The sequence below is a fragment of the Perna viridis genome, chromosome 8 (assembly GCF_037379345.1).
Source record: "Perna viridis isolate PV_CMFRI_1.1 ecotype Kerala chromosome 8, ASM3737934v1, whole genome shotgun sequence".
Lineage (NCBI taxonomy): Eukaryota > Metazoa > Mollusca > Bivalvia > Mytilida > Mytilidae > Perna > Perna viridis.
In genome coordinates this window covers 18,212,650-18,268,019 of record NC_142452.1, presented here as the reverse complement: position 1 = coordinate 18,268,019, position 55,370 = coordinate 18,212,650, and the positions used below count along the sequence as shown (strand labels likewise).

Below are 55,370 nucleotides of genomic sequence, written 5' to 3'. Positions count from 1 at the left end.
AAAAAATTACATGTCTAACGGAGCTAAAAGACTTTAAATTCACACGAAACTCACAAAGGTCGAGCTATAGCCGCCTTTAAGCACACATATCACTTTAATGCGTTTGAAATTGTGATTAATGCAGTTTTTCATCTAATTGATGTTTTAGCTTTTGACATCATTTTTAAATGCATTCGGTTTTATTACCAAAAACATCGAATAAAAATGTTACTTTCCCTTGTAAAACATGATGCGTGCGATGTCTATAATCTCCTTTTTATATTACATGGGGTTGTGAAAACATGTGTAAATGTCATCCATACATATATAAGAAACGCTTCAAAATTGTAACTCAATTTTAACGAGACTGTTTTTCATTCTCCTATACAAATACGAATAGGGAGGGGCATCAAGGGTTCAATGCCAGAAAAAATATATAGGTTTAAAATGAAATACGCCAGGATTTTAGTGTTCGTTTAACCAAAATCCTCTGGCGAATTGACTTTATATTGTCGTGTCGATAGGTTTCACGTGTGATATTACTAATTCTGAGGAGGATTGTGGGATAGCTGTGCTAATTTATGTGGTTTTATACTTACAAATTAGTCTTTTTTTAATATTTGGATAAATGCCAGTTGAAAATATCAGAAATTTGGAAATTAAATGGTTTGATATTGTAACCTATAAAAATCAAAATATCATCATCCGGAGAATTTCATAAAAAGACGACTTCTTTGTCAATTGTCGATATTGGTGGCATTAATTTACATATTACTTTAGTTCTGTTAAGTATTCAGAAAGTGAATAACGTAATTGGATAGTTCCATAAAAGGTAAGTACTTTACTTAAGTATAAATCCACCAAGTAACTTTAGTTAGTAAATAAACAAAATTAAACAGAGATTTATCAAATTTATGAAAAATGAATTTGAATGCATTTTTACTCTGTATTAATTAAAAGGAGGTTGCTGCTGCGTTTCGGATTTTTTTTTGTTTTTAAGGTTTTTTTTTCTTCTGTAGAATTTTTCATCATTCCTGTCAACATACATCATTACCACTGCTGCTAAGCGCCGATTCATAGAAAAATCTGTATGAATGAATAACTTTAAGCAAATTTATTCAGATACGTTTTTTCTCTCCATAAATTTATATTTTGTTTTATAATCAGTAGGGATGAATAGAAACAACATGGCGATAAGTACAATATATATCAGTAACATATGTGGTCATACTAATGATTGCTATAAGGGGGTGACGTACAGTCTTTTAACACAACATGTACAGTAATATGTATGTATGGCTAACGGGATAATGGTGTTACATGTTCATTAATTAAACATACGAGTAAAGACATACTTAGTAAATTGTATTTGTTTGCATGCCATTATATATAGAAATTGATTTCCCAAGTAAGACATATAAATTACGATATTCTATCTTTGTTTCTGAACGTCACTGTCAGAGATATAGTGCGTTTTTCTCTGGCGTGTTTATCAAAAACGGCATGAGGTCATTTATATTCTGTTAACTTTAATAAACACAGGGAGAACCACCAGTTTTGCCTAAGATGCTCTTATACTTGGACACTCTCTAACCCTTTATTCCAATTTGTCCTGTGAAAGCGATAATCGAATTCGACCTTGTGGTGTTTACAATGCAACTTACTAGTATCATATATGGATATTTTGTTTGTGTCAGTTTTTGGTTGGGTTTAAAAGATAAATTGATCCTCATCGTAATCTTCCTGTTTGGACAAAGATTAAAACTTTCTCAATTAGAAAACAGGAACACTTTCGATGACTTTTCCATTACATGGAGGGAGGCGTTACCTTCTGAATTTTCAAATGAATTACGTGTATAAATCAAGGACGCAAAACCCCACATTCTTTACAAGGGTGATTATTTGGACAGACATGCTAGCTTAAGTTTTCCCGTAAAAGCTGAAATTCTGCTGTAATTGTAGAGAAAATTGCAAATTGCTGTTCTCATCTTTGACATCCTCCTTCACGATCAAGTGACAATGACCGTCTGTTCACGATAATTTCTCTTACCTAACTGCGACGTGTGTTGCAGGTAATCGAGATTTATCTTTCACAGGTTTACATTTTGTTCGCAAACCAATGACCGCCCTGATTACCTCATTATACTCACACCCGTTCGGACAAATTACATGAAATGCAACAACAAGGGTGTACTATTCCTCCATGATTCCCCAAAACCAGCTTTTAAAGGCTGTTGCGTCATTTAAACAGTCAATACGTGCCTTTCAAAATACAAAACTTGTCTTTTAAAATAAACTTTTGCATGTGAAAGTTTTTTTTTTCACTGAAACCAAAAATTATTGTTGATTTCAAGTATGTAACGTTTTCGTGTATTTGCTTTCTTCAGTATATATGTTTTCAGTATCCCCATTTCATCTAAAAAAACAGTTATAATCCGTATACACATTTTTTTATCTACTATACGGAAAGTCAAAGAAAAATATGCACAACTGGAAATGTTTTACCAGATTTTTTTTAACTAAAGAAACAACAGTTAAAAATCAAGAGCCACGGACTTCGGTAATGCTTGTTATTGAGCGGAAGCTTGTTCTTATAAGACAGACGGGTGGATCAAATATACATTAAAAAATACGGGCGGATCAAATAATAATAATTTTATACCTAAAAAACGATCGATTCACAATCACATATATAACAACAATCTTTTTTTTTTTTTTTCACTTTTTCTTCATAACAAAAAAAAAAAAAAACACACAAATCATATGTGTAACAATAGCCTCGGACTCTTCGACTTGCAAACATGACCGTGTGTTTTTTACCGTTTACTTCCTGTTCACCGAATGATCGATTCCCGTGGAGTGTTGTTGAAATACAATTCAATAGGACTTGTGAAAGATTTAGAATGTTGACGTATAACGCGACATGATGGATTCAACAAATGTTAATTATACAGCGTTGGGGTTAATTTTTCAGATTAAGCAGTTGCGAACATACAGTTATAACCGATTAAGGAATTTTAAAGCTACAATATGCATTTCCTACTCTTTCATCCTTTTTGCATGTTTCCCGCTGTTGATGACAAATGCGTGTCATTTCAACGTCAAACTCGGTCATTATTAGTTTTAGTATTTTGGGGAGAAATTGTTAAAAATATTTATATGCGTTATTCCTTAAATTATTATCATATTAGATTCTATTTTGTCAGTGATTGCTTCTCCGTTTTCATATACAGATTGCAAGGATATATGTATGCTTAACATTCATCTAGTAAGTCAGGTTTATATTTAGCCTTGATATAGACTCGCATAAATAAATTGTATTTTATATTCACATATAATTGTAATCTGGTGACAATTATATCCTTAACGTTTTTTTTTCTAATTTAAATATTTTTCTTGTTTAATTTTAAATGGGAAGATTCAAAGATTTGACATTCTAAATTTGTTTTTTTGAAAAATATCATGTTTTAAGTTGTATTTTTTTTTTTTTTTTTTTTTTTGTAATTTGCTAAAGTATATATCAATTAAACTAAGATTAGTCGTTTTTTTCCTTACCCATTTGGATGTAATGCCAAAACCGTTAATCTTCAATCAGTACAAAAGTAACCGTAACAGCAAGTTGCAATAACCAGTATAAACCTTCATGTGTTATCAGTATCGTCCTGATAAACATCTCCATCGATAAATGCATGTAATATAAGTGACAAAATGATATTATTATACATACTAGATTCAGGGAATAATACATGCTTTAACCACTTTATTTAATTCTTGTATTGGCTTCTTTCACATGGGTTTCAACCGTTTCTGTCTTGGTCTATAATGTCTGTCAGACTTCAAAAAACTCAATCACATGTTTTGTCAGAAATAAGTCTTACTTGAAAAGTAAGCCATCTACTTCAATATATTCAGATTCAATAACACCTGTCATTTATACAGGATTCCCGCGTGTGATGGGTGATCAGTATGATCTTTTTAATACCAAAGAAGTGTAGAGTGTGTGAATCTAAGCGCGGTAAGTTATGAAAGGTCGTTTCAAGCAAGTAATATGGTTCATGTAACATACTAATTAAATTTGGTCTGATTTAGAAGTCTTTTCAGTGTGAGAATGTTATGTGACGTACGATTGAACTACATCTTGATTTGTAAAATCTGTAGTCCATATGCATTGTCTACCATAAATAACTCTGGTTCTAACATTAAATATACTGAGCAAAACTAAATGATTGTAAACATTATTTTTACAGCGTCCATTTATAGTTTACATGTATTTAAGTGTTTAGTAAATGATATATGATTAGAGACAACGATACTAATGAACCAAAGCAAATACAAACTGACTGCTCAGACGGAACATGTAAGGAAGCAACACATGTTTATGATAAAACTTAACGAATTGGGCCAGATTCATGTTAGTGTCCTTTGCTTTTCTTGAAACAGTCGCACTTGTCAATTCTTGCACTAGTACGATAGAAGAAAACTATGTAGGAAGAATGAAATATGTCCACCTGGCAAAATGACACTTCGTATATACTTAAACAACCTTTGAAGGGATTGAATTAAAACGGACAATATAGTTCTCAGAAAAACATAGGCGATTCTGGAAAAAAAGCTACACCAGAACTCTTATCGCTACTATGGAAGCGGGGAGTTTGACTATAGCCATATAACATGATTTAACACACCATTTCACATCGAAATATCTGAATGAAGTCACGAACACATTGACTGTTTTCATTTTCCCTTGCAAGTTCATGTACCATTGGAATCATTTATGATATGTCCCACCGATTTGTGATTATGAGTTCGGTAGTTTTGTTATGAAGTTCTGATTTCTCAGATTTGGCAATTTTGTTAAATGTAGTGAAGATCTTGGATCTTTTTAACACGGAATAATTTAATACGCAATATAGAAAACGATATAAATGTGGTCATTCAGTAATCATATCTCTGATCGAAAGATAACCGTCGGATTTGCAAAGGACATGTTCAAATGTACCCTTTATTCTCATGAAGAATTTAAATTCTGTCGGAATGATGGGGCACCGTTTATTTCCTCCTGGGTTTAGCGATCATAATGACCCCCCACCTTGTAAACGACAAGTTAGCTTGTTAAGTTATCTAATTTAATAATAATAATTTCCAAACAGGAGGCTGTAAATGTCTATTGGACCAATACAATGCTTTTCATGGGGCACCTGTCTATACACACCAAAAGGAATACGTAACGTCACAAATAAAATTACGTCATAAATATTTCAAACTTCCGTTGAACGTCGGGGTTACTGAAGGGTTTGTTTTGTTCCGGTGCACGTTTGTTTTTGTTTGTACACAGGAGAAGACGTTCAAGTCATTTTGATTCTGTAAAGATTTTCAAAGAGAGTTATCGTAAGGCTGTTTTTGGAGAGTCTATTTTTTTTTACCATTTCATTTTTTTCTCCCATTTAAAGTAATGTTAGCGTTTATATTTCTATTCAGTTCTGTTCACAAATGATGCACAAACATTTTTTGAAAGTGTGTTATTTTTACACCGTAATGAAGTACTATTTATTGTATCTGATATAACAGAAATTAACTATATTGGCATGAACTGCCGTGGTCAATCAAGATCCAAATATTGAAATGACTGTTGTATATCGATTGAAAAGGTGGAAGGGGGTACAATACTGATGTATTTTGTAAAAAAATGATTTGAAAATCTAACAGCATAGCAAATTTTTAAATCAACAAGGAAGTCTGAATTCAAAAAGATAGCAGTTACCTACAAACTTATATGGTAAGAAATTGATTATGTAAGCTACCAGTGTTGGCAGTGGGTATACAACACTCAGTCTTGGATGGAATGTTTTCCCTGGGTCTCAATCTTTCAGTATTACCTACCCTGTTTGCCATAATTAAGACTTTTCATTATCACTCTGTCCACCAAAGATAAAGAAGAAAAGAACTAAGTTTGATTACTTCTATACATAATTTAATATGATTCACAGTGAATTACTTGAAGTAATATATTTGGATTATTAATTTTTTATTTGGTTCACTAAGAATACTTATTTTAACAGAAAGTGTCCACAGAGAAGTCAACATGAACTCTTTCAGCAACAAAAGATATTATGTGTTACAATAACAATAATCAGCATGAACATAACAGGGAATGAAACTACCCACAAACATCATGTGGAGGAAAAGGAATCAGCTATACTGTTTTTCATCTTCTGTTGCTGTGCAGTTGGGGGTAAGTTGATAAAAAAGTGTATATATTGCCATTTACACTCCTACTTTTATATCATTTGCCAAACTAATAATATATTGACACAGTCAATAGCAAAGTGCAGAATTGAATAATACAGTGAATTGGGAAGTTTTGTTTGTTGCACTTCCCTGTCTTTATGTTCCCGAATTGGAGTAACATGTCACACTTATATAATATATAACAAATATATCAGTTTTGGCCTAATATTATTGTTTGAAGACTGTTCTTCACATTAAAAACAAATCAATTCAATATCTATTTTTGCAATCAATGTGTTTTTTTCCTTGGTTTAAGAAACATAATTTCAGATCCATCAAACCATCATTATTTCTTAAAAGTGTATTGCTCTCTATGAACTCTCCTGCTAACTTGCTAGATATTGTATATTATGTAAGTACTTGTGCAAATATGTTTATTTTGTGCAAAACTATTTACTCGTAAATTTCGTAAAATTATAATTAATTAAGGGTAGAACCATCAGTTTGGATATGATCTTTACAAATTGTCAACCATTCAATAAAGTCATACTGCAATCTGCATGATTTTAGAACTATATATTGTGATGGTCATAAAAATGAAATGCACTGTGATTACAGAACTTTGTATAATGAAATGCATATATAGATTTCACATCTGGGTGGATGCAGTATTTCAGGTTAGGAGTAGTAGTTATAGATTTTTGAAAAATAAAGATTTCATGCAACATAATTGTTCTTTTTTTCAGAAGTTTAGGAAGGGTGTACACAAGATCTGCCCCTATGAAACCAGGCCTGCATATATTTACTCCCAGACATTAATTATTTAGAAAAAAATTATTTTGTTTGTATGAAAACAAATATTTTCTATATACATTATGGGAGTCACATCCAGAATTCAGTAAAAAAAAGTGTTGATTTTTTTAAAATTCTGTTTTTACAGAGCTAATTATTTATTTATTACTTATTTCTTTCAAACCCAGTACTGGTTTGAAGGGTAATTTGCCCTTTTAGAGGACTTTTCCTCACATGACTTCCTGTCCCTATTGCATAATCTGTTCAATCAAAGAGATTGTCATCCTTCACCTGAATGCTTGTGTGTGTGTGTATGTGTGTGTGTTTTTTCTTCATTATTTCGTAGCAAATTTCATACAAGGTGTTCTAATTCATTAATCATGGACTGACCATACTAGTTATATATGGGTGATGTTGACTGCTCAAGGTGGATGTCATTGTAGTGTAATGAATTGTTACACATTTGTACTTAACAATTAATGTATTTCAACTAAACTTATGACTTAAATATAAAAAAATGTTATCACACTTTGAAAAATAGTCAAGATTACTAGAAACTTAAAAGAAGAAGAGAAAAAAAAGGATGCATTTATGAACTTGGGAAATTTGACAAAGAAATCATAGATGTCCATGGTGTTGTAAAAATGTATCACATTGTTACAAGTGTATACAAATACAAGCTCACCATGTCTTGTTTTGTTGTGTTCTTTGTTTGTTTGTTTTTTTTTTTTGGGGGGGGGGGATGGGGGTAGAACTAGTTAGCTTCAATCATTGAAGGAGTAAGTACACAGTAATTCTAGAAAAGGAAACATGTTCAATAACCTATAGTTTGATAAACTGCAGTTCCTTTGACATAACTTTAGTTGATGTCATTGGTAATAGATTTGGCTATCTTTTAGTCTTGAATTTCCTAAGTATTTGGTTGTAATACTGCTGATGAGAGGTTACTCATTGAAACATGTGTACAGCATACTCAAATTTGTAATATGAATATGATTGGTATTTTTGTATTCAGGTAACATGAATAGAGGTTAAGCCATGTCCTACATAAAAATTGGCTCAAAATCATTTGGGGTGGTAATAATACACATACTATAGAAGTGATTTTTTTTAGACTTTTAATATACTTGTAGAAACAGAATAGATGTTCTAAGTAGTTTTGTATATTTCAGTTGGTCATAAAATTACCCATAAAAAAGCATCGCAGTGCATCATGTACAATGTTGTTTTTTTTTTAGGACAAAGCTCCATCCTTCATCAGCAATGCCTAAAAGCATATATAATAAATGGTAGAACTGTTTATTTACATGTAGATTCTTTTATTTTAATACTACCTTGAATCTTTGAGATATAGATGTACATCTCTTTTTTCAGCGCTGGTGCGAAGACTTTTACAAGGTTTTAAGATAAGACTGCCATATACAGTAGTGCTTTTAGTACTTGGAATTTTATTTGGACTTGTATCTGGACAGTATGATGAGATTCACATTTATGCCAAGGTTGTGGATTCTGATCCACATCTCATTCTCCATATATTTTTGCCAGTTCTTATATTTGAGTCTGCTTTTGCTATGGAGTTCCATACCTTTGTCAAGACATTTGTACAAGTTATTGTACTGGCTATTCCAGGCCTGGGTGAGTTATGATCAATTAAAAGTACAGGGCTTTTCTTTACTTTCAAATAAATTTATGACTGTATCGCTTCAAAAATAAATTTTTGACACACAAGTACATGGGTAATGCTCCATAAGTTACATGCATCTACCAGAAAATATAGGAAGCAGACAGTACTCGGTATTTTTATTCATATATTAGGAGTATTAAAGTCTGAACATAAAACCAGAGACTTTCCTTTGAAATCATTCCTGGTATTTTTTTTCACTCTTCATTGGCATCATACTCTCTGCTGAGTGAACAATGTAAACTTCAAACAAAAAAAAAAGATTCTAGCAAAGAAAGCTGAAACAGTGTTTATGTAAATGTAAATACAAGTAAATACATTTTCTGATATGAGCTGTTGTAGTGATTATTGACAGAAAATTATTGATGAAACTGACTTAAATCAGTAAGAGGAAGTTTACCGACTGTTCCTTGTTCTCAATATGGGTTCATTTGACTTGCATATTTACTTAATTTTTTGCATGATAAAGAACTTAAGTCTGTTGTATTATTTGTGCATTATTCAAGTCACTTCAGTGAATCATTTTCTTTGATATTAAGGGGATTATATTGATAATATCAACATTCATCAACTAGCCCCTGGAATTAATTGTAGAAATACTTTATTTTACTTTTGTAGTGTACAGTGTACAATGTACTTTTATAAAAAGTGTTTTACCTTGAACATGTTTATAATGATAATATCACAACCTTTTGTATGTCATAAAAATGTGATACTTGATTGTCCTAGGCCATTACATTTATTTACTTTGTTTTACACCTGCGATATTAGTATGCAAATTTCTAAGCATTTTTATTCCCCTTCCACAAACTGTCGGAAGGGGGGCATATTAATTTACACCTGTCCATCTCTCCGTCTGTCCGTCCGTCCGGATTACACATGATAATGGCATGTCTGGCTATCGACTCATACAGTTTTTGAAGTACATCTATAATATTTTACTGGATATTTCTACACATCATGAAGGTGTGCAGGGCCAAAGGATTTTGATTTTCGTGAAATATTACGGAAATTGGTGATAGTTACACTTAGTTATTTTACTTAGAAATATATGGATCATGGCTTGTCCAGCTATCTCCTCATACAGTTTTTGAACTACATCTAAAATATTTGACAGGATATTTCTACACATGATGAAGGTGTACAGGACCAAAGGATTTTAATTTTCATGAAATATTACGGAAATTGGTGATAGTTACATTTATTCATTTTACTCAGAAACAGGGCTATAGGCTAAAAACCACTAATTCCACTTCCCATAGGCTTCTATGCTAATTTCACAATATTCAATGGCTTCTCTGGACTTTACCTTAACTTTAACCTGCAGAGGACTATATATCAGCATGATTCTACATATGTCAGCTCACAATCCTCAGAATGGCATGTGGGGTTAGCAGACTTGCAGTGCAGTACTGGTCACCGGAAGTGAAGGGTCTATAAATAGCATGGGAAATCCCAGTGTTTTCACAAGATAGGGGTAAATTTAAAAATCAATATGGAGATTAGGCTTCACATCACAAGAAGCAAAATGCACCTATAAAATGTACAGAAATGTTTTTCCTTTCAGAAACTGTTTAAATTTTTTAAATAAGATGAGAACTTTTTTTCACAGCACTATGAGGAACAGGGGTAATTTCTGCGTAGGACTATTTTTGCGTACGTTCCAAATGCTCATTGGTTGAATTGGTGGTCTGTAACCTAAATGGCTTGTCCGGCTGTCTCCTCATACAGTTTTTTTTACTACATCAGAAATATTTTACAAAATAATTCTACACAAGATGAAGGTGTGCAGGGCCAAAGGATTGTGATTTTCATGGAATATTACGGAACTGGGTGATAGATAGACTATTTTTGTCAGAAATACATCCCAAGCAACAAAGTTAGGGATTTGTTATGGGGGGTATTAACATTTTTTATATGTCCATTAATATGCCCATCAGTTCCCTTTTTCTCATCGCAGCTAGTCTGACACTACCAAACAGAATTTCATGATACTATGTGGCCTGGATACAATATGTAGATATGTATATATTTAGGAATTTCTTATCCCCAAATTGATCCCCAGACCATGAGTAACACAAGCCTTGGAAGGATTTCTGAATCTGCAAAATATGTCGTCATGCAAAAATAAACAAGTTCCTAATTTGGCTAATCTAGCGAGCGGGGGCATCGTAAGTGTCTTACAGACACATTTGATTTCTTAATAAAATAAAAAATCACTACTAACAAGTAAGGTGGGGGCTCCTGTGATAAACAGGGCTTCTAGTTTCACCTTAAAATTTGGCTTACATGATTCAATAGTACCTACATGTATAGTTTACTTTATGAAGCTGAAAGCAGTTCCCCAGTGCTTCCCTTAGATAACTGAAACCCTAAAAAAAAGACTGAATAAGATAAGAAATTACACTTTTTTCTTTTTCTTAAATTTTATGGAAAATTAAGGACAAGTCTTGCATTTTTTAGTAGTATTAAAGCATAATCAGGAAGTTAAAAAGCAATTAAGACGAAGATGTTTTTATTATGTTTAGACATCAAGATATATTTCCTAGGTCCACATCCACAATGAAGTGTGCCTGTTTGGTATAGCTTTAATATGCAAATAGAAAAAGACATTGCCTCACACACAAAAAAATGGTTGAAGACTATAATTGAATGGATGAATGTTTCCTTAATTGGGCCATGCATGGTTAAAACAAATACAATGAGGTTTTGTATTTTACATTTTAGCTCTTTCTGCAGTATTTACATGTTTACTAGCACGATACCTGTTCACCTATGGTTGGAACTGGAATGAAGGGATGATGTTTGGCTCTATATTAAGTGCTACAGACCCTGTAGCGGTAGTAGCTTTACTAAGAGATTTAGGTAAGTACATTTTTTGAAGGTTCTATATTTAGGAATACACACATACACAGACCCTGTAGCCATAGTAGCTTTACTTAGAGATTTAGGTAATTACATTTTTTGAAGGTTCTATATTTAGGAATACACACATACACAGACCCTGTAGCCATAGTAGCTTTACTTAGAGATTTAGGTAAGTACATTTTTTGAAGGCTGTATATTTAGGAATTCACGCATACACAGACCCTGTAGCCATAGTAGCTTTACTTAGAGATTTAGGTAATTACATTTTTTGAAGGTTCTATATTTAGGAATACACACATACACAGACCCTGTAGCCATAGTAGCTTTACTTAGAGATTTAGGTAAGTACATTTTTTGAAGGCTCTATATTTAGGAATACACACATACACAGACCCTGTAGCCGTAGTAGCTTTACTTAGAGATTTAGGTAAGTACATTTTTTGAAGGCTCTATATTTAGGAATACACACAGTATCATACACAGACCCTGTAACCGTAGTAGCTTTACATAGAGATTTAGGTAAGAACATCTTTTAAAGGCTTTTTATTGGGGAATACAAATAGTATCATAAACAGGCCCAGTATCGTTGCTTCAAGATTTAGGTAAGTTTAGTATTTGAGGAGCATATTGAGAGCTATAAACATCCTACCTAGCTGTAGTAGTTTCAAAGCCTTTACATGGAGATTTAGTGATGTAAGGACAATGTTTCTGGGCCCTTTATTGGACGCTGCATACATTCCCATATTGTGTAGCTGTAGTAGCTAAACTTAAAGATTTTAGGAAGGACAGTATTTGAAGGTTGTATATTAAGGGTAACACAGTCAGACATACACAGATTCTGTTGCTTTACCTCTACAGATTATTGTAATGACAATATTTCATGGCCCTATATCGAGGGCTTCACACATACATACACCCTGTAGCTATAGTTGTTTTAAGGTTTTAAAGGTTTAAATAAGTACATAGTTTGAAGGCTCTGTATTGAGGGCTATATTGCATTTCCTGTAGCTGTATGTCTATTGTTTTTTTAGACTCAGAATAGAGTAATTTTGGGTGTGAGACCTGCACCTCTGACACTGACAGTGCCACATTCATCTTGTTTGTTAGTAATTCTCCTTTAAATTTACATTTCTGTCCTTATGGTCCATTTTTTAAAAATATAATCATGTAAACTGAATTTATTACAAATTGAAGTAAAATACTGTCATGGAAAATGATTTTTCTTTCTGAAAAAAACTTTCAGTTACATAGCAATTAATAAAAGTCTCACGTTTAAACTTGTCATGGTGATATGGGTCTGCTGTTCTTTATTAGATTGCTATTGCAGTTTGTTTATGAAAATTAATGTTTCTCACACTGGTCTGCTCACACTTGTCCCATTTAGAATTAAAATGGAGACTATGATGTCATTCACCTAACACAAAGCATGAAGTCCATAGAATTTTCCCATGGAGATTTGATCGTTATGCTGTGTTATTCCTTTTCCTTGTGCCCAAAATATCACAATTTATAATCTCTAGGACTACAGAAACCCCAATTAGCTGAAATGTTTCATGTTTTGAAATATTAATTTTGTTTTATGTGTTGTGAGTAAGGGTTTTTTGAAAGGACAAATTATTTTCATACAGATTTTTGCATCGGCGTTGTGCTTGTCAGTCACAGGTTTTAAGGTATTTAACTGAATCAGTTCGATTATTTGATAGATTACCTGTTTTTGTTGGGAACAGTAAGACTTCCATGGTACAATGTAAGGATTACCAAAGTGATGCATTTATCAAAAGTCAGATCTAAATCAGGATTAAAATGGATACAATAAAAATAAGAATAAATGACTACTGGTCACATGTCAGAGACTTGTTCTTATTGTGTGAGTCAGTGCATTTAATTATTCAATGGTACTGTGAAACCTGTCAAAAACCCAAAATCTGTTGAAATTATTTACATTACAAAAACCATGATTGAATAAATCTGAAATTACATAAAGTAGCATCTGTATCGGTTTTTTAACAAAACACCTGACTATCATTAGGACTATAGTGATGTGGTATAGCAAGATTTCTCTATAAAATTACTTGGCAATATTAGTAATTTTAGTTATTTAAGTATCAGTCTCTGTAAGAATCAGACAGTAGGTGTAACATGGTATGAAAAAACACGCCATTTTAAAGTTCAATACTATTTTCAACATCAAGATCAAGGAAACAAGACAACATTTCCCATATCATTTTGGTAGTTGTATTATAATTTCATTGAAAAGCACTGAAAATAAACATTTGAAGTGCAGATAACTTTTTTCAAAAACCTCATTTTTCAAACATTGTATTAAAACATTTCTGAGCAAATTTGGTGATCAAATAATGGTCTTATACTTACACCTACTCCGTGATGTAAAGAAAGACTTTTTATTTTATACTTGGAAAAGTTCTGAGGAATTCTTCCTATCATCTTTTTCTCATTGTTAGCTCACTTGGCAGTCGTTAACAATTTCTTCAAACATCTTCTCTGACACTACTGAATGAATTTTGATGTGACTTAAAATAATTGTTTCTTAGAGTATCCTGCAAAAATTTGGATTTTTGATCTGTTAAAAAACCTGGCCATCCTTACTAAAAACAGAACATGGGCGGTCAGACAGCAGATTTTTGCATATATCTCCAAATTTTGACATATGGTAAAAGTATTTAGCATGATGAGATCTATCTGTGTTCAAATTTGGTGAAAATCGATTGACCCATGTTGGAGTTATTGCTCTTTTTGGATGTTTTTTGTTGTTTTTGATGTTATTACTTTCAGAAATCTTCTCAGAAACTACTATACAGAATTCTTTGAAAGTTTTGTATTTTTAATTTTTTCTTTAACAATATGACCATTTGGATTTTTGATTGTTAAAAAACTTGGCTGTCGTTACTGAAAATAGAATACAGTGGTCAAACCGCAGATTTTTTTGCATATATCTCTAAAACTGTTAGGTTTAACCAAATTATGTTGGAGGGTAGAAGTATTCAGCATGATGAGATCCATCTGTGGTCAAATTTTGGGGAAATCTGTTATTCCATGTTGGAGTTATTGCCCTTTTTGGACGTTTTTTTGTTTTTGCTGTTTTTGATGTTATTACTTTCAAAAATCTCCTCCTCAGAAACGGCTGTACAGAATTCAATGAAAGATTGTATTTTTGTTTTTTATGGTATCCTGAACTAATGACCATTTGGATTTTAGATTGCTGAAAAAAGATGGCCACTGTTACTAAAATAGAACATATGGGTCAGACAGTAGTTTTTTGCATATATCTCCAAAACTGTTAGGTTAAGCCAATATCTTTCAATTGCTGAAATGATCCATATAAGGCCTACAAAAGTCTCCAAGGGATCAAAGTTGTCAGACTCCATGTAAAAGTTATTGCCCTTGAAAGGTGTAAAATGACTTTTTTTACAGTTTTCAGCCAAAATCTTGAAAACTATAATAGAAAGAATGAAACTTTCAATTAGTGAAATGATCCTTATGATAAATCCTACCAAAATCATCTGGAGGCAAAATTGTCGGACAACTCCTTGTAAGAGTTATTGCCCTTGAAAGGCAAACATTTAACCAGATGAGCGATTCAGTCTCCTGGGAGTCTTGTTTTTATTTTCGTTATAAAACATGAAAAAGAATTCTGATGAAAGGACAATTTTTATTACAGCACAAACAATGATGTTTATACAGGGAATGTTCTTCCCTTGATAGATTGAGAGACACCCAATTGATTTTTTTAATATATTTGACTGAACAATTCATTTGAGAAGGAGATTTAAAAATTGTCTGTCAGAAGTTTGTATAAAATACCGATCAAATCTCATTTCTGCAGTGATAAATAACCATATCCTAGAATCAAGTTGACTGCAATGTTCATACAATGTTTGTTCTACTATAGTCAGCACAAAACTTTATTCTCAAAGTTTGAAATGTGAAATACTATTTGTTATACATTTTTACATTAATAGTACTGGTAATCTTGTTGAGATTTTTCTAGGTGCATGATAAAGTGTAAAAGCTGGTGTTTCAACCCCTTTGAATCTTAATAAGGTGCAGTTTATTTTGTCTGTATTTGAAGAACCCTGGGACTCATCAGCAGTCTGGGATCTTATAATTTGCAAAACAATACTGTTAAGTGTACTGGGCACCTCTGTTAATTGCACTAGATTTACCTCTGCATTCTATTCAATTTGTATTTACATACTTAACTGATGTCTGTTAATAAAGATAGCCTATTGCTTTTTATTCTTTCTTGTAAGTTCTTACTTTTGATACAATAGGCTCCATTGTCCAGTCTTGCAAAGTTTATCAGATGATTGTTGTTTGATCAATGGAAGACCAACTCTATTACTTGAAGAACATCATAATATGTGCTCTAAAAAAAAAAAAGAAGCAAAGCATGAGCTATTAAAATATATGATGCATGAAAATACATTCGTTTGAATACAGTAATATTAGGAAATTTTGCATAGTTTTGAAATATCTTTTGTTTCTATAATTGTAGTAAATATGTTTACTATATACCTTCTTTGCTATTCTTAAAAGAAACCCTCGACAAAATGTAATTAGTTGACTTAAAACTGAGAGAAAGAAAGAGAAAACTGTACAGTGTAGTAGGCCTGTAGCCAGAACTTTTTTTAGTCATTTAGTGGGGTATGGAGGGAGTTTTTTGGATGAAATTTTTCAGACTTTAATAGTGCTGTACCTGTTTCATGCTCATTTTTATAAGTTATTAACACTTTCCAAGGGGTAACCCCATTGTGTTCAATATGAGTGGTATCAGTGCTCTTAGTCTTCCATACTATTGTCTTCAACATATTTACCTTGTATCTTGGAAATGGTGAAGTGTGGTTATTGAAATAGGAGGTCTACATCTATTGTATCTATAGAGCTACATTGTATTATAACTTACTCTTTTAATGTCCTTCCTTAATCCTTACATGCAGCCAAAAGTGACGTCTACTACCGCGGTATGATTTTCCTGCTGTCTAAGCAGGTTCACTTGTGATACTTTTATATAGCTATCTTTTGGTGTGCTGTTCTGCTATATAGAAATACCACTGTTTACAATGTGTAGGTTTTCTCCTGTTAAATTTTGACTTTTACCCCATTTAAATCTGACCTCTGTCCTAAGTTTCTTGGCTTGCTTTTGAAAGTGTTGTGCAGATTTAGATATATATATAATAAATAAATAACCCACCACTGTTTTCCTTTTTTGTGCCCTGCCATCAATGTTTTTGGGCCTTAAGACATCTTTTGCTTCAATCCATCTGTCTGTCCTACTTCAGGGTTTCAAACTTTTTTCTTGGGAGATGGGATTTTATTTTCACAAAATTCAGTATACTTGTACGTCATGACATGAACAAATTAGAAACATTTTCTGTTTAATGGTTTGAACTAATTATTAAATGACAAATTGGGAATCAGTGTCACATTTCTTATTTGTTGGTAAAGACTATTGTCTCTCTTAAGAAAATAACTTCTTAGAACTGTCAGATCAGAACAAAAAAATTATTTTCTGACCAACCACGATAATAAATGGTGATCAAAACTTTCTTCGCATTTGATACAAAAATTATTTCCAAATCTTATGTAAAGTTCAATAGCTGAGAAGTATTCTAACATCTGGAGGCTTTCAAGATCATTTTCTACCACATTTTGTCATCTAAACTTAAATTATTTGTACAGTTAAGAAAGTTCTTTCATTTTAGGTTTTGTAGATTTTGTTTTACAATGTTTAACAATTCAGATGTGGTAAATTTTTGATAATTTGAATGATATTATTTTGTTATTTTCAGGAGCATCTAAGAAGCTTGCCATGGTGATAGAAGGAGAGTCTTTACTCAATGATGGAGCAGCTATTGTCTTCTTCAATGTCTTTCTAAAGTTAACAACAGAGGAAACTGGAATAACAGGTTAGCTTTAGTATAGTTATATCATTATCTGACTAACAATTATAGTCATAATTTCAGTGTATTTATCAATGTGATTTCAAAACACTACAGGTTCATAAAGTATTGACATATTTGAATTGTTAGTATATATCCATTTTGAGCGGAATAACATTGAATTTATAATATTTTCATGATAGTCAAAAAATGATTGCAAAAAACAAAAATGGCCATTCTGAAGTTGTGCTTAGCAAAAGATTATCTCCTTTTTATGTAGAAATGATTGATTTAATAAAAAGCTTTCCTGTATATTTCAATTTTCTACAACTTATATTTTCAATCAACGACAATAATGAATCTTTGCTCCAGAACAATAAAAGCTACAAATAACTACATGTGTTTGCCTTGGAAAGAAGATCGGTATAAAGTGTTGAATTCTGGAATCTTATTTCGATAAGAAAGATAAAATATTAAAAAAATCCCAGGATGCTGCTGTACCATCATACAACATGTTACTTTAAAATGTATACTTCTCCTTCTTCTTAGTGGTTCAAAGTACCATGCACACCTCTAATGGTATATATTTGTTTTTGTTCCATGCATTTTGTGTTTGTTCAATTTATTCTCTGAGCCAAGAAGATGTTTGTTTATGTTAAATGTTGATTTTTTTAGATTTCAGCTACAATCATTATAGGAAATGAGGTTTCATTCTTGTCACAATGTAATCTCAGATATAGTGAAAAAAACATCAAAACCTATGTCAACAAACTAAAGTTAAAAATGTTAGAGGGTTTATTGACAATCTGATTATATTTGAGACTGAAGATTGATAATAATTCGTATTTGAAATGTGTATTACCATAGTGTAAGCCACGTTCAGTTTACAAGCTCTATTACAGATTAATCATTTAATTTTTTTTTTTTTTTGCCTTTTATGCATTTCTAGAACTTGGTAAGACTGTCTTGGAAGTCCTTGCTTGTAGATTTAGGACCCTAAAATTGACCAAAATATGTTTAAAACAATAAAATGTAACCTGGATTGGTGGTAGAAAATTCAGTATTGCATGAACTGAAAATAGTTTTAGTTACAAACTGTATGCTGTGTTTGTGTGCTGTAGACTTAAAAGTTTAGAATTAAATAATTTGGCATGTGTAGTGAGAATGAAATTGGGTTTGTTTTAGTCGAATGATGATTGATTTAACTCAAATACACCTTATCACAATACAATGCAGTAATTTTTCATTGAAAAGAACTGAAAAATATCATTCTTTTTTATATGTTCTATGTGTTAATTTGACAGAATTGTTAGTAAATTTAGTTGTCCTTTGTTCCAAACGAGTTTAATTAGTCAATTTGTATCTAACACTTATCATTTGAAAATCTTCATGTTGAAACCCTGTATATAAATTCTTTTTGACATTAATTTCTGCAATTATTTGACAAATGATGTTCGAAAGTTTTAACTAGAAAGCAGTGTGAATACTGTTTACTGCCAGGGATTGAATTTAAGAAATTTTTCAACTAGCCAAATTGAGCAAGTACTGAAAACTTACACTCACTAAATTTCTTGGGTTATTTCTGAATTGAAGGCTCTAATGCCACAAAATGGGACTATGCTGTTGACATTACTCTGGGATCTAATAAAATTCTGAACTGTCTGTTAATTAGGTTATAAGGGAATATGTAGAAGTAAGTGTTGTGAAACTGTACTGAATTTTTGACAGCAATTACTTCAAACTTCTGAAATCTTTAGCCAAGTCCTTGTCCCAGTATGTATTACTGAAAGCATGTAAAAAAATACTTATGATTCTGTTTGATATTTTCTTTGTGATGGGGTGAAAGTTTGGATGTACAAAGAGAAATGACACTCAGTGGTTTCAAATTAAGCCCTCCATTAGTATTAAAATTTACTTAAATATACATCAGCAAAATGTCAAAGTGAAACTGGTAAATGATATTGAAATATTCATTTCAAATAAAAGTAGAATTTATATTTGTTCATTAAGAATTCTTCGTAAATGTGCCAGGTAAAATATGTAGACATCATTGTTATTTTGTGTCTGAATGTGTCATATAAATACATAATTACATTGTATAACAATGTTTAAAGACAAAATAACTTTCTTCATCAATATACACATTGAAAAATTGAGTAAATTTGACATATTAATGTCCTTGAAATTGATATGTTTAAAAAATTGAAAATGTCAGTGTTTACTGGGAGGTAAGACAAACTATTCAAGGTTATACATGTAAATTGATCACATTATTTAGGCATTTCTAATGTATATACCAGTACAATGGCATTAAGGATGTTATTTTAAAGTCCTAGTTTCCCATCTGCCATACAATCCAAGCTGTCAAATTGATTTTACATTTTCTATGGTATACATGGATTATTTATGGGGTCGTTGAATTTGTCTGGTGTACCTCAGTCATGATTACATCAGAGTTAACTGGTGTAGTCCCATCACTAACAGTATCTCTGTTCATACAGCTTCAGACATAGTCATCATCCATTGATTTTTTTTTGTATTGAAAGAAAGTTATCAAGCAGGAGCGGATTCAAGTGGGGACATGGCGAGTATGCGCCCCCCCCCCCCTAAAATTTGCAAAGCATGGGTTGTCAGGGGTTGATTTAGGCGGTTTTAGGTTGAAACTTTAATTTCTCACTAATTTTACCACAAAAGATATCTACATTGCACCCAGTCTAGAAGAATATTTCAAAAATTTAACCTCAAACAATTTTTAAATCTTAACTGTACACCCCCCTAATCGAAAATCCTAGATCCGCAAATGTCAAGTACATTTCCCTGTTACTTGTTAATTCTAAGCATTTTTTTTTTTTTTCATTTCCAACCGATGATATTCACTCTGGTACATTTATATTTATATATTGTTATGATGACTTTGAAGTGTTTTTCCTTGATTAACTGTTTTCAGTGGTAAACTGGTTCTATTTGATAATTTGGCAGAGTATCTTTCAAGTTTCCACTTTCCTGTTTGCCAATCATATTCCTAAAATCAACTTAAATAATTATATCTGTATTCCTTGGAGGCAGCAGTTGAAATTCTTCCCATTTCTGTAGATGATATACCAACACTCTGTCACCCCTACAACAACAAGCTTATCAGATTGGTATGAAACAAACCTCAGATACTTTTAGTACAACGCCTAGTTGTGCAGAATAAAATAAAATAGAATTTTGCACATAAATTTGAATTTTTAAATTTCAAATTTTAATGGCAAAATATATTGTCTTTGACTCACACATTGAAATTATTGTGTAGTACATCTGTGTTACGTTTTTTGCCCTTAAGGCTAGAAACCACTAATTCCACATCCTGTAGCCTTCTATGCTAATTTCCTTAACTTTAACCTGCAGAGGACTATATATCAGCATGATATGTCAGCTCACAATCCTCAGAATGGCATGTGGGGTTAGTGGACTTGCAGTGCAGTACTGGTCACAGGAAGTAAAGGGTCTATAAATAGCATGGGAAATCCTAGTGTTTTCACAAGATAGGGGTATATTTAGGAATCATTATGGAGATTAGGCTTCACATCACAAGAAGCAGAATGCACCTGTATAATGTACAGAAATGTTTTTCCTTTCAGAAACTGTTTAAATTTTCAAAATAAAACTTATAGAACTAATAGAACTTTTTCACAGTACTATGAGGAACAGTGGGTAATTTCTGCATAGGACTATTTTTGCATATGTTCCAAATGCTCATTGGTTGAATTGGTGGTCTGTAACCTTAACTCATCAACTTGGTTAATTTGCGTTAGAGTAAGCAAGGGAAAGTCATAGATTCTACAATATATATATTATCTTTCAAACATTTTTATTCCTTTTGACTTATAAGTGGTATTTGATTTTGTTTTATACCTTGACGGTTCTTTAAGGTATTATGAAACTAATCTACAGCACAAATAAGAAACAGATCATGGTTTGGCTTTTAAAATTTTTCCAAATTTGAAAGTCTAGAGCCAAATCTTAATTTGTAATCAAGTATGGCATTTGGAGAGCATTTTTTATTATCTTTAGATGATTTGGGTGCACAATATAAACTTCAACAGTATTTAAATGTCAGTTAGTGGAGACTGAGTTGTTCATTTACTTTTGTTATTTTGTATGTACTATTTTGGTTATTTATGTTCTTTGTTATTAGTGTCTGTTTTCGATGTCTGGTCTTTACCCCCACATTACATCATTTCCGTTAGAATCTTGGTTCCCTTGATTAGTCTTTCCAGTAGCCTCTAGCATAAAGATATTTTATTTCATTGTGGTTTCCAAAGGCCATTCTACACTTTCATTATGAAATAAATAATTCAGGTTGGTGCAGCCTTGTTTGTTACAGATACACCTGTAATATATTGATACTTTGATGTTTTGTTACATCTTTCCGCCTACCTTCTTCTCCATGACGATATTTTGGTACAACCCAATCTTATTCATATCATTGCTGCAACATTTAACCTATGGACCAAAATCAAAATTATTGATGTAAGTAAAATGTAGTGAAAGATATTTTATATCTGATATGAGATGTTCTTCTTTTTCAATTAACTGAATGACTCAAGATTTGGGTTATCAAGAGATGAATATTAAGATTTTATTGTTATTAATTGAAAACCTTAAAGGTTTGAGGGATGTCCCAAACTTCAATCAAAGTCCTGAGGTCCTTTGATAGAGTTTATGGTGTTTTTTTAACCTAGGAATTTGTGATTTATTTTTGACACCCTATATTGTTGTGGTCAAGCTAATTAAGCATAAATATTGAAGTGCAGGTATACAGAAATTTTTTAGTGCTACTTTCTTAAAAGGTATATGTATTTGACAATTTTGTATGTGTGGATTTTTTTTTATCCAGTTAAATCAAATTTTGGGATGGTATAAAGGAACCTGTCTGTCTGCCTGTTTGTGTTTGTTTATGTGTGTGTGTCTTTCTTTTTTTGCAACTTTGTATGAAGGTCATTTGTAGATGTGCATGATGCAAAATGATTATTACTGGGTGTATTTAATTGTTGAAAAGGGATATCGTTGACTCAGTGCACTAACTTAGTGTGTTTCTATTGTCACAAGCTGGTTTCCATTTATGTATGCTGACTGTCAACGAAATATTGGTGTAGTTTTTGGTTTAGTACTAAAGATCACAAGAAATTTAACCCAGTCATGTTAATAATGCAGAAACTAACATATTTGGAAGTAAAAATTCCTTGTTTTTCTCAGTGTTGTTAGGAAATATTTAAGTAACATATGCTAGACATTTTGTTTTTGGTACTTTTTCTATGACTGAATTGAGTTGATATAGTGGATTCCAGTGGATTGCATACCTATTAGTTGCATATCGATCCTGTTAATTAGATAAGAACTCAAAACATAAAACCATATTCTCTGTTTTAAAGTTTGATGAGAAAAATTGTAACTTTTATGTATAGTTTTCGTGATTTGTGAAGTCCTTCAATTTTGTAATAAATGTACTTTTAAACAATGTTTTTTTCTTTTGACCCCATTGAGACAGTCATTTAACATTTTAAAAAGAATTCATCTCTCTAAAATAAAGTTTTGCATTGAAAAAATTATATTCCGTAGAATTTCATATTCGTGTAAATCTATTCATTTACTCTCACTAATAAGCTGTATGTAATTAATAGGAATCCACTACAGTCGGTTTTACTATGTTTTGATCAAAAGTGACTATGCTAGAAATCTAATACTTGCAAATATATATATTACAATTACATTACGCGTGTGGTATTTTGAGGATTATCTTGTGAAAGAGGATGTAAATGTATATGCTGAATTACCTGCGGAAATACGTTTGCATGTCATGCAAACCTGGTGTGTATGAAATAATATGACAATAAACAGGTTTTATTAGTTTGCATGTAGCTTGTTTAGAAATACATACATTCAATACCAAGTATACTTATGGAAATATGAGAATTATAAGTTTTTTTGTTTGCATAATGATTTAAAAGGAATAAATGATGTATAAAATTAAAAAGGTTTAAAAAATCTGAAAGGTAACTATTATTTTTTTTTGTAGGAAAAAGTTGTTTTTGAAAGCATTTACATCTGATATTTTGAAATTTGAAAAAAAAAAATCTTGATTTAAAGGTAGTATTAAAGTATAATTATAAATCACTGTTTATCATTTAATGGAAATCCAAATGTTTACCGGTAAATTGACATTTCAATGATTAAAGACCTTAATAGCAAATGCATTTAAAATAAATATTTGTTAATATTCAAACTTTATGGTATCGTTGCAGGAGGAGAGATTGTTTTATACTTCCTCCAGGTGGCAGCACTAGGACCTCTATGGGGATACTTTATGGCAAAGATAACCCTGTTTTTTTTATCCAGAGTTTTCAACGATGCCTTGATAGAAATCACCATAACTTTAGCATCTACTTATATGACTTACTATATTGGTTTGTATCATTTTAGTGAGATATAATCACTAGCTTTGCTTCTGCCATATGTCAGTCCTTTTCTTTTAGAAACATTTTAAAGAAGCAGGATCTTGCTGAACTTCTTTAGTTTTGTCACTTATTGCAAATGTATTTTGTAAAAATGATACAAGGGAAGACCTATGACTCAGCCAGATATAACAAGATGGCCAATAGAAACTGTATTACTGATTGGCCTATGGTTAAGCTAAAACCACTTTAACAGCATTTTTTTAACCTTTCTACAATTTTTTATGACAACAACATCAAAGAAAGATTCATTGAGAGTAACACTCAGGTTATTCCTTTTGTGACTGCAGTTTTCTCAAAAGTGCTTTTGAAACCCCATATTATGAATTGAACCATAATTTGGTCTACATCTCTGAAGATACATGGCCAGTATTAAATAGTACCAAAACTTAGCAATAAGGATGAGTAGACAACCTATTTTATTGATATACTGATTCTTGCTTGATAAAACAAGTAATCTGTCATAGCCCTTCTTCAGTTATTATTGTCTCAAGACCAAAGTTGTACTGTTCCAGATACTTCAGGCTCCAATGCTTTCAAAATCATAAGGTTGTTCACTAACAAAGCACATCAGTCTGTCCACATTTCTTGTAAGCACAACTTCTACCAAATTGCTTTTAAATTTTGATAAAACTTTATAGGGTGCTTGGACACCATAATTATGCTGATGTGCATAAAAATAGTCATCCTAAATTGCTGAATTGATTTGGATAAAACTTTCTGGAACATTTATTGTCTCACCTCATTAAGTTTCATTTGCCAGTATCTTTTTGTTTACAGGAGAAGAATTCCTGAAGGTATCAGGTGTGTTGGCTGTTGTAGTTCTTGGTGTTAGGATGTCAGCTGAGAAGACTATGATTAGTCCAGAGGTGGAAAAGTTTTTACATAGGTATTGTACTTATCTCTAAATATATAGCATTTCTTAACTCATTATTTAAGGAATGTTCCTAATTTTTTGAACAGATTATACAAAATAATCTGGTTTCAGGAAATTTACTCTTAAAATTATAAACTGGCACAAACCAGGTTATTGAGTATAACCTGTTCAAAAATTAGAAAACATTCCTCTTATGAAGTAAAATCAAAATTGTGTTTGTTATTAAAATGCTATTTTGTTTTGGGATTATTTGAATCACGGAGTGTGGACCAATCAGCGTTAATGACGTCACAATACCAAAGCAAATGCTACAAAATAGATTGCATTGCTCGAAGAAAAACAGCTAATCAGGAAGCTTATAACAAATCTAATTAATTTTTTTAATTAACAAAATGATTTTGATTAGACTTTCTGAAATTCTAGATTTTCTTTGGAAGTCAGATTTTATTATTATTATTGACATTCTGATGTATGAAATCAAAACAACAGGTAACAGATTTTTCATTTTATTTTATAGGGTTTCTCTATAGATTTTTTTCCATGTGAATGTATGATGGATTTATTTCTACACATGAGCTGAGTTTCATTGTGTATACTTGGTTTTAATAACAATTAAAATTTAATGTTCTGCTGTACTGTTTATTTAAAGTGCAGGAGTTTGTGGTTTTAATACTAAGGTTTAGTCATAGCAATAATTTTAAAATCAGTAGTCAATGCTGCTCCACCAAGTACACAGCACATGATAGAGTAATGACTGGTTCGCATCCAGTCATAATAATGTGTCTAATTTGGGTGACATGGCAACTTTCTGTGAGCTACCACATTAACTCAAACTTAGTATGCCAGACAAGTTCAAAGCAGGGTCAGTTTGATTGATTAAAGTCCTTGTCCTGAAATACAGGCAGACAGACAGACAGACTGACGAATAGTTTATATAAGTCTCATCTTTCATATACATGTACAAATACACAATGAATATATCATGAACATCAAAAGTAATGAAATTCCATACATTCCAGAGCCACTCTTACAGAATTATGAGAGACTAATATATACTTCATATCTACAATATTTATAACATTCTTTCTATGAATTGAAATATCATGGCAGATTTTCACAGTGTAAAAAGATACATCTTCCTGTTTGAATAAAAATTTTTTTTCAATTTTATCATCTGATAAATTCATAAAATCAGTATTAAAGCAACATTAGGTCTATTAAATAGCTCATATTATGTAATTATTTTCATTCTCTATACAGTTATTTAAAACATAATTATCATAATAACACACTCTATTCTGCACTGTTAAACCCTCATATCTACCAGTTTCAATGTTTATGGGTGCAACACCACATCATATTTTAGCATATGCACTTCTATATTTACCTTCCGTATGCATGCCTACATATATCTCTTTACCATACTCAGTTTAAACATTATTTTTATGTTATATGTTTACTATGGTTATTCTATACCAATTTCATTCATAATTGAATTATTATCTAAGATTCATTATCAATATCTTGTATAACATTTTTTATCGAAATATACACTGTATTACATATATGAGACATATCAAGCTCTCTTAATTTACTAAAATTCCAATTCTTTATCTTGTTATTACAACATTTATTTGACCATAGATATACCTTTTTATTGATTCTGTTATTTAACATTTTTGTATACCTGGACCAAGTCCTAAAAATACATGAGCATTGTTTAATATTACCTGGCATCCAGCCCATATCTCCATATAATGATAAGTTCAGAGTATATTTTCCAACACCCATAAATAAATTTTGTGGCTCTATTTTTAATAACATTTATACATGTAAATTCTTTTGCACCCCAAATAGGTACATCATATTGTATTACTGATATAGAAGTGTATCAAATAACTTTGTAAAAACAGAATATTCAAAAACATCAATAGATTTATACTTCGCTATTAACAAAACATGTAACTAACTTCCAGACTTTGCCACCACTTTGGCAGTCTCATTCTAATTCCAGAGTTCATTTAGTACTAACTCTAAGTAGGTACATTTATCTAAATATTAATCAATATCATTAAATATGATCTATTATATGACTGTGGTCTAAAATGAACAATCCTAGATTTTTCTAAATTCACAACCAAATTATTGTTAACACACCATACATTCAGAGTCAGTCTAATAAAGTTTGCAGATCGTTTTCATTTTCTGCTAAAAATACCACATCATAATATCATCATCAACTTTAACACCACTATTCACACGTTTGGATTACATTCTTTTGATTTCCGCTGGAATCTTGGTTCCTTTGATTATTCTTTGATGTCATCTATGAGGCTAGTAATAAAAATATAAATTAAAAGCGGTGACCATATACAACCTTACTTAAACCAGAGGTCACTTCAAACCACTCTGTTAAATTACTGTTTAGTTCAACACATGATCGAACATTTATTATATAAATAGAATACAATGCATTTAACATTTTAGTGCTAATTCAAATAGATATCTGCTTAAACAACAACTTGCTCCTATTTTCCCCAGTCTTATGATTTCTTGAAATTTATAAAAGCAATGTATATTGAAAGCCTCTTTAGTTTTCTTGTCTCAGTAATGGGTGTTAAAGCATAGAAATGGTCTATGGTGCTTTGCTTTTTTCTAAAGCCATTCTGCTCATCATAAAATCAGAATATTCAAGACCACCATTAGATTTAAGCATTATTTATCTGCCATGTTTAATCACAATCAATCAATTAATTTTTATTATATTTTTTGTAGGTTTTGGGAAACGCTAGCTTACATTGCCAATACCTTAATCTTCATCATTGTTGGCATGGTGATATCAGAGAAAGCCATATTTGAAATCCATGGATTGGATTGGTTCTATATGTTCTCGTTATATTTTGGAGTATTTGTTATAAGGTATGTTAACTGTATAATCTGTCAGGAATAGTTGATAGTTAGACACAAGGCAAAAAAAATAATATATCTATTTTTTTTGTGCCTACCCTGTAAATTTTATGGCAATTTTATCTACTTTTTTTATGCATTAGCTCAATGTTAAATGTTTTTAAAATTGAAATAGTTTCCCTACCTACCTGCCATATTTTTTACTTGCTGGTAGCAGGAAACAAGATTATAATTTTATTGGCCTAAACCTGTTGTTAAATGAGCTGCTAAAAGTACAGTAGTAGGTAATCTACAAACAATTGGCTTTCTCCACATTTAGTAATTTACTGATCAGTTTTCAAAACCCTAGACTACTCTTATCAGTCTCATGAAGACTGTGTAAGCCCAATTATGAGGGTTTTGATATAAAGTAATTTTTTTTTAAATTTGTCTTGATTTTGTGGATCTGGTTATTTGCTTATTAAAAGTTTTTTTATGATACCTTTGCCACGCTTAGTTCTTAATCCTACATATTTGTTAAGTCTTCACTATAAATCATTTTTCAAAATCCCAAGGGTAATAAAAATTACTATCAATTTACAAAATTCTCTAATATGTGTGCTTCCAGAGGGATTGTAATAGCACTGTTTAGTCCTATTTTACGCCACACTGGTTATGGAATGACATGGAAGGAAGGAATTGTGATGACATGGGGAGGATTACGTGGTGCTGTAGGGCTAGCTCTGGCATTACAGGTGGCTCATCATGACACTATAGACCAAGAGCGAGTCGGAGTTAGGGTAGGTTATTGTTATTTATCTTTTCATTACTAGGTTTTCTCATATTTATCTCTTGCTTTTCTGTAAGAACAAACATATTTAGGACAATCAGTAATGTCACATTTTTTCTCTTCTATAAAAAGACTTATTACAAGTACAGGAGGGGGCTTCAAATGATTAATTAGTTTTAAATTAGTTTAAATATTGGCCAAGGTAAAACACAATATAGATATATTTTTCTGTTCAGTTGATGAAATTCTCAATCTTATGTTTGAGATTCTTAGGATAGTTTTTATAGAGAATGTACGTATTTTCCTTACAACAGTATGTAATGAAATATGGATTGCAGTTTGACCTGTTTCTATCTTTTCAGGTTTTAGTCCATGTTTCTGGCATTGTATTTCTAACCTTGCTGATCAACTCCACTACTGTTGTTGGGCTGCTGAAGTTACTTGGTAAAATATCTGGGTTTTGTTTCTACCACTTCATAGCTTAACAAGGATTTAATGAATACAAACTTTTTGGATGTAACCATCTCCAACATGTATTAATCTGTCAATCTGATGTAAAAATATTTAAGAATTGGCAATAATAAAAATTTTGTCTATTGAAAAATAACATAAATTTTCCATGTGCATATTGTTTATTGCAAGTGCAGTAAACAAAATATGCAAATGGAAAATTTATGTTATTTTTCAATAGACAAAATTTTTATCATAGCCAATTCTTATTAATAAATTTTTAAACATATTTTTATCTTTAAATATGAGAAAAGTACCTCTGAATTTAACTGAATAGGGGCGTGTCAATATTTTTTTTATCCATTGAGATATAACAAAATTATTTTAACCAATCAGATTACAGTTTTTATCTCAAATTAATTTATTGTTTGTTTACCTACAACTTTGAGGAGGTATCTTTTTAATTTTGTTTTTATTTTTCAGTGTTTTATAGAAACAACTGTTATTTACCTTTGTAGTGTGATCAGTTGTACAGATTTAATCCTTATTTTCCATCCTATGAAATTGATGCCTCTTAACAACTGTATGTTATTTTGTATTAGGTATGAGTGACACATCTCCTGCCAAGAGAATGGCTATGGCCAATGCCCTGAGATTTCTACAGGATGTTAGAGATAAAACTCTAAATATTCTCAAAACAGACAGGTAAACTAGAAAGAAAACTCTCAATGTACTGAAAACTCCTACTGTACTCAAAGCAGTCAGGTTAAACTTGAAGAAACTTAAAGTGTACTCAAACCAAACAGATCAAACACAAAGAAAATCTCCGTGTAATCTGAAATAAATAGATAAAATACAAAGAAACTCTCAGTGGAATCTGAAATAGACAGATAAAACAGAAAGGAACTCTCAGTGTAATCTGAAATAGACAGATAAAACAGAAAGAAACTTTCAATGTATACATAATTCCCAAAATGCTCAAAACAGACAGGTAAACATGATGAAACTCACAATACCTATAAAACAGACAGTAAATAGATATTTTTTCTTAGAAGAATGCTTCTATTTATGTCTGTTTTGATTTCTAAAAAGCTTTGTTTTGAAATATCTGCTAAATACCTACTACTGATAATTGTGTATGATTGAAGTAATTATTTCTTTATTTAATTCTAACATAAATGTTGATTTTCAGTTTAGTTTTTATCTGAATATTTTTGTTATTCATTGTGCCATTCTTCTCTCATCTAACATCTCACATTTCTTAATTTGTTATGGTGGTTGACATATTCTCTTCTTGTAGAACTTTTTCATAGGGTATGCTTTCATACTTGTATTTATGATACTTTTGTTGTAGATTTTTAGCTGATGCTGATTGGGATTCAGTGGATAAATCTACTCTGATAACAGATCCATACAAAACTACTGATGAAGAGGTAAATTTAGTATTTTTTTAACAAATGTCATGTTCTCAAAAGCTGTTTTCTGTGGGCTTATTGAGTAATACCACTATTTGTTTTCATAAATGGATAAATATTTAAAGTATTTTTAGATGTTTGAATTACATGTAAATACTTACGACTTTTTAGAGCACAAGTAGTTGACTTTATGGACCTTCCAAGTATTGTAATGCCTCAGTCAGACCTGTTTGTCATGTTACAAAACTTGAATTGGATTTGCTATCATAGTTATTTTTGTCCATAATTTTATTTAGGCTCAGATTGATGACTCACTAGACATAAGGCCCAATGCTATATGTCCTGATTGTGATGCTAAATTACCTACCATGTTCACCAGGAAAGAACTCCGAGATATGACAAATGAAGCTGTATTGAGAATGCTGAAAGCTGAAAAGGTTTGAAGTGAAGATTAACACAATTATTGCTGATAGCATGTGGCATTTAACATTGAAAAATTAACTGAAAATAAAAAAGTACACATATTCTGTACAAAATTTTAAATGGAAATAGTGTGATACTTTTACACCACATACATTGACCTTTGTAAAAAAGTAGTACTGTAAATTTAAAAAAGTCTTTGAGAACTTTCCTTTATCATGCCTCTGATAAGAGTGCCATCATTTTCAACTGCATTGAAAAACTCTCTTTATGTAGTATTTAATGGTTCAAATTAATCAAAAACATTCCTGGTTCTTTTCTTTTTCTTACTGATTTTCAAAATTTGAAGTTAATTTTTTTAAGTCTCTATTCTAGTAGGTTGTACATATTTTAGTGGAAAACCTTAAAATAGATTAACACAGTATGCCATCTAATTTTTAAATTGAACACTATTTTAGTCTAAATACTAGAAATTGGAAACCCGGTTTGGAGTACTTGAGTACTTGAATGTACAAAATGTAATTTGCTTTACAGATGAGTTATTGGAGGCAGTTTGAACAGGGTATGATATCCAGAGAGGGGGTCAGAAAATTACAAGAATGTACAGATATAGCTGCTGACAAAAAGGGAAAGTGAGTGTGATAATAGTTGATTACTTATGATTACATTTTGTGTTTCTTAAAAATCATTTAGTTGCTTAATTTAAATGCTCATTGATCAATTTCTTTCTGGTCAGAATCTTTATTCTGTTCAAACATTAGTAAAAATCAAAATTCAAAGCTGTATCAAGTTCGAGTGTTACATCTGTTCATGATTCATTACTTGCGTCATCTGATTCAGTTATTCAGTTCAGACCAAGCTTCTCCCTGTGAAATATTTTCTTTTGCATGGTTATGCTACTCTTATTTATGTATCATTCATTTTGGAGAACACTTACTTGCATGCTTGTTTCTAGTTATAAATTGCCTTCTTTCTGTACTGTGCAGTGGAAGAAAGTGAGACTGGTAGTGATAGAAGGTCAAAGAAAATTAACAAAATTTTGACAAATGTATTACATGTATCATTGTAAATGAAATGATCGTTTTCCAAAGGCTTTTTATATATTGGACTTTTTTAGCCAGAAAATGTTACAAATGCTAAAATTCCCCAAATTTGCACCCTAGATTTGTTTAAAAACCAATGTAATAGAATATTTGTCTGCTTTGTATTGACCAATTTTACTTTCCCTTTATGATGTGGAATTGATTGAATGCTGAAATCGTTTTAATTTGCGACCAGGAATTTTTAATTAATATGTTTTTTTTTTTCTGATAGATTTGTTGATGTTGAGGACATAAAGAAAAGCTGGGAGATACCTAAAGTTTATGTCAAGCTGGTGAGAGACCTCAGATATATTTAGTGTCAAAAATTGTTTTTTAATGTGATGAAGGGTTCCTTAAACTATTGTGAAAGTAGCATTTTTCTTGGGGTATCAATTTTTGTAGGTTTGGTAAACCACTTAATTTTGTTCCTAACGAAAAGGATATTTACCATTCGTTTGTATGATAGAGTGTTAAATTCACGAATTCAAGAATTGAGGGACTGATCATTTTTCCCTAAACCACGAAAATTTGTACCCATGAATAAAAGTACTTGCACAGTATCGTTTTACTTCATATAGTTTGCATGTAGATAAAAACAAATCTCTGAAAAGAATTTAAAGTACCATTGGACATAAGATTAAAATTGAAGTTTTGCTCAGCTGTATCATTGACTAAATGCAATAACCTTCTTTATATTCTTCATGCCAAATTGGCAACTAACTTTCCATGTCAACTTGCTAAAACAAAGTTTCACATGCAAGCTCGGTTTAAGTTTACAACTGTTAACATTGAGCATGACATGTCTGGTTGGAAAAAATGTTAAGAATAATACTATCCTAGGAGTTATTGCAATACTAATCAAGAACTTAGTACTTGCCAAAGTGGAGGTTTTACACTGCTTAATGGAGTGAGTTAATGTAATAATAGTAATGTCCTTAATTGCTTTTAGACTGACATATTTTAAAGCATTCACATAAATGGGAAATTTTAATGAAACAACCTTTACTTGTCTTTTACCTCACCTCCATGATTTATTCATTTCAGAAACGTTTCTTCAAGAGATTTATAGTAGAGTTTTCTCCCGATGTTCCCAAGTCAAAGTGTATGAGTGGTCTGTACCGTATCATTAGACATCCAGCTTTCCACATCTTTCTGTACTGTGTTATTGCCCTAGACATGGCCAATGTTACTCTTTCCGTCATCAGCGAATATTTGGCAGCCATCCATGATAGAAAGAATGTCTTCAGGTCATTAAATGTTGTCTTTGTGTCGTTTTATATAATGGAAGCTGTTGCAAAGGTAAATGTAACTATGTTTGCAGTAAATGTTATTAGATAATTTATCATACATATATATTCATACTTAAGTTGAGAGATTTGAAGTAAATTCTTTTTTAGTGAAGTTATAATGTGAATACTGCTAGAGTTGACGTTTTAAAAAAAACTTCTTAAATTTTTTAAATAACTTTACAATGAATGGGCTCAAAATAATATTGACCCATGGGCATACCTGTTAACCTTCTGAACAAGTCATGTGGGAGATTTTTACGTAAATACAAATTTTTGATGTAAAAAGTCTATTTTTTAGTATTTTTCACAGAGAGAATATTAATTTTAACCAAAAACTTCCCACAAATCTTTAATACATTTTAATGTGGGAGATTCTGAATGTTTAATTTATTTTGTTGAAGTCTCCCCCTATTGTGGGAGGGTTAACAGATATGCCCATGGGTTTTGAGTATTGTTAACCAGGAAATATTTGCTAAAATTGACAGAAATAATTTCTTTTTAAAAGATTGGTTTTACATGTAATTCCACAATATGATCTTTTAAAGGAAAACCATGAAAAAAAGCTGTCATGAAAAAGTTACTTTAATGATTAAATCAATAATGTATGTTATAATTACTAAGTGATGACATTGTATTTGGTATTTATGAAATTACCAGTAGTTTTTTGTGTCACATTCATTGATCAGGCTAAAATTTTTATCATTTATTAATGATATAGGTTTTGAAATTACTATTATATGGCCTATTGGATACAAACTTAGATTAAAATCTCTTAAAGCATTATACTTTCAGGAAATAACAGTGCTATATCTCACCTTGAGGGAACCTACAATTTTCTATATTGATTTCAATTTCTGTGCCTGTTTTTGTATATAGTACTAATGAAAAATATCCTACTTGTCTCTGCATTGTAATAAGGCTTTCTCTAATTTTGGGCGTGATTTAATATGCTTTTGAATTTTTAACACTGTGTCCAATTTAATTTCTGGAAGCAGGTTTATTCCTGCCATTTCATATTTTCAGAATTTCCTACACATTTTATGCAAGAAATCTTTTTCATTTAGTCAAGTATTGATTTAAATAATTTCTTCACTCTTGATAATAATATTTAGATTTTAACAAGCTCACTTAAGCTCAGTCATGTTGAAAATCATAATTTGTGAAATCAGGTCATTATATGTATAGGTTATCTGCCTGTATCTTTATAGATAGTACTGATGAGAAGATTCTATTTCACTGTGTGTTGGAACAACCTTTGTCTAGCCATTATATGTATTGGTATGGTAGATGTTACCCTCAGCTTTACCCTTCCTGCGCTATATGGAAACAATAATCACAATGTACATATTGTACTGGTAGTCTTCATATTACTGAGAGTCATCCGTCTCTTCCGGTTGTTGGAGGTAGGTACTGAATACAATTGGCACATTATGGAGGAAAATACTTGATTTTTTAAATTTCTTATCTGATATACAATGTAGTTTCCTTTTACACATGTTCAATATTATACCGTGTGTAAACACACTTTCCAAGTTCCTGAATTTTTTCTATTAATCATGATTTTCAGCCGACAATGCCTCTATTTCTGAACCTGATGAAGTTATTAATCAGTCAACAATTAAGCCATGGATATGATGTAGGTCGTGGTTATGTGGCAGGTGAGGAAGAAGTGAGAAAGCTGATAGATCATATGGTTGATCAAAAGGAAATAGCTAAAACTCTTAAACAGGCCAGTGATAATGGTAGACTGGATGTTATTAGATGTTTAGGTAAGTACATGTAAATTATAGATTGAAGTTTTTTGGTTTTGCCCAAATTTATCTGCACAAGAGAAATAAAGAATGGATGTAGTGAAACACAAACCTAAATACAAAATATAGATTTTGAAATTCAGAGATCACCAAAAGGTCTTCAGCAAGTGTAAACACACATTTAAGTAAGCTCTGAAAGTCCCCGACAACAAAACTAATATAGTCCACGGTAACAAAAGAATGACATTTCTTCAAAATCAAAATAAAAAATAAAACCACACAAAGCTACATTAATAACCAACATCTCCTGACTGTGGACAGGTGCATGGAGACTGCAGTGAGGATAATCTAGCTTTATAAGGCTTTAACTATTAAACTATTTAATGTTAGATAACAAATGAACTGAAACGATAAAAAAACACTGTCAATAATACATCCAATTCTCTCCATGGAATACCTCAATATTCACCATACCAGACAATATGAGATATCCACTTAAAGAGTGATCACAGTTAAGGATAGCTATAGCTTAGAACATATTAAATAATGACAATACCATCAAAAATACCATTTTCATACCATCTATCATTTCAATGCAATGCAATGTTTAAACAAAACATGCCCTTATTCAAAAAGATTTTTATCACACTCAGTAAATCATTGTATGTAAATATAGGTATGCTACAGAAGCAACATCCAGACATAGCTCTATCAATAAAGACCAGACAAGCAATAAGAAGTGTACTGAACAGTCTACGTGATGGTATACATGAACTGATGATGGATGGGATTCTGGAAGAAGCTGATGGACATAAGCTGGAAAAGGTCAATTTTTCATATATACATGTGTATATAATGAAACATATTTAAATTTTTAAAGTCTGTTTACATTAGTTTAAATGTATTTTGAACCTGTGAACCCAGCCTAAATTATGTCTATACCAAATACATTTTTATGTCCAATAGGGGTTCCATATACATAGGTCTCACTGTACTGTAGTTATATCCCAAAACATCAAAGTTGTGAGTATTAATGTTTTTGACCCATGTGTCTATCTGTCTGTCAATCTGTGCATCAATCTCAACTTGTTCTTGCCTAGATTGGACCACAATTTCTGTCTCCTGCCGATACACAGAAGGGAACATACAAATACTGGTGTCTGTGTTTGTGTATGTCCATCTAGTCACATGCATGGAAGCAACTCCAGGGAAACCACTTGGACTGATTTTGTTAAAATTTTGAAGATTGTTAGTTACCATTTGATGTTGTATATTATGCCCTCATTTTGAATTGACAAATTTTACAGTATTATGGGTCTTTTATAACTTAGTTAAACAATTTTGATTTTATTAAGAGTAGTTAAATTGATGTTAAACTAGGCCTTGGTAAGTAAATTGGAAACAATGTTTCATGTCTGATTAGTTGTTTTTTGACAATAATTCTGTATTGATTTACATGATTCTGTTTTAAGATGGTTGAAGAAATGATGAAGAGGTTATTGAACTCTCCTCCAAGCTTGCCTCTGCCTCCTCCTGATAAGATGCTGAATAATGTCTTCTGGTTACGAGGTGATCCTAGCCTTATAACGTACATTAAGGTAAATATAGAGATCTCTCTCTTACTTTTTTGTCTTCGTGAAAAGTCATATTTCAAAAAACAAGCTTGAAAAATTTCCAGTGAAAAATGTTTATGGTAAGCAAAAAATGTGTTTTTTTGTAATTGATTCTATGCATTTTTGAAGTTTTACTTATATTTTAAATACTGGTAAGCCGTGAAAAGTACAATAAGCATTGGGTTTTGTCTTTAAAACTCTTAAATGGTCAGTATGGTGTGAAATAAACTACTCTTGTCATTTTTGTGATTTGATTTCCTGAGTTCTACCTTTGCTTTATTTGTATTTTGCAGGAGAAAGCGAAATTGATTGCTTATAACTATGAGGATGTTATAATACATGAGGGAGATCCTCATGGAGGTATATACCTCATTGTATCAGGAATGGTCAGGGTAGGTTTTTATATGAAATACATAAAGTCCATATAACTATTGGATATTCATACAAATTAACAAACTAGAATCTGTAGCATAGTGTATGGCTGAAAAAAAAAAAGAAAATCTTTCATATTTTGTAAAATATAGTTTAAAAAAATTTAGTTTCAAAAAATGGATAATAAAAAAAGTTTTTTTGTGCCTTTAAATATAGTTATTGAATTTTATCATTAGGAAAGTATGGTTATCAGGCTTTTAAAGGAATAATATTCCACATTATAGTTGTTCATGTTCCATTTGATACAAAAATCTCAGTACAAAACTGTAAAATGTCACTTTTATCAAATTTACACTCTAATTTCATAAAGTATTTGTGTTTTAGTGAAAAAACTTGTATTTTCATGATGATGATTTGTTTTATTGTTAGTCTTCATCATTTTTCTAAGCGTGTTATTTGACAGATTTTATATGGTATATATGTACCATTGTCAATTTCTCCATTTGATGAACAAAAGTTTAAAAATGTTGTGTCAGATTTTAGTAGTTTTTAGGTTCACTATATGTTTTCATTGAAGGATGCTCCTTTTTGATTTTGATTATTTGCAGCAGTTCTATTGTCACGATGAATCGGGTGTCTTATGACACATTTGTAGTTCCAGTACATAGATGTGCAGAAAGAATTTTCAAAAGATTACTAGTAATGGATAATGGAGTGTCCTCCCCTTAAGAAAACCTGATTAAAATATAGTTATAAATTGGATGAGATATCTGTAATTCTTGTTTTTGGAGCCTAAAACACTTGTGTGCACAGACTAGTTCTTGCTTTTTCAGCTTGAGTCAACCAGCCAGCCTGGTAAACCGATTATACTTGAAGATAAACCATCAGGTTCTCAGATGAAGATTAAAGCTAATCTGATAGACTTCCTTACTGCTGGTAATATAATTGGTGAAATGGGCTTACTGACCAAGAAACCAAGGTCAGCCACTGTAACGTGTGAAACTGCTGTACAGGTATTTACATTTTCCGAACTATATTATAAAGATTTTTTATAAACAATATTTCTAAGTATTTTACAAATTCACAGGTTATGCTAAAAATCATACATGAAAACATTTGGTAACTTGGCTCATTATAAAATGAACTAGTTGCTAAATAACTTCTGAATTGCTTAAAATATATTTAATGAGACCAAACTTTCAACTGAATTTTATGTTATAATGCAATGTAATGATGTTTTTTCAGTAATAGTCTAACTCAAATATAATAAATCGAACATGATGCTACAAAATGAAACATATTTTAAGATACATTACAAAATAAAAAGATGCATTAATTCAGGAATATACTGTAGCTTGTTTTTGGCATTATTTGGATGTTCTGGTAATTAAGGACTTACTGATTTCTAATGTTTAATCTACTTTATGCCTAATTTAGGTCTTGTTTATCAGTGCAGAAGACATGGAATATGCTATCAATCACTTTAAGGATATAGACCCACCACTAGAATACAGACTGTGGCAAGTCTGTGGTAATAGAATTGCTGCCAATGTATTGATGAAGCAACCATCTTATCAGGTACTACAGTTTTTATTGATAACCTTCTTCATTTCTATTACATGACTGTATATTATCGCATGACGTGTATGTTTAACATACTTTTGTAGATTTATGGCTCAGTTCTATTTGATTTTGGAACTTTTTGTTCTGCTGCCCTAAAACCTTATGGGCACTAAGCTCTACTACTATCTGTTCATGTGTATACACATTAATTAACTGAAGTTTTGTTACCATTCATACCCTTAAAGTTTAACTTTATAGTCTGTCATGTTGAATCTTTATACCAAATTTTAATTAAACCATGTGTGTAAATTTGGTCTGTTCTTAAAACTTCCTGTTTACCTGAGTGAACGCTGAAGTCACTGATGCTGTAGGCTAAACATCTATGTCTTAGGGTCCATTTGTTCAAAGTTTTGTTGAGAAATAATATGTAGACTTTCTCTTGAAGTTAGTACCTTGCTATTGACAATCATGGTCTTTGTGTATGAGATGCTTGCTTATTGTGTTCAGGTCTGACCGCAAACCATAGTGGTGCACCATTTTGGGAAAGATGCCATGTTCCTCGCACGTTAAAGAACCCTACTGTGGTATTCTCCCGGAGTAGCAACCATAGGGCTCTGCCACAGGAGGCTAAATTGCCCGACCCTACCCACCTCTCCCTATTTCCTGTGCCTGTGGCAATCAAAATTTGTCGACCCCATTGTCCTTGTGTCCCATCCCTTTTTCATTTCATATTTTCATGTTCATTTTATGGTCAATTTCATGTTCATCGTCTGAATATAGCTGAAATATTGCTGCTCGGACGTTAAACCCCAACAAACATATTGTGTTGAGGTCAGTTTAATGTAGTATTGCTGCTGTTATTAAGCTTTAAATAATCTAGTTGCACTGTACTGTATAAGTATAAAATAATTTGTAATGTAATGTACTTGTAAATTTTCAGCTAATTGTGAGTACTTCAGTTTGAAATCATTGTTTATATTTTATACAACATAATGGTATTTAGTGGTTTTAAAGACTGCAAAGTATTATCAAATTAAAAAGATTTTTGGATAATTTATTCTGATTTTTATGATAAAATTGATTTTTTATTCAATAAAAGGTGTAACAAACTGTAAAAATAATGTCTTTACCATACTTAGTAATTTATCTACATTTTTTTCATGCATTATTTCAAAATCATGTTCATTAAAAATTGAATTTTGTTACTTCTTTACTCATACTATTAACTACTGCTTTTAAAATAATTTGATGCTGAATATTATGTTGGGTATCCTAATTAGGATGGGGGCAATAAATAAGCAAATGAAGTATTCACAGTAACTATGTAAACTTGCGATACACTTACTTACTAGTATTGCTCGTCAAAAATATGTCCTTAGTTTAAGAAAGCTATACTCAGTATACAATTAGGTGTTTAATTTCTTTTAAAATTGAATTAATGCTTGCAGTCTTTTAAAAAAACTTTGTTGATGATTAAATGCTGTTATGATTGCATGTAGATAGATACTTGCTAGTTTACAAATTTACATAAATAGATATCAAAGGTGTACATGAAATAATTACAAATTTGATACGAAGAGAAATCTGCATCAAAGTATGTGAAAGATCTGGTTTTCAATGAATGTTCATTTTATTAAAATGATGTGCAATGGTTGAACCACTAAGTTGTTAAAGACAAGTGGTACCAAGTCCATTAAGTTAACAGTAGAATGATTATAGTGTCATTGTCATATCATTGAACAAACTTTGTGTATTGAGACATTTTCCATGGTTCAAAATCTTTTTTTCCTTGCTATAAAGATGAGGTGATTATTTTATTTGTAAATTTTGTTTTAGTATGTTTGGTCACATATACATATTTCTGTTGTTGTTACATTTATGATTTTATAAACTTTATATATCTATTTTTAGGGTTGGACGAAGGAGAAGGTGAAGATTCGCCTTGAGAATGCTTATCTTATGTATAACATTGATGACAATATGTTTACAGTTGATTCTACCATGTGTGATGTAGTATTGGTCAATGGTAAAAATATATAGCTATTTCATGTTTTTATTTAATGTTCAATCATTTTCATTCTTCATTTGTTTTTTGATAATGATGACTTGATGTAGTAAACTTGACTTAACTATATTTTAAGGGTGTTCTTTTTATGCAATAATATACATGTCAATTGCTGGATTTGTATATTATAATTTAGTACCTGAATTGTTTTTAATATGCCTGCACTGGAAGATTGGTGCACAGTCCCTGAACTAATCCATGCTACTATTTGATAGATTGATGACCAGTTATTGATTGATTGCTGACATATTTTCATCATCAATTTTAGTGCAACACATGCATTAACAGCAATGAAACTATATTTTTGATGAACCAGAGAATTATGCAGTTTTTTTTAAATTCATTTGAAAGACTTAAGTGCATGGAGTTGATTATGATATTTTCTGAACATACTCCTTTACTTTGAATTTAAAAATATCAAATCCACTTTTTGCATTCACTAAAAAAAGCAAATGTATGTAAAAAATAATTATATTTATGTCTAAATTTTGCCATGCAGTGAATTTTACTTAAATGAAGAAAAAACATTCCATAAGGTATATGAACCAATCAGATGTCACATTGTGTATAAAGGAAGGGATAATTGGTTTTATGGATTCGTTGAGGAAATGCAATGTATCATAGATGCACAGACTGGTTCAGGTTAACTGAAGTCTTTCTCAAAATGACTTTTACGCCCTTCTTACTTCTTTTCATCTTGTTCTGAACTCTTACATTTTTATTAAAAATAGATAGTTTATACTTTAGTCCATATGATAGATATTGCCTAGAAATATTAAATTTATTTTGTTTTCAATTTTCAGGTGTTGCCCAAAATGCTTTTACGAAAGAGAAGTTTACAGGACCATGCTACATTCCATGGACTGTGCTGAAGTTAGAGTTACTGGTATAAAATATTAAAACATCTATATATCTATTTTATTATTTGTTTCTTTAGGTCTGGGTGTTTCAATAATTTATAGTTGAACGGTCTTGATGATTGTTTTACTGTTTGTTAGTGACACACAAATCTCATTGGTTTTCCTATTAATTGATTGACTATAGTGTTACCTATTAACTGTATACCAACTTATTTTTCATTAGCAATTTATTTGTGCCAGAAAAAATTGCTGCTGAAATAACTTGATGCAAATAAATCTTTGTATACTAGTACACGTTTGAGAGAATGTTAGCTGCAAAATTACGTAGCCACTAAATTTGATTAAAACTCAACATCAGTATCAGCAAAAATAACATTGTTTACATTGAAAGGCCCACTATGTTGTAACATCTTCAATACCCATTGTCATAACTTTATCTGACTATTGATCAAACAACTATTTGTACTTGTAGCCAGACAAAGGTCCAAAACCTGTTCTACTGGTAGTACCGTCAGAGGCTGGCCAACCTGCCCATGCTTCACATAAATCGTCACATGACAATCGCCATGGACACAATGCATTCAGCCAATCTATTAGCCAGTTATGTCTCAATCATGCCTCAAAACATCGGCAGTCGGTAGAATCAAAATGGAAGGTAAGGACAGGGGTCAAGACCAGGTTCACCGACACATATCAGGTAAGGTGGCCATTTTCAATGTTTGCTAGGAGAAGCTGCACTAGTATTGTAAAGGAGTATGCAGTCTATCTTGGCTTTGCTGATTAAGAAGGCTTGAAGTTGCTTTTTAATTTTGATTTAAACTTTCTTTGCTTTAAAAAGTTGTGTTTTTTTTAATAGATACAACTGTTTATTAGAGGGAAACTTTATGCCCATGGTAATTAATGTATACCAGTCTGTTAATCTTTGTATCAGTTTAGTTGTTTTTTTTAACAGCTACTAAAGAAATTCTGGTTTTATTATGGTGTGGCACTGTTGTTGATAGACTTCTCTTTTTTTGTGCAATAATTTGAATATTTATTGTGGATCTTGATAAAACTGAATAACAAGGTTTCAAAACCACAAAAGAAAGGTTGGTATTGATTTCAGATATGTTTTTTTTTTACTATTTCAAATCCGGATTTTACCAATACAATTTTTTTTTAACTATATTTACTTCCAATTTTGCCAATTTCTGCATTGTTTGTAGACCTCATAAAATCTTGTCTTGTCTGTGATTTTGGGGATTATGACCTCAACTGTATTGAAATTCAGGATCAATGTAGGGTCAAAATTAAGCATTTCTTATAACTTAAATATACAACTTAAATGTAAGGATCTCTTTGGTATTGTTCCTTTATACAACAAAGGTCAGACATTGATACCAGAATTTTATAAGAATTTACTGCTGTGTAGCATATGAATATGAAATGTGCAATTTTCTCTTTGCTCCAAACAAAATCATAAGTTAAAGTGTACAGATCTTTATGAAATTTTACCATAACTTTTTATACCACAGAAGGAAGGTTTTGACCTTTGATTTATTCGTTTGTTTTGTTTTGTTTATTTTGTTCTTTCTTTATTGAGAGGGTATGTTTAACCCTTACTGTCAGGAATAGCGGATGAAAAGGGGAAACATGCCGGCATTTTATAAAACAATATCATATAACTTAGGCATTAGAGTTTAAGGATCTCTGTGAAACTGCCATCTGGTGATCACTGTAGTCAAGAAGGAATTTAACATGTTTTTGGTTTGTAGGCTATAAATTAAGTGTAAAGTAAGTGTATGGTTCTCTATCAAATTGTACTGCTACGTTTGTATACTAGAAAAAGGAAGATTTTTGATGAAATGAAAAGTTATTACTCTGACCTGTCAAGAAATTTAGTTCTTTGTCTACTTTCATTCTGGCTAATGCTAAGTCAGATATGTAATTACAATTCAAATTTAGAGCTGTAATCAAGTTTGAAAATTTGTCAATACTCGTCTCAACTGTTCAGGTTTTAACATGTGGTCATATCAAGCTGCCCTCTGCAAAGCAAATTAATTTGACTAAATTTTTCCTTTTAAATTATTGATATAAAATGGATAACATTATGTTAAGAAGACATTTGATAAATCTAGGTCACTTTTTCTTATTAAACAATGGCTAAAAAGTTACACAAAATTTGACTTTTTCATTAAACTAAATTATTTTCTTTTCCCATATACAGCTGTATTATATTTTACTTAAAGGATACTACTGCTCATACTCCTTTACAATAATTGCATGTGCATGATGGTATGTATTTGATCACAAGCCAAGATATATTTTAAGGTAGATTTCCCCCTTTAGATCACATGTAGATTTAGGTAGCAGTTCAATATAGTCCTATGTAATCAGTGTGAACTTATATTTATACTCAAGAACTTTATACGCACTGGATATTCTGTATGGCCGATGGTAAAATTTATGCTTAGTTGGTATTGTGACTTTGTTTATATCACAAGTAAATGACCACAGAACTGCTTAATTAATCAGTTGTATAAAATATGTTTGAAATTGTCCATTCAATACTACATTATTGGGATAAAACGCAAATTAAAAAAATGTGACCATACCAAAAAAATCAGTTACATATGAAAATAAATAGGCCTACTATGGAAAAACAGGTCAAATTTAAAAAAAAACCTTATTCAGAAAATTATCAATACTCAAAAAAAGAATTAGCTAATGAGGAAGGAATCTGACAACAATGCCAGTAACATCATTAAGAAAATAGACAATGAAAAATTAATCAAAGTCTCGCAATTTTACAATTTTGTCTGTCTTGTTATCATGTGAACTATGGAAAATCACAATTTGAAGTGTCTATGGTCACAACCAGATATTTAAGAAATTTATAAATACTGCATACAAACTTAAAGATGATATTAAGCAGCCAGTTATTCTGTCTGTACAAAACTGTTTGTATGTATGTAGATAAATAGTTATTTTCATATCTGGTTGATAGGAAGGGAAAAATGGGTGCCAATTTCATATTTTGAGAGGTATGATCTGCGCCTCATACAATCTTGAAAACTGCTTTCATTGAGTCAGAATGTGACCCACATTTGTGCCAGTCTTCCTGTACACACATTTCATCTAAGATATACCTAGAGTATATAGTGTACATCAGAATCAGGTACCTTCTAACTCATAACTTGAACAATTATTCATGTGTTATTCTTTTTTACTTTTAATTTCAATCATTTAAATTGATTTGAACTCCACCAGTAAAAACTGTCAGTGCCAAGTCAGGATAAAAGAAGGAGAAGTTATTTTCTTCATTTTCTTCCAATTTTCAAAAGATTGACATATGTGTATCCTATTCTTATTTCATTTATATGTATATAACCTGCTCTCTTAAAACTTAATTTATGGCACAAGTAAGTTCAAATTTGTGAAAAAAAAAGTGGTGCAAATGTAACACTTGCGCAATTATATGCAAAATTGGCACATTATTGGTATGTAAAATGTCATTTGACAAGTTGCATTGGGCCTACAATAGCAGTAAATGGCCTCAGTGTTGTCTTGGCAAAATATCACTACTGGTTATTTATTCTTCAACCAATACAACTGTCCTGGAATATGGTAAAAGATAAATATGAAAAAGATTCATCTTAAATTAGCATTTGAAACTAGAACCGATGAAGGGAGACTTTCATAAGCATTTACCTATTTTGCTCCTTTTTTATTTTATTTACCTGTATTTTGTATAACCTATTTACCTGTATTTTGTATAACCTATTTTGACATGAACTAGCTGATCTAATATGACTTTGATTAATTTAATCAGGAACTTAATCTATTCCTTACAAAATACAACATGAACTATGAAGATATACATTGTCATCCTAGCAGTAAACATGATCACATTTGCCTTTCATTTACCAAAGCAAAAAAGAAGTAGATATCTATGTATCTAGTAAAATTAGAGATTCAAATATTTTTTTTATTTTTGTACTCATTAAACTGTTTTGAGAATAAATCTTCTTTAACATACATCCCTTGTAGAAAGTTCAAGCAGCCAAAAGTTTGGGAATTTTATCGCCCAAAGGAGGAAGAGTTGAAGATCACTCTGCAGAGAAACAGGAGTTAGCCAATGGGACAGTGAACAGGCAAGTGATTGAGGAGGAGGAGATTGTAAGCTCTGCTGAACAAGACACTAATATGTAACACTCACTTTGCTATACGTTTGTCTTGCATGTTTTAACAATATTTTATGTGTATTGATTTTTTTCATGGTTGTTGTTTCATTTGTAGGCAGTTTTCATTTAATTCGTTGATCATATCTTTGTTTAGTACTTGAAGAGTGTAGGAAACTAATTTTTTTCTTGAAATTTGTTGTAATAACATAAAAAGTAAAATATATAAATATTGGGAAAAAGATTGTATTTTGGTTTTAGTTATTGTAATGACATCCAAATGGTACCACAGTTGTATGTCTTTTTACAAAATTGCTGAAAATTATACATTTTGTTATATTTTCTGATATCTCATCATCAGAAAGCTGCATCCACACTCAAGAAACAGCTTTATATTATCACATATAATACGTAATAATGAATGTATTTACTAATTATGAAGTTGTTTCTTGGTTGTGGACACAATTTCTCTGCTAGGAATATGACCACTAAGTGACCGAAAAGTACAAAGTGTACAGGATATCTGAATTTTGTCAAACTTCAAGCAATGAAAGAATTTGCAAATATTCTTCTGTTTTCTCAGTTGCTATGGATTCTAGTCTCAAAATTCACGAATAACACTTCATGATTAATTTTCAGTTGTATTCTTGGCCAATCAGAGCCTTTAATGCCCCTTCTTCTTTCTGTTACAAAGTTTCATTTCTAGATTCTGTGGGTAAATCAGGTAACATTATTTGTCAATGTTTAGGGAAAAAAATGATTCTAATAGAACAATGAAGACTGCCTTCACTATGAATTTGTGTTTTGTATTCTCACTATTACTTCACTGCTGGTTTGCATGGTTTATATTCTCTCTTTTATATATTTTTATATTTTTTTTCTAAACTATTCCTAGCACTTTTTCAAGCCTATTATTAGAGTTTATTTTATTGTCATGAAAGGTAATGTTATTTTTGTGGTACTGAATTATTTTTTTTTTTGTTGTGATAATTATAAATATTTATCCTACCTTTCCTAGATCAAAGGTCAATAGTTCATCATTAATATCAGATTTTCACTTCTCATAAAAATCCTAAGGTTTTAATCAATTTTAACAAGAATGATTGACAGGAGAACATTTTTTTTGCATTGATATGAGAGAAACTTTAGATAGATTATAATTTCTTCACTGCCTGATTGCCTGCAATGACCTCTACACACAATTCACCAACTTTGCTGCTCTGACCGAAGTAGAGTTACCTGAGGCTGCCTAAATTACCATTGATGCCCTATTGGAAAACACATTTGGTTGTTATCTCTACAGGAATGATGGATAGGAGAACTAAAAAAAGATGTTTTTAAATTAATTTCTAGTTCTGCATGGGTCAAGAGGTCATATCTTAAATATCTTGGCCAGATTTTAGCACCTTTATGTGTGTCCATATTTCATAACTGTCAAGTATTGTTGTTAGTGTTATGACACACTGTTGACTGGGCAACTGCTGCTTCTCAAAATACCATCGACATGATGTAGAAGTATATTTTTTGGGTAAATATTCTTTAATTCTGTGTTCTTATTTGATTTAAGGGTTACTAGAGTCTGATTGGTGAATAGTTTCCCTAGCCCCTTCCCCTCTATGGCCTCTATTTTTGTTTACCTTTTAAAAATGGTATTTTGCATCATAGCTTTATGAACTTGTTAAATGTTAGACTGAAAATAAAATAAAAAAATTAACCAATGATACCCTATGGTAGACTTGGTTTTACTATATTGAGCCCAATAAAAATTATTTGTTTTCCTTGAAGCTAAAAATAGCCTTTAGAGCCAACCATGTAATTGTTCAAGCTAGTTTCCTGTTTATATTTTTATATCTTTTTAGAAGGAAATATTTATAATTGGTGTATGCCCATTTTCTGAATCATTATTTCCAAAGAAATATAAATTTTAAGCGATAACATGCCAATTTTTTTATTCTGTGTTTTCCAATTCGGCTGTATGTTGAGGTTTATGGTACTGTAAGGAAATCATAAATAAAATATAAAGTATATTTCTTTTTTTTAAATATTCAATAATCTTTCATTGGTTTTTAACACACTAATGTTTATTACTATATATCCACAACACTTCTATGTATAATATAGTTTCATCCTTTCCATCAATCATCAATTTCACAGACGTGTTTGTCGCAATCATTCAAATATAACAATGATATTAACTTTCATTGACGCATTCTTGATCATTTTATACATGTATAGGATATTTTTAGAACTGATTAGATGGTGCTTTGATAATTTTTCTAAAAGTAATTTATATCACTCAATAATTATACTCTCACTCAACGAATGGGTGGTATATTGGAATCATCTTGTCCCTCCCTCCATCTGTCCGAATTTCTTAGCAATTATCTAGACTACCAATGAATAGAATGAGTTTTAATTTGGTGTGTGGCTTTATATATTGGGTGCTGTCTGATATCAAATTCCTCTTTCTTGAGACTTTATCATTATATGCAATGATAGAGAACATTTTGTCACTAAAATCTCAGCTTTCAGTGAAGGGTTTGATTTTAAATTTGGTGTGTGGCTTTATATAGATAGGGCATATGTCATTGTTGTAAGCAATTTTGGGTACTTTCAAATATCAGCTTCTGTTTAAGTGGGGGGTATGTCTAGCACAACAACAGTCATGCAACTTCATGTTTTTGTAGAGGTAATTAATTAATTGTCATTAATTTCAAAAACTACTTCAGATGAAACACTTTGTTGTATACGTGATATGAAATGAAAATATTTTATGATCCTTTAGTTATGTTTTAGTTTGTTCTAAGTCTTAGAAAGGGCCAAAGTAAAACTTTATTTTAAATTTACCAAGTTACTTAAGTTTTCTTCACTTTGATATGTACATATAAAATGTACTAATAATAATATTTTTTGTCACTTCCAAAACTACTAGTAATTCAAACATCAAATACAAAGTTTCACAAAATTTCAAACTTTGAATAGTTATTTGCCTTTTTGCTGTCACATGGACAGATTAGTTTTGTTTTCTATTTTTCTAGCAATTTTTTTTTCGTATTTAATTCTGGTAGATGCCCTCTTTATATTGAATTTGAAGAGATAGGACGTTAATTTTTTGGCCAAAAATTGGAGTAATATTCTCAATAAACCAGATACATTCAAAAATTGATGACTCTTTGCAAGGGGAGATAATTAAATTTATTTGACTTGTATTTTTTACATGGAATTTATTTATGAAATATCCAAGAAGCATTGTGAATAAAGAATGCAATAGTCTTCTATGGAAAATTCTATGCTGCTTATTTCTATGTACAGTTTACAGCTTTTTTGTAGAGGTTTTTATTATATTTACTATGCCATCTGCACTTTATGTATACTGGTTTCTTTTGGCTGTGATTTTATATACATATCTTTTGGGTTTAGCAATGCATGTGTATTTGTTATTTGCTGTAATTCATTTTGTTTTTGTATTACTTTTAATAGCATAGATAATCATCAACCTTCTGTTTTCATCTTTTTATTCCACAATGCCATATACTGTATATTCTCTGTTTAAATATTTTATGTAGACAAAACATAGAGATATCTGAAGAATGTTGCATTTTGTTCTTCATTAATGAATTTAATTCGAATATCCATTTTAAAAAAGAACCATTGATAGGTCTGAAAGCATGAAGCTATATTTACACTATATTTTTAAATACTAACACTTAGAAATATAATATCTCACACAATACATGTACCTAATTAGTAACAATGTTTCATAATAAACCTACTGCATATTTCTAACCCTAAAAATATGCAAAAGTTTATACAAAAACAGCTTTATTTTATAAAATTATCATTTTATGAAACACTTATGATAGTTTCTGTAACAGCTTTTTTCTTTGCCTTAAAAAGGTTACTGGGCTTCAGGTTTGTTGTCAATTTATATTATGAAGTATGCAGTTGAAAAAGATCTTGTAATATACAGAAAATAATAATGAAAGAAATCATAAAAGAAAACTTACCAAGCTTATTAATCAAGAAAAGAATGAAAGAAATGTGAATTAACACAAGAGCAGTGCCTAGAAGCTTAGGACTGACACAAACCAAGATCAACACTTATGCTTGACTTTAAAAGAAAGATCTTTTGGTACTCAGTTCATATAAATATATAGGATAAAAAGGTAAAAAACCGCATAAGATCATGAGTAACAGAGAACGGGCAGTTAAAAATCCAAGCACTTGACCCTAGTAATTATATATTTTTGTTATTTATAATAACCAACTAGTTATTATATATTTGTCATAATGAAGGTCTTGCCACTTTGCAGCAGACTCCCTATAGTATTCATCTGTACGTCTGTCCATAACAAATTGTGTCCAGGCTCTGACTTTGTTGTCTTCTGATATTTGGAATGAGGGTAGATTAGCACAAGAGGGTATGTCATGTACCATGATCGATGAAGTTGGGTCTCAAGGTCAAATTAATGATTTTGCAGTACAGATTTTTCTGGTTGTCTTTTGGTGTAGGATTTTGATATTTAGCATGAGTGTGGATCAGCTCAAGACGTGAAACATGGTTGATGACATTTACCTCAAGGTCAAATTAATGATTTGCAGTACCGATTTATGTCCTGGCTGTAACTTATTTGTCTTTTTGTGTTATCATTTGGTATTTGGCATGAGGGTAGATCAGCTTACATTCTGTATAACTGTGATAAAAAATGTTCATAATTAACTTTCTCCCTTATGCTACGGTGGGGTCCTAAGAGATGGTTTTCATCTCACTAGTAACACATTTATTATTACCTTCATGTGAAGTTTAAATTTTGTTATCTTGTGATCAGTGGATTATATATAGTTAATGTCACTAGAGAAAAGTGTTGTTTTGGTACAGGAAAATCCTAGAGTATAAATACAGGATTTATTTCATATGTGAATAATCAAAATTTATTATACAGGGAACACTTGATCATTCATTAATATGGAAGCACACTTTTAGTATGTTTATGGGTGAGCTTTTTCATATAAAAACATGTGACACAGTATAAAGTTTGATATATAAGATGTTTATAGTAAACCTACCACTCTTAACATGAACTATAGATTTAAGAGACTTGTTCGTCATGAAAAATTGATGGCTGATCAACATTTTGACTGATTTGGGACAGATATATGTATGTATTTTTAGTTAGACTACAAACATTCAACATGGACACACACAATAATAATTGAATGTAGTTAAAATATTTCACTTTCCACATGAATCATCCATACGGCAGCAGCCATTTGATTTTCTGGATTGGGGGTCTGGATTTTTTAAATTTTTACCAGAAAAACTTTTTTTTTGCTTATGACGAAAACAAAGTTATATATTTTTTGTTGCAACAAGTAGAAAACATTTTTTCTTCTTCAGATATGTTTAAAACTATAAATTGCTGATAGTAAAACACACATTTTTTTCAAGTGACTAATTTCTTTTCTCAAATTTTGAAAAAATTATAAAAAAAAAAAACATAACCCCCTACCCAGAAAGTTCAAAAACCAAATTGTTGCTGCCTAAGTGACATATTGTTGCTGCCTAAGTGACATATTGTTGCGACCTAAATGACGTATTGTTGGGTCCTAAGTGACATATTGTTGCTGCCTAAGTGACATATTGTTGGGTCATGAGAGTTATGATTGGTTGATTGAAATCAAATTTTCATACAAAAAAAAATCTTAAAGCAATAAAAACAAGATAAATAATTGACATTATTTGTTTTTAGAGATGTCTTTAGAAATCCTGTCCATGGTGCTATATCTACTCCAGGGATGCTAGAAGGCAGAGATAAGGTAAACTTCCAACCAGATGCAATGATTGCTGAAGAAGCTGAAGTCCAGCAGCCTTCCACAGATAGTAGCTTGGCTAATTTGTCATTGGATAAAATCAATGCACAACTATATGCAAGAGACTCCGAACACGATCCTGAAAATCAACAGGAAAATTCTAAACAGAAAGTTATACCAACATTATCTGAACCTCCAATGGAAACACTGAACAATTTAAACATTAAACGCAAGATAGGAATAACAATGTCTGACCCACTTTGTGTTACTAATTTGAACGTGGTGGCAGATGTTGTACAGTCACAGGACAAGAGTGGTTCCAGCAGGATGGAATCTCAGATTTCTGATGTCTCAAATGATGAGAATGATAGACGTGGCTCGGCTCTATCAGAAAACTCTGATCATGCTGATAAAACAGCTGATACCAGATTGTAAATTTTGTATATATTAATACTTTTGTACTATAACCAATAAATTAGAGTAGTGAAACTACAAACTTAGTTATGACCACCCCCACTTTTAACCTCTCTGCAAAGCCATTATGTACAATTTAGGGCTCTTAACTTCAATTTGCTTTTCAACATTTGAAAATATGGATGTTTCATTATAAAAATCTTTTTAACCATATGTATTTAATGTATCAATCATCTGTTTAATGTCCTTCTTGCTGAAGTTTGTATGCACCTCATAGATTTCTTAATAAGCCAATAAACATTTTGTATAAGAAGAAAAAAATGTACAAGGACCAAGTTTAAAAACAACCTTTTTTAATTTAGAACCTTGAACTCAAATTATTTATCAATTCACTTGCAGGTCATCATTTAATTCTTTTTTTATGAAGAGACATTGATCTAGTTTTTTTTTTTTTTTTTGTTAAATTCTCTTGCCTTGATATGGCCCTGGTTGCTGAAACGGCATTAAACCCCAACAATCAAAGATTTATGGTGTATCCATCTGCGCTATGAAAACTAATTTGTTCAACATGTCATAGCTTTCCTTTCCTCTTTCAACTACCCCAGACTTTACTTTATGAGCAACTCAATGGGTGTTTCTAGAAAACCAGAGGACACTTACCCTATTGGTGCACCTGGTCCATGCTCCCAGTTTTTATTGGAGTCCGAGTTGCTCATTTCCTTTTGTTACTTTGTATGTATGATTTTAGTTACTTTATGTTCTCTGTTATGTATGTCTGTTTTCCATGTCTGGTCTTTGTCCCTGGATTACATTCTTTTGATTATCGTTATAACCTTGGTTCCCTTGATTACTCTGTAAGAAAATGGCGAAGGCATTTGAGGAATTTTTTTTTAAACTGGGCCCTCTACATGTGGTATAAAATAAAATTAAACATTGATAAAGCGGTCAATACATTTATCTTTTCTTCTTCATACAATGATACCAGTACTTGACAATTTCCATGCATCATATACCAGTACAAGTTTGTAGCTTAAAAATTGTTCTTGCATCACACCTATATAGTTGTGAAATGAGAACCAGGTACGAGACCAAAATTAATTCCCCTTAGTTTTTATTGTATACAAATATAGATTCAACTTTGTTTGGCAGTAGATACCTTCCTCATTATTTCATAGTTTTACTGGAAACTTGTTTACTGAAGTTTTGCATCTTGTTGGTCGAAAACAGGTCAAAATTACATGGGATTTTTTTTTTTTATTCATTTATTCTGACTACAAAGTGTGATTTGGTTCAGTGGACAAAGGTTAAAATTTAGGGCTTTTAACTCACTTCATTTGTCATGTTTACCCCATCTCCAGGTCATATGTATTAATGTTTTCTATAATTTACATATATAAAATCCTGCTGTTGGGTATCTTTAGGCCAGAGAAGTTTTATTCAGTTTATGCCAGTGGAATTTTTCAAATCTGCTCAAATGTGTATATTTAAATGCACTTGAAAATCAATTGTGGTCTTGAGCTGCTTTGGAAAACTCTTCATGTTTGTACTGTACTGTAGGCTAAATAGTTTTTCGGATGAATCTTTCTTGATCAAGGAAAACCAGTGTGGATTCCGTGAAGGATAATCCACCGTTGACAATATTTTGTTCATCATTCTCTATTTGAAGTTCTTAAGTTTGAGAAAAAGAATCTGTATGGTGCATTAGTAGATTTCGAAAAGGCGTTCAATATCGTAGAGAGAGACGCTATTTGGCAAAAAATGATACTTAATAATATAAACTGGAAAACATTTCAAGTTATACATAATATGTATCAAAACATCAAATCTCGTATAAATTATAATGGTCAGAAATCAGACTATTTCCCATGTGAAATAGGAGTGTGTCAGGGTGAAAATCTGTCCCCTTCTTATTTTCTTTATTTTTGAATGATCTCGATAACTTTCTTTGTGAAATGTTATGGGCTTAAATACAATAACTAGTGCAATTGAAAAGGAATTAGAATTGTTTTTTAAACTTTTTGTCATTTTATATGCTTACAACACTATCATTATGGCTGATCTGCAATACTCATTGGACAAATTTAAAAAATTTTTGTCGAAAAAACAAAACTATTAATTTTTTCACAAAAAAGACAAATAAAAAAATATGAATTTTGTCAACAACAATTCTTCTGTAGGAAATCGTAATTGACTTTAACTATCTGGGTGTAGAAGAGTGGAAACTTTAAAACCTGCAAATATCAATTAGCTGAAAAGGCAAATAAAGCCATGTATAGTCTACTAAAAAAGGGCCAGTCCATAATCCTTCAATTAAATGCCGGCTGGATCTGTTTGATAAACTTATCAAGCCAATCTTACTGTATGGTTGTGAAATATGGGACTTTGGTAGTAATGAAATTATAGAAAAAATCCATTTGAAGTTTTGTAAACTTCTACTCCGAGTTAAATCAACAACGCCTAGCTCCATGGTTTATGGGGAACTAGGAAGATGTCCTTTAGTCTTAGATTATTAAAGGAAGAATGCTTTCTTTTCGAATGAAACTCTCGAACGGTCCAAAGCAAAAATTAAGTACCATTACTTATCAGCTGATAATAAACCTAACAAACACGACATCTTTTTCGTCATCTTGGCTTAAAGGTATTGAAAACATTTTGAATGAATGTGGCCTGCAATACATATGGCGCTATCAATTTGTCTACAATGGTAAATGACTAAGAAGCACTGTTGAGGAAACTCTTCATCTTCATGACCAATTCATCCAAAGTTGGTATTCAAATATTGAAAATGGTGCAAAACATTAAATTACCAACTAGTCAATAAAGATCATGGTATAAAAAATTATTTTGATATACTTAATGATAAAGATATTGCAATGTTATGTAAATTTTGACTCGTAAATCATAAACCTCCTGTTGAAAGTGTGAGATGGAAAAACATATCAAGAGATACCAGAATCCGCCCTTTTTGCGGGGATGGAGGTATAGGTGATGAATATCATTATATACTAAAATGCAGGTCCTTCATGATGGAAAGAAAAATATATATAGATAAGAAGTTTTTAGTGAATTGCAATGTTTTAAAGTTCCATAAACTAATGAATACCACAAAAATGTCTGCAATCCGCAAGTTGTGTCAGTTTATCAGAATTATCAACAAGAAAATGGGTTCTCTCATTTAGCCATTTACTCATCACCTTAATTTTATCCATCTTTTTATATGCTACTTTGTATTTGTCTCACTTTTTTTTTTAGTTTGTTATTTATACTTCAAACTTTGTTCCTCACTGTATTTATCTTTCTTACTTTTTTGTCAGTTGGCTATTTGTACTTCAATCTTTGTTCCTCAACAGCTGTACATCAATATTGTAAAATATGCATGTTTATCTGTATACCAATGTTTCTACATAGGTTTAGCAGAAATAAAGTATAAACCGAATAGGGGGTGGGCTGGATATTAGAAATGTTATTTGTAAGTGTTTGCTGGGTAACTTGATGGTTTTTTTTTTAAGAATTCAGTAAATCTAGATGAAATTTAAGTTTTGGTCCTTTATTCTCTATTTTCTGAAATTTTAATAAAAAAAAATATGGTTTCTATTGGATTTTCCAT

General features: G+C 31.1%; 1 protein-coding gene and 1 long non-coding RNA gene across 9 annotated transcripts; one reads left to right on the top strand and one right to left on the bottom strand.

Moving 5' to 3' along the window:
• Window positions 1-343: 343 nt before the first annotated feature.
• Window positions 344-51,845, top strand: LOC148609614 (sperm-specific sodium:proton exchanger-like). Of its 8 annotated transcripts, none has more exons than XM_088540531.1 (29): window positions 344-811; window positions 6,039-6,211; window positions 8,374-8,634; window positions 11,408-11,545; window positions 17,359-17,475; window positions 17,998-18,027; window positions 23,736-23,897; window positions 24,726-24,834; window positions 27,598-27,741; window positions 28,337-28,508; window positions 28,861-28,942; window positions 29,551-29,653; window positions 30,303-30,381; window positions 30,660-30,800; window positions 31,318-31,415; window positions 32,098-32,158; window positions 32,910-33,164; window positions 34,363-34,557; window positions 34,722-34,923; window positions 35,582-35,730; window positions 36,378-36,503; window positions 36,812-36,910; window positions 37,724-37,903; window positions 38,328-38,468; window positions 40,365-40,479; window positions 41,322-41,404; window positions 41,851-42,075; window positions 45,408-45,511; window positions 51,289-51,845. In XM_088540531.1, exons 2-29 carry the CDS (start codon window positions 6,115-6,117, stop codon window positions 51,782-51,784), a joined length of 4,164 nt encoding a protein of 1,387 aa, XP_088396657.1. In that variant the 5' UTR covers window positions 344-811; window positions 6,039-6,114; the 3' UTR covers window positions 51,785-51,845. The 8 variants fall into 8 exon arrangements, with proteins under 8 accessions (XP_088396657.1, XP_088396655.1, XP_088396654.1 ...); XM_088540529.1 differs by lacking the exon at window positions 344-811 and adding an exon at window positions 1,250-1,268 and having other exon boundaries at window positions 41,851-42,033; XM_088540533.1 differs by lacking the exon at window positions 344-811 and adding an exon at window positions 3,088-3,247.
• Window positions 19,602-23,294, bottom strand: LOC148609615 (uncharacterized). Its single transcript, XR_015914436.1, has 3 exons — window positions 23,268-23,294; window positions 21,871-21,936; window positions 19,602-20,566 (listed from the first exon to the last, which is right to left on the bottom strand). It is a non-coding gene; the product is annotated as an uncharacterized LOC148609615 (long non-coding RNA).
• Window positions 51,846-55,370: the final 3,525 nt, after the last annotated feature.

Bases quoted from the DNA above. Each gene is read 5' to 3' on its own strand.
- LOC148609614 (XM_088540528.1), top strand. The intron at 24,835-27,597 runs GTATTGTACTTA...TATTTTTTGTAG, and splicing joins GTGGAAAAGTTTTTACATAG to GTTTTGGGAAACGCTAGCTT. The intron at 42,076-45,407 runs GTAAGGTGGCCA...CATCCCTTGTAG, and splicing joins GGTTCACCGACACATATCAG to AAAGTTCAAGCAGCCAAAAG.